At 41.9% G+C, this 72,089-nt stretch overlaps 1 protein-coding gene across 3 annotated transcripts; it reads left to right on the plus strand.

The window, feature by feature from the left end:
- The first annotated feature begins 36,494 nt into the window (after positions 1 to 36,494).
- On the plus strand, positions 36,495 to 59,592 carry c21orf91 (chromosome 21 open reading frame 91). Of its 3 annotated transcripts, none has more exons than XM_012956535.3 (6): positions 36,495 to 36,607; positions 36,954 to 37,107; positions 41,910 to 42,043; positions 52,077 to 52,601; positions 56,419 to 56,481; positions 58,059 to 59,592. In XM_012956535.3, exons 3-6 carry the CDS (start codon positions 41,917 to 41,919, stop codon positions 58,223 to 58,225), a joined length of 882 nt encoding a protein of 293 aa, XP_012811989.2. In that variant the 5' UTR covers positions 36,495 to 36,607; positions 36,954 to 37,107; positions 41,910 to 41,916; the 3' UTR covers positions 58,226 to 59,592.
- Positions 59,593 to 72,089: the final 12,497 nt, after the last annotated feature.

Raw genomic sequence — 72,089 nt, forward strand, 5'->3', positions numbered from 1 at the left:
CTCACAAATTTTGTGTTTAAACAAAAAAAGTTCATCTTAAAATTAAGATTATTTTGATGCTGACACTGAGATTCAAAGACAATCCAATTAATGTTTTTTTATTGTGTGCTTATTTGTGTGGTTGTGCAGCTCTTTGCATTAAACCTGTTATAAAGCAAGCAGGGATTTTGTCTGACCGAGGGATGAAAACTTGAGAGCCTCAATAGAAGGTGAGTAATAGCAGCAAAAATCAGGCTTTTCCTGTTGCCAAGGTAACCAACCCTTTATTATAACAGAGAAATTAAACCAATTTTGCCTCATAGACATCATATTGATAATGTTTCTCTAGAATGTTCTGTCTTCTGTTTGGGTCTTTAGGGTTCTCAGTGGCACGTTGGTGCTGACTGAATCCATGCATCTTGTTGCTGTTCCGTCTCTTTCTCTGCAATGCTAAAAGAAAGCACCTTAAATAAACACCACCTTTAAAATATAATATAATATAATATAATAAAGACAGGGCTGCATACATTTCAAATGAGTGAGGCCTACAGCTTGTTAAAGCCTACTTTATTTAAGGTGGTTGTTGGCCTCTGTTGCCCCCAGACACATTGACAGTGTTACTTTGGAGAGATGCCGCTGAGGGTACCTCAATGCTATCTGGGCCGGATTTGCTAAATCTGCTCCCCGAGGCCGCCCCTTGCGTGCCCATTTAACTCACATATGGAGCAGAGGGGAGAGGACACGCTGAAGTTGCATTGCTCCGTACAGTGTTGGACTGAGATGGCAGGGGCCCACCAGAAAACCCTGGACCATGGACCCACTTTCAAAACTTGAATTCCTCCTCTCCTCCCTCAAACTCTTTATTATCCCAGTCTCTTTTCTGTACATACTATACTCTATTCTTCTATTTATCAAGCTTCCTTGTTTCCATACAGAAATAGGGAATGACCATGAAATAGGCCAAATAGATAGAAGCAGAAGGGCCCACTGACACCTGGGCCCACCGGGAGTTTTAATGGTATCCTGGTGGGCCAGTCCGACACTGGGTCCATATGTGAGCAAAAACCTTTCCATATGTGAGCAAAAGCCCTATTTAGAGAGAGATAGCCAAATTCTGTATTCCATAAGCTCCGAGCCCCAGAACTGCCTGTCAGCACAAACACAGGGCCACTGCCCCAACTGCACCAAAGTTACTTCAACCCCATGCAAAACACAAGTCATGCCCAGGGATACAGTGGCCACTTGTGCTTGTCCACAAATACCCACATGGGTTTATTTATTACCACGAGCAAGTGCCATTTTGGACATAATGTCAATACAAATCAATTGTGTGGAATTACTACCATCTCGAAATTTGCAGTAGCCCCAGGGTTTGCCTGCATCAGTAGGTGCAACTGAGCGCAATGCATCAGAGGAGGCAGGACAGATGCAGCGGTGCCGAGTGCAACTGTCGGGAATTGCAAGGAGTATGTTTGGGTAAAAGTGCTAACACTTGGAATTTGTTACATGATGGCTGGGAAAACCATAACAGTTAGTGACACAAGTATTTAATATTTACAGCCAATTAAAATGAGAAGTAACCCCTTTTGAAAAAGCATTTAGCTATAAAATACTGGCTTTACAATGCCGCTTGTAGTGTGCATCTGTATCCAGCAGAGGGCACTTATTCTTCCCCAATGATTCTCAATATATGTACAGGCTTTAGGGGTCATTACAGAAATGTATCCCCCTGGAACAGTGGAAGGAAGGCAGACAAGAAGCAGGAGGCACAGACAACTAGACACCTTTACATTTACCAAGCTGGCGGCTGCCCCACTGGGGTTAATACAGACTAAAGTGGCCTTTAATGACTGCTCCCAAGTGCAGAGTTCCAAGCCCATCAGTTTCTGATACAAAGCTGCGCCACCCCCATAGCTCCAATCCCTTCAAGTTCCAATGAGTGCCGGCCCTTTTGTCTTCTGTGCCACACTCTATTCTCTGTGGGACTCTATTCTCTGTGGGACTCTATTCTCTGTGGGACTCTATTCTCTGTGGGACTCTATTCTCTTCTCATGAAACGGAACATTAACGCTGCTTCAAAGGGGAACTGCGCCTACAATTTCATAATAGAATGTCTGGCCCACAGAATTTAGCAGCTATAAAGGCATTTGCCTGTCCCCTGTTTGAAGGGTCACTATAATGTTCCATACTGTGCGCTATACAAATACCTTCTAAATAGCAGCAGCCTGTCATTACTGTAGGAATGTTAAGTAACGGAATATTTGCCTGGGACAATTTATACAATAGAAAAGGTAAAGGAAATAAAATAGTATCTCTTCACAGGCTTACCCCTTCCAATGTGCCTTCACGGTGTACAGGGGAAAAAGCTGGAGATGGGTGCAGGCCATTTACACGCAGTGTTCCACCGCTGCTATAATACTGTGAAAAAGGGAAAAAGCTTCACTTTTTCTAAAAAAAAAAAAGTCCTTTATTCCATTATACATAAAAGCATGTGTGGCTACTGTGAAGCAAACAGCCTGACATGTTTCTGGAAGAACCCTTAATCCTAGGCTAATAGACAGCCTGTGTGCATTGCTTTCAATCTCTTATAAACAGTGCCATCTACTGGTCACAATAGAAACTGTCAATGCATTTTAAAACAATGTAACAATATAAAACAAACATCAAGGGACCAAATAACAAAAGTATTTCCCTTTTTTACTAAAGTTTTACATTCAAGCTTTGGAACTTCTTGCACTTGAAAAATATTGAACAAATATTGTGGGTTTTTTAAAAAGGAAAAATTCACATTCAAGTCAACTGAGCCCATACTAAGGTCACAATTAGTCCCAGTTTCAGGGGGGGCTGACTACCATTTAGGTTCCCTGTCCCCATGAAAAAATTGGCCCTGGCAAGCTTACCCACCTCTGAAAGCTGTCCCCCCCTGTCCCTGTCACAATGGAACTGCCCCCCAGTTAACTGTTGCTATTCCAGGACAACAGGAGGGAAGGAGTGTTCTTCTGTCACCTCTTCTGACCCCCTTCCCTTCTACCACATCCCCTTGTCAGCTTTTCTGTTGCTAAAGGAAGAAATATTTACAAAATTATTTCAGACCTTTTATAGACAACAACAAGAGCCCCTCTGCACTCACCCATTATCAATATATATAGGACATTAAGACATTCTGTGCATTCAGCTACTAAGAAATGCCCTTCCCTTTAAACAAAACAGAGATTGTTTGTCCATATATTGCAATATATACAAGCTGGCCAACTATATCCCAGTCACCCCTGGCCTGGCCAGTCCTACACTCACTCACTCACAATTCTACTGTGTCATTATACATTTAACAAAAGGACTAAGTGTTACCTGCTTTCTAGGTTAAAACCCCCAAATGGCTGCCCTTTTATTGGCTCCACTGGGATCACCTGCAGCTGGGAAGGGTGGGAGCTACAACATGGAATTGGCCACTGTTCCAGTATAAACTATAGCAAAAAAGGGAAAGTTGTGCTCACCACTAAATTTTAAGACCTTTTATAGGGAAATATGTTAAGCTATATATTAAGCAAAATATGTGGCTGTAAGTAAACACTTAGTAAACTGCACCCCCTTCTTGTCTCTGAATTTAACTTTGGAAATCTGGTAACTTTAAAGGAGACATATCATATAAAAATTATGTACCAGTGAATTATACTCCTCTAGATATAGAAGGATTGTGCTAAAAAAGTTGTGTTTTGGACTGATTTATTGAGAAATTCCCCCAAAACCCCAGTAGTCCCGCCCACCTGTTCCACTTCCTGCTGGCTGAATTCTCTGGATGTGCAGGGGGGCCGGCGGCTCTCAGTAGATTGCACTGTAGTATAGGAACCAATCAGCAGCTAGGCTGACCTGATAGGGAACTGAAGCCTGTCTTTGCTTGTGTGAGTGCAGGGCTGTGATTGGCTCTCCCCCTCCTAATGTGCTTCTGGCAGGGACTGTTAGGACACGCCCACCCTTCATTTGAAAAACGGACAGAGAACTGATAGGATCTATAGGGATAGGATAGGATTAAAGTTTAGCCCAAAGTGGAACCAGCACCTTATATTATTCATAACTGCCTACAAAATTAGGGAGTTTTCCATTCATCCAATATGTCTCCTTTAAGCTAAACCAACCGTTGTATTAAACAGCAGACTGGGTTTTTTGAGGTCTCCACTAAACCTCTGGTAGATGCCCGCTGCTTCATACAGTTGGGGCAAAATGTGGGCATCCCCATAAACCCCTACATCTTGCATTGCATTCAGAATGCTCTGGAGTGCCAGGGTGCCCTTTACTCTTGATGGCATTAACTATAGGGATCTCTTGCACCTGTATCATTATTATTATTATGTTATTTACATAGTGCAGACACAGGGGTTTAACAGAGATTGTTAATTATTGACAGTCCCTGCCCCAGAGGAGCTTACAATATAAGGTCCCACCCATCACCTTTGCATACAAGTAGTCAATTTTCATCAGACGCCAGTTTACCTACTTGTATTTTTTTTTTGGAGTGTAGGAGAAAACCAAAGTACCAGGAGGAAATCCATGTAGGCAGGATATTTCCCAGGTCACAGTCAAGCTCAGCCAGAGGTTGTACGACCTGAACCACCATGCTGCCCAGTGTGCTGCCCCCTGCATTGGATTTCCAGGCATATATTGCCCCTGCCATGGGTACCGGCACAAGTGCACATCAAGGGACCCTAAGGGCTGCAACTTTACACCCCTTAGCACTGCAGCACTTGCACCTGTACCACTTGCACTTTGCTATGTTATTTATATGAATGAACAATTTCGGTAATGAAATGAAAACACCACCAGAGGGCAGCAAAAGGTTGAATATTGAGAAGATGATGTTGCTATGGTTACACAAAATGCTACAAACAAGTTAAAATGTAAGTAAGAAGGTTCTACCTATATATTCTGCCTGATCTACAGAGTGATTGTCCCACATTAATGCATGGATTATTTCCATTTCCATTGCAGTTGTATTTATCTGTATTTATTGTTATACTTTGTAATTATCTATTATTATCTTATTAACCCCCTGTTTGTATTAATGTATTCTACTGTACAGAGCTGCGTACATAAGTAGCGCTTTATAAATAAAGATATACATACATACAAATACAGAGGGATCAACTTGAATCCAAATCATACCATGTACCTCACTATGTTACTATGTTACAGTACTTATTGCAAACTCGCAGGCCTGCAAAGCACATACACATAATACATACACACAGAGGTACTGAATAATCACTATTTAATGATTCCCAGCTCAGTTAGGTGAGTGCTTGATGATAGTAATCATTGTTAGGCCAGTGTCTCACCCCCTGCAAAAGTTTGTGCTGTAATACTCTCTCAGTTCCACTGGGTGGCAGCAGTATTTAGGATACGCATTTGCATTCCCCTCAGGCCTGGATTTCTGGCGAGGCCACAAAGGACCGGGCCTAAGGTGGCAGAAATTTAGGGATGGCATGCCACCCAGCCGCACTGTAATTTTGCGCGAAGCAATGGGGACTTTAGTGCATCCTCTCCCCACTGCTCCATATGGCAGTTAAGTGGCCCCCAGCCTCCGCCGCAAGTTTCCCTAGGAAATCTGGCGACGGAGCTGAGGGGGTGTGGGGGGGTCGCAGCTTTGGAAGAAGTGATGTCACACGTATGACATAGGGGCGTATTTAGGGCTGGTGCCTAGGGCAGCACTGGACCTAATACTCCCCTGGGTTTTACTGTACATTGTACAGGTATGGGACCTGTTATCCTGAAACCATCTCCAATAGATTTAATAAAATATTTTAAGATTTTAAAACATATTTCCTAATTAGGAATCCACTTTTTCGGATTCAGCTGAACCCCCAAATCCTTCCTAACAGATTTGGCCGACTACTGAACCGAATCCTAATTAGCATATGTTAATTAGGTTTAGAAGGGTTAAATCTCGGTTCAACTTCCGTGTTTACGTGACAAAAAGTCACGTGATTTTTAGGATTCGGTTCAGCCAGGACTATGGATTCGGCCGAATCCTGCTAAAAAAGGCCGAACCTTGGCCGAATACCAAACCTAATCCTGGATTTGGTGCATCCCTAGTAATCATAAAACAGTAGCTTGTATTTAATGGTCACTAAATTGCATAAATCCATATTGCAAAACAATTCTATTGGGTTTATTTAATGTTTAAATGATTTTTTGTAGACTTCTGACCATATAAAGTATGAAGTTCCAAACAAGGAAAGACCCCTTATCTGGAAAACCCCAGGTCCTGTACATTCTGGATAAAGGGTCCCATACCTGTAGTACAATTGTCATTTGTCCCATCGCCAAGACAAAACTTCCCTCTGTGTTACTGGGCTAAATCCTTATTTACTGTAATTAGCAAGACAGCGCCCGGCAATAATAAAATATGCAATGGCCTAGCATGTATGTGTGCCTTGGCTTGTTTGTGTGCTCTGTGAATCCTATAATCCCAGGGGGCGGCCCTCAATTCTTAAAATGGCAATTTTCTATTTAGGATTACCCGACTGAACATACTACAGGTACTGGATCCCTTATCCAGAAACCCGTTATCCAGAAAGTTCCAAATTAGGGATTCGAATTACATTTCTCATAGACTCCATCTTAATCAAATAATTCACATTTTTAAAAATGATTTCCCTTTTCTCTGTAATATTAAAACCTTACCTTGTACTTGATCCCAACTAAGATATAATTACCCCTTATTGGGGGCAGAACAGCCCTATTGGGTTTATTTAATGGTTAAATTATTCCCTTTTCTCTGTAATAATAAAACAGTACCTGTACTTGATCCCAACTAAGATATAATTACCCCTTATTGGGGGCAGAACAGCCCTATTGGGTTTATTTAATGGTTAAATGATTCCCTTTTCTCTGTAATAATAAAACAGTACCTGTACTTGATCCCAACTAAGATATAATTAATCCTTATTGGAGCCAAAATAATTTTTTAAGCAAACTTAAAGTAAGAGATACGAATTATGGAAAGACCCTTTACCAGGAAAACTCCAGGTCCCAAGCATTCTGGATAACGCATCCCATACCTGTCCTAAAGAGTATATTTATATGAAAATGGTTTATTTAGATGAATGTATGAGCATTGTCTATGCAATATATTTTTATAGACACCTTCATTGGGGGTATAGTTTTCCTTTAAAGCAGATAAACTATTTATTATGGAAGTGTATTGTCAACCATGTAGAACTTTGCTTCAGCTATTCCTATGATCTAAGCACCCAGGCAATACACATGGTTAAAGTCTGTTATTCCTTCTAATTAATGGTAACATGGAGTAATCCCCCCGCGGGATCAGTTGACTGATGCATGGCGTTATCTCGAAACATCAAATCACATTATGAACCGTTTGATAGAACTGGCCTAAATTTGCTTGAAGGATTTACTTGAGGATTTAGCCGGTGCTGATCCCAGGGAAGGACTGATTGGCAGGCTGAACTTTGCAAGCATTTCTTTTGCCGAGAAAGCAAGGATAAGTTAAGAAGTAATTGTATAAATTAAGAGAAGCTTATTTGTTCCACTTAAACCTATTATAATAGCTGCTGATTGCGTTACTTCAGCCAAGTTTTCATGAACACATGCAGAGCAGTCATTTGCAATGGGAGGATCTGAGCCCTCTCTCCCTGAGTAGCCTCCATGGCCCCCAGCCATTCTGTGTATCTCTCCCTGAGTGGCCTCCATGGCCCCCAGCCATTCTGTGTATCTCTCCCTGAGTGGCCTCCATGGCCTCCAGCCATTCAGTGTATCTCTCCCTGAGTGGCCTCCATGGCCCCCAGCCATTCTGTGTATCTCTCCCTGAGTGGCCTCCATGGCCCCCAGCCATTCTGTGTATCTCTCCCTGAGTGGCCTCCATGGCCCCCAGCCATTCTGTGTATCTCTCCCTGAGTGGCCTCCATGGCCCCCAGCCATTCTGTGTATCTCTCCCTGAGTGGCCTCCATGGCCCCCAGCCATTCTGTGTATCTCTCCCTGAGTGGCCTCCATGGCCCCCAGCCATTCTGTGTATCTCTCCCTGAGTGGCCTCCATGGCCCCCAGCCATTCTGTGTATCTCTACCTGAGTGGCCTCCATGGCCCCCAGCCATTCTGTGTATCTCTACCTGAGGTCCATGCCCCAGCCATTCGGTATCTCTCCCTGAGGCCCCATGGCCCCCAGCCATTCTGTGTATCTCTTCCTAAGTGGCCTCCATGGCCCCCAGCCATTCTGTGTATCTCTCCCTGAGTGGCCTCCATGGCCCCCAGCCATTCTGTGTATCTCTCCCTGAGTGGCCTCCATGGCCCCCAGCCATTCTGTGTATCTCTACCTGAGTGGCCTCCATGGCCCCCAGCCATTCTGTGTATCTCTACCTGAGTGGTCTCCATGGCCCCCAGCCATTCTGTGTATCTCTCCCTGAGTGGCCTCCATGGCCCCCAGCCATTCTGTGTATCTCTTCCTAAGTGGCCTCCATGGCCCCCAGCCATTCTGTGTATCTCTACCTGAATGGCCTCCATGGCCCCCAGCCATTCTGTGTATCTCTCCCTGAGTGGCCTCCATGGCCCCCAGCCATTCTGTGTATCTCTTCCTAAGTGGCCTCCATGGCCCCCAGCCATTCTGTGTATCTCTACCTGAATGGCCTCCATGGCCCCCAGCCATTCTGTGTATCTCTACCTAAGTGGCCTCCATGGCCCCCAGCCATTCTGTGTATCTCTACCTGAGTGGCCTCCATGTCCCCCAGCCATTCTGCGTATCTCTCCCTGAGTGGCCACCATGGCTTCCAGCCATTCTGTGTATCTCTCCCTGAGTGGTTTCCATGTTCCCCAGCCATTCTGTGTATCTCTACCTGAGTGGCCTCCATGTCCCCCAGCCATTCTGCGTATCTCTCCCTGAGTGGCCTCCATGGCCCCCAGCCATTCTGTGTATCTCTCCCTGAGTGGCCTCCATGGCCCCCAGCCATTCTGTGTATCTCTCCCTGAGTGGCCTCCATGTCCCCCAGCCATTCTGCGTATCTCTCCCTGAGTGGCCTCCATGGCCCCCAGCCATTCTGTGTATCTCTCCCTGAGTGGTCTCCATGTCCCCCAGCCATTCTGCGTATCTCTCCCTGAGTAGCCTCCATGGCCCCCAGCCATTCTGTGTATCTCTCCCAGAGTGGCCTCCATGGCCCCCAGCCATTCTGTGTATCTCTCCCTGAGTGGTCTCCATGGCCCCCAGCCATTCTGTGTATCTCTCCCTGAGTGGTCTCCATGGCCATCAGCCATTCTGTGTATATCTCACTGAGTGGTCTCCATGTCCCCCAGCCATTCTGTGTATCTCTCCCTGAGTGGTCTCCATGTCCCCCAGCCATTCTGTGTATCTCTCCCTGAGTGGTCTCCATGTCCCCCAGCCATTCTGTGTATCTCTCCCTGAGTGGTCTCCATGGCCCCCAGCCATTCTGTGTATCTCTCCCTGAGTGGTCTCCATGGCCCCCAGCCATTCTGTGTATCTCACACTGTTCCTGGTCATGTCCATTGAAGTATGCTTGCTATACAATAGGATACCAATAAGTTGTGGATGAAAAAGGGCCGCACAAAAATAAGACCCAAAGGATCCTTTGTAAACAACACCGAGGGGCCTATTTGTTATGCTGTGTAAAACTAAATTAACTGAAAAAATGGTGTAAATGGCAAATTTATCAAGGTGTGTTTTATTTTACACCACCTGAATGCCAGATATGATGCCATTATTGCCAGTGTAGGTTGCTCTAAGAAACAACATGTACAACCTTTTTACTTGAAGAAGTCTGGCAAATTTTGTTGCCTTTTATTATACCACATGAGAAATCTACCCCACAGTGTACTCAGGGAACATGTTTGTGCAAGGAATAGTGGCCCTGGATGAAAAAAGGATCAGTTCCATCTTGGGCACAGCACCACCCAAGGTTGGAACTAGGGGCAGGCAAGAAGTTGCTGGGCATAAACCTATTCTGCATGCCCTACACTTAGTTCTGGTCCTTCAGTCCTGCCAGTCTGGGTGGGGTACATGGTCAGTCTGTGGTGTGCAAGGCCCACCAGGGCTGCTACCTCAGGGTCCCCCGACCGCCCGCTCACCCACCACCAGCCCTTTCCCCCTTCCTTGTGCATCCCTTATACTTTGCCTTGATTGGGGGAGGGAGGGCAGGAACAGCAGTGGGGGGCAGTAGGCGGGGATCATGTCTGGGTTGGTCAGGGTCTACGATGGCCAGGACCCACAGAGTTTTTCCCAGGGTCCTGCCAGCCCAGTCCAACACTGGTAGGGTAAGTGGGACTGACTTGTCTGGCGTATCAGTGAGCAGGCAAGGGAAGCAGGTTTGATGAGTAGCAGGGGGGTAGTGAGGGCTAGCGGGGGCAGCATTAGGTAAGGTTGAGCATTCCCCTCCTGTTATAGCAGCTATGGTATGGTATTAACAAGATGCTAAAATCACCTGAAATTGATATCTTGTCATGGGTTACCTGGTAACCCATTATCCAGAAAAATCTTAACTTAGGGAAGGCCATCTCTAATCAAGCCAATTATAAGCAATTCACTCTAATTAAATTGATTTCCCAATTTTCTCCATAGTAATTAAACAGTACAAGTATAGGATCTGTTATCCAAAATGCTTGGGACCAAGGGTTTTCTGGATAAGGTATCTTTCCGTAATTTGTATTTGCATACCTTACATCTGCTAAAAATAATTCAAACATTAAATAAAACCAATAGCATTGTTTTGCCACCAATGAGTATTAAGGTTTACGATTAAGTACAAGGTACTCTTTATTATTACAGGGAACTCTTTAAAAATTAGATTTACTTTAAAATGAAGATGGCCTTCCCTTAACTCCGAGCTTTCCAGATAACGGGTGTTTGTATAAGAGATCCTACACCTGTGCCAAAGTGTTTGCAATGTAAGAACATGCACATTTATAGTTCCTTACTAATGTATAAATGCCATACTGTGATGGTCAGTCTTGTTTACACCTGGTTCTTGTTTTTTAAATATATATATATATGTGTGTGTGTATATACGGCCGCTAGTGTAGGGACATCATTGGGTGAGCACTTGAGGGTAATGTTCTTTAAGTGTGAAGATAACTGGATGTGTCTTATGATTATTATTATTATTAACATTTATTTATAAAGCGCCAACATATCCCGCAGCGCTGTACAATTAGTGGGTTTCATACATTGGACATACAGAGTAACATATAAAGCAATCAATAACCGATACAAGAGGTGAAGAGGGCCCTGCCCAAAAGAGCTTACAATCTAAGAAATTTATTTTACACGTATGCTTTATGCAAGACCGCTCTGATCAACCATGGGCATCACCAGGTGACAACTCCCTGGAGCTCAATAAAAAAGTTATTTTGCAAAAACACCTCTGGTCCTGGTTATTTACCAAAACTGCTATTTGAGTGCTGTTCAGTTTGAGTGAGTTGCAGGGAGTTGTACCTTTAGGGTCCCTGTTTGGGGTGCCTGCATGTATTGCACATGTAAGTTTTCCTTTAACTATTAACTGTTCTGTAAAAGAAAACACACAGCAACCATTTAGGAACCTTTTAATCTGTAGGATTTAGAAGGATTGACATTCCTCTTGCATTTTTTTCCTAGCACACGAGAGTGATCTGCTCAGTCTAATAAGCAGTTTATACTACAAAAACAGTTATATCTCCAATGTATTTGTTTTTCAACAAAAGATTTCATATCCTATTGTAGTCATACACAAAAACATTTACAATTTTAGTAAAGGTACTACTTTGATAAGTTTTTATAGACACATATATTATTGTTTGGATTATCATTAACAAGTCTTTATAAATGTAAGTTAAATGGAGGTACTATCTGCTGTAACCAGTAAATCATGCATGGGACTCTCAATCTTCAGGAGAGGCCCTCCCATGTGTTGGAGGCAGGGCATTAAACTGTATACCAATAAATGGGCACCAGTGTTTCTTGAAAATAAAGATAACTTGTAGATAACACAGCTGAGGTAGCACAATAGTGTACACTCACAAAGACTTTTCCAGTAACTACGCCTGAAGAGTCAATCACAGCGCATTAGGTAATTGACTTTCAAGAGTTACCCCAAGGTCTCAGGCCACTTTAGTGGAACCTAGGCAGGGCAACTTCTATCCCTAGGTCTGTATCCTCAGGTCCCTACTCTTGGGCAGTATACGCAGGACTCTAGTCCTTACTAAATCTCCTTGGTGGAGCTTAGGCTGCTTACTAGATACCCTACTCTACACCTAGGGGCTGATTTACTAACCCACGAATTCGAATCCGAATTGGAAAAATTCCGATTGGAAAACGAACATTTTGCGACTTTTTCGTATTTTTTGCGATTTTTTCGGCGCCTTTACGACTTTTCGGAAATTATCGCGACTTTTTCGTTACCAATACGATTTGCGCGAAAAAACGCAAGTTTTTCGTAGCCATTCCGAAAGTTGTGATTTTTTCGTAGCGTTAAAACTTGCGCGAAAAGTTGCGCTTTTTTCGTAGCGTTAAAACTTAAAAGGCGCGACGTTTTGCGCAAGTTTTAACACTACGAAAAAATCGAAACTTTTTGCGCAAGTTTTAACGCTACGAAAAAATCGCAACTTTCGGAATGGCTACGAAAAACTCGCGTTTTTCCGCAAAAATCGTATTGGTAAGTCGCGATAATTTTCCGAAAAAATCGCAAAATACCGATCATTACGAAAAAAACGCAATCGGACGCATTCGGCCCGTTCGTGAGTAAGTAAATGGGCCCCCTAGAGTGATCTATGACAGGGAATATTCTGACACTAACTAGCCCTAACGCTACCTAGGTTATAATTCTGATACTAACTAGCCCTAACGCTACCTAGGTTATAATTCTGACACTAACTAGCCCTAAAGCTACCTAGGTTATAATTCTGACCCTAATTAGCCCTAACGCTACCTAGGTTAGAATTTTAGCACTAACTAGCCCTAGGGCTACCTAGGTTGTGCTCTTCAGAACAGTGACCTTTCCTGGCCATCTATGTAGCTACCAGGGTCATACTGTAGCACGGGAACAGGAACTTTTTTCATTCTATCAGTAAGGACCCTTTTAACTGTCTAAACTTTAGGGTTACTCTTTTATCAGTTCCCCACATAAATAAACAGGGTATTTTACAGCTTACAGTATTAAATAAAAAGGAAACCAAGGTACAATGGGTAGTCATAATGATATTGGAATGTGGAAATTTGTATTGACCTTCTATTGGCGGCATTAGCCTCTAGTGCAATATAAAAAGAGTAAATAGGGAGATAGTCTGATTGTAGGTCAAGAGAAAATGTGAGCTTTGGTGACATATATAAGATATATGAATGTAAATGAGAGAGGTGTTAGGTAAGAGGTTGCTAGTAGGATGTAAAGAGCAGATGGATAAGTACTTACAGATTAGTTTATAGAAGCAGGGTGAAAAAGGGATGTGGTCAGCTTTTATAATAATCTGATGTAGTTATTAATTGAATATGGGGAAAATAAGAAAGTACAGAATCAAAGATAACCCCAAGGTAACATTTAGCAGAGGAGGGTGAGATGGTGAAATAGTTAAAGAGATTCTGTCAGTACATTGTGCCTGAGTCTGAGCTTTCAGAAGGAGCCAGCGCTACACATTAGAACTGCTTTCAGCTAACTTATTGTTTCTCCTACTCCCATGTACTTAGAGGAGTCCCAAGCCGGACTTGGATTACTTATTATTGGGTGCTGTTATCATATCTACCACTAGGTGGGGCATGAGATTTTTAGACATTTTTAGCAATACAGGTATCAGGGAGCTGCTATCTTGCTACCTTCCTTTTGTTCTGCTGATCGGCTGCCAGGGGGGAAAGGGAGGGGGGTGATATGACTCCAACTTGCAGCTCAGCAGTAAAGAGTGACTGAAGTTTATCAGAGCACAGGTCACATGGCTGAGGGTACCTAGGAAACTAAGAATATGGCCAGCTCCTCATCACATTTCAAAATTAAATATAAAAAATCAGTTTGCCTTTTTGAAAAATGGATTACAATTCAGGATTCTGCTGGAGGAACTTTATTTACTGATGGGTTTTGTAAAAAAAACATGTTTCTCTGTGGCAGAATCTCTTTTTTAATAGTACCACAGATTTCTTGAGCTAGGGGCACTAGTGGGAGCACAATATTTCATTTTTAAACAAACTGATTAATCTTTATAAATGAGCATTTAAAAAAAAGACAAGTTAATAGCATAAATATTGGACAAATAAACAAGTAAGTAATGAATGGATGTTTAGTCTATTAAAAGAGACTAATTGTAAAACCAGAGGGATCAATAACAACATGTGATCCTATGGTAGACTAGCGCTATTCTATATCCTAAAGAAATTCATCTATCCTAAAACCCGAACCTGACCCAGCTAATACCCTCTATTTATAGACCTGTGCTCGACCTGCCCACCGCTGACGTCACAAAAGGGGCGGGGACAAACGCATGCCTATAAATTAAAGAGCTGGAACCACGAACCGGCAGTGTAAGGTTGCAAGCAGAGGAACTCGACCCAAACCCGCCGTGACCCAAAAATTTAGTGCAGAGGTCGGCTCGAACCCGCCCCACCCGTGGGTGCCGTACATCACTAGTTACTACCTAGGTGTAAAATGTGCCCAGTGCTCATAGATGAACCCTACATGTGCATGTATCTACCATACCTTTGGCTGTCCTGGCTACAGCTACTACTTTTTTTCTTGAACCTGTTTACCTGAGTGGGGGAAAGCAGAAACCTGACTCTGAGAACCTGAATCTGAGTATCCAATATATTCTGACCTATCTGTTCCTGACCTTCAGATTGGCCTGTGAATTTTAGGGGCCTGTGCAAGGATGTTCCCTAGTTCCCTTCTGAATCCCTACATTTCCTTGACTGAAGAACCAGAGATTCACCAGTACCCGTATGGTCATTCCTGACAAACATAGTGAAATATATATACCAATTTTTGGAAAAAATGCTGCTAAATCAACATAGGAATAATTGTGTGGCTTGAGCATTCCTGTGAAGTTTCAGCGCTTTCCACCCTTTGATTCAAAACAAGTTTACAACTGTTATGATATGGAAGTATTGGGCGTCTATATTTGAAGGGTTGTTTAGGGCAGCACATAATCATTTACGTCTACATTTGAAACTAATTAAGGTTAGGACTCAAAGGCCTCTGCTTTGGTCCCCAGGCAGGGGGCACAGGGGGAATATCTGGTTTAAGGGAACCTATCATGATTATGGTCTTGGCTTTATACTGTTGAATTACAAGGCATCTATGCTTATTTATATAATTGTAAATATGATAGGGACCATGGATTGTAAGGAATATGTTGCCACTATATAAATAAAGGCTAATAATAATATAGTTTATTACATCTATTTTCACATTATGCCTAACATAAAGGGATATGTTATCCCATTGAAGCTACCTATAGTAACCAAGTATAGATTTGCAGTTTTTCTCCTAACTACAGCATGAAGAGTAAAAAGAAAATGATTGCTGGTTGCTATGGGATTGTGGTACGTCATTATATTCCTGCTTTGTTTCCACATGAATCATTAAATGTGTTTTTTGTTGAAAAAATTATGTTTTTTTCTAACTTTATACTCAAAGACTCTGATTGGTGATGACCTTTAACTAGGGAAAGATAGAGAACGAAATGAGCAGTCTTAGTAAAAGTAGCTAATAATCCATCAGGAATGGTATTAAGATCACAGCAGGGCATCATTCCTCTGGAGATACACTAAGGATCTAGAAGATGTTGCAGACGAATGACAGATATCACTTAATTTAGACACAGATTACAATAATAATCTCCAGCGTAAGGAATCAATAAGCCATATGCAATGCTGTAAGCAAACGCGCACTATGTTTTTCCAAAGGGAGTCATCCTTGGAAAATAGCTTTTCATTAAAGGCATTCTAACTTCAAAAATCATCTTTGCTTAATTGTGCCTAGAGGAAGGGAATATGTTTGCTAAACAAAGTTTTAGGTTGTCTCTCTCTCTGAAAGCCGTAAGCAAACTTAATGGGTTGTGTCTGCCTTTTATAATTCCGCTCTTTCCCAGCTGTTCCAATGGCTTTGGCCTATGACCCTGTTCAAGTCAGACTATACCTTCCCTGCTACTGTATTCCTGTATATTCCACAGTTACAGGATTACATTAAGTAGCTATGGGTGACATTCTATTCCATCATGCTGCAGTTAGAAGTGTATACACTAAGGGGCCCATTTACTTACCCACGAACGGGCCAAATGCGTCCGATTGCGTTTTTTTCGTAATGATCGGTATTTGGCGATTTTTCGGAAAATTATCGTGACTTTTTCGTTGCCATTCCGAATGTTGCGCAAAATCTGGTGATTTTTTCGTAGCGTTAAAACTTGTGCGAAAAGTCGCGCCTTTTTCGTAGCCATTCCGAAAGTTGCACAAAATGTTGCGATTTTTTCGTAGCGTTCGGATTCATTCAAGTTTCAGTAAGGTGACTTTTCTTGGGCCAGGTTGGAGCTGCAGGGTGCCATTGAGTCCTATGGGAGGCTTCCAAAATCATGCTAAGTCTGAAAGTTTCGCCTGCCGCTTACGAGCGCTCAATACGAAAAAGTCGCGACAAGATACGAGCGAATCGTAATGGCTACGAAAAACTCGCGTTTTTTTCGCGCAAATCGTATTGGTAATGAAAAAGTCGCGACAATTTCCGAAAAGTCGTAAAGGCGCCAAAAAAATCGCAAAAAATACGCAAAAAGTCGCAAAATGTTTGTTTTCCAATCGGAATTTTTCCAATTCGGATTCGAATTCGTGTCTTAGTAAATCAGCCCCTAGGGATGCACCGAATCCAGGATTCGGTTCGGGATTCGGCCTTTTTCGGCAGGATTTGGATTCGCCCAAATCCACCCTTCTGACCAAACTAAATCTGAATACTAAAAATCAAGTTTGTTATGTAAACACAGAAGTTTAGCCCTTTCAAAACCCAAAAAAGTGGATTCTGTGCATCGCTAGGGTACAATGAGATTTCTTTGCTTGTTACATGTTACTGGGCTGACTTTAGATATTATACTGACTTGAGATACTTGGATGGCTATATAATGAATAATATTCCCCCTACTGTAATTTATAAACATATAGGGTCCCATTCATGAAATTACAATTATTTTTTTTCAGAAAAAAATGTATTTTTTTAAATTTTTAGAACTTTTCATAATGACCACTATAATATAGTTAAAATTACACTACTTTTTCGTGGTTTGCTTTAATTTGCACGAAAAAATCTTGTTTTTCGCAATGACTACAAACATTTCGGAATTCATTCAAGCTTTGGTATTGTGACTATCTTTTGGCCAGGTTGGAGCTGCAGAGTGCCATTGAGCCCTATGAGAGACTTTCCTTGGGCCGGGTTGGAGCTGCAGAGTGCCATTGAGCCCTATGGGAGACTTTCCTTGGGCCGGGTTGGAGCTGCAGAGTGCCATTGAGCCCTATGGTAGACTTTCCTTGGGCCGGGTTGGAGCTGCAGAGTGCCATTGAGCCCTATGGGAGACTTTCCTTGGGCCGGGTTGGAGCTGCAGAGTGCCATTGAGCCCTATGGGAGACTTTCCTTGGGCCGGGTTGGAGCTGCAGAGTGCCATTGAGCCCTATGGGAGACTTTCCTTGGGCCGGGTTGGAGCTGCAGAGTGCCATTGAGCCCTATGGGAGACTTTCCTTGGGCCGGGTTGGAGCTGCAGAGTGCCATTGAGCCCTATGGGAGACTTTAGATATTATACTGACTTGAGATACTTGGATGACTATATAATGAATAATATTCACCCTACTGTAATTTATAAACATATAGGGTCCCATTCATGAAAGTACAATTATTTTTTTTCAGAAAAAAATGTATTTTTTTAAATTTTTAGAACTTTTCATAATGACCACTATAATATAGTTAAAATTACACTACTTTTTCGTGGTTTGCTTTAATTTGCACGAAAAAATCTTGTTTTTCGCAATGACTACAAACATTTCGGAATTCATTCAAGCTTTGGTATTGTGACTATCTTTTGGCCAGGTTGGAGCTGCAGAGTGCCATTGAGCCCTATGAGAGACTTTCCTTGGGCCGAGTTGGAGCTGCAGAGTGCCATTGAGCCCTATGGTAGACTTTCCTTGGGCCGGGTTGGAGCTGCAGAGTGCCATTGAGCCCTATGGGAGACTTTCCTTGGGCCGGGTTGGAGCTGCAGAGTGCCATTGAGCCCTATGGGAGACTTTCCTTGGGCCGGTTGGAGCTGCAGAGTGCCATTGAGCCCTATGGGAGGCTTTCCTTGGGCCGAGTTGGAGCTGCAGAGTGCCATTGAGCCCTATGGTAGACTTTCCTTGGGCCGGGTTGGAGCTGCAGAGTGCCATTGAGCCCTATGAGAGACTTTCCTTGGGCCGAGTTGGAGCTGCAGAGTGCCATTGAGCCCTATGGTAGACTTTCCTTGGGCCGGGTTGGAGCTGCAGAGTGCCATTGAGCCCTATGGGAGACTTTCCTTGGGCCGGGTTGGAGCTGCAGAGTGCCATTGAGCCCTATGGGAGACTTTCCTTGGGCCGGTTGGAGCTGCAGAGTGCCATTGAGCCCTATGGGAGGCTTTCCTTGGGCCGAGTTGGAGCTGCAGAGTGCCATTGAGCCCTATGGTAGACTTTCCTTGGGCCGGGTTGGAGCTGCAGAGTGCCATTGAGCCCTATGGGAGACTTTCCTTGGGCCGGGTTGGAGCTGCAGAGTGCCATTGAGCCCTATGGGAGACTTTCCTTGGGCCGGTTGGAGCTGCAGAGTGCCATTGAGCCCTATGGGAGACTTTCCTTGGGCCGGGTTGGAGCTGCAGAGTGCCATTGAGTCCTATGGGAGACTTTCCTTGGGCCGGGTTGGAGCTGCAGAGTGCCATTGAGTCCTATGGGAGACTTTCCTTGGGCCGGGTTGGAGCTGCAGAGTGCCATTGAGTCCTATGGGAGACTTTCCTTGGGCCGGGTTGGAGCTGCAGAGTGCCATTGAGTCCTATGGGAGACTTTCCTTGGGCCAGGTTGGAGCTGCAGAGTGCCATTGAGTCCTATGGGAGACTTTCCTTGGGCCGGGTTGGAGCTGCAGAGTGCCATTGAGTCCTATGGGAGACTTTCCTTGGGCCGGGTTGGAGCTGCAGAGTGCCATTGAGCCCTATGGGAGACTTTCCTTGGGCCGGGTTGGAGCTGCAGAGTGCCATTGAGCCCTATGGGAGACTTTCCTTGGGCCGGGTTGGAGCTGCAGAGTGCCATTGAGCCCTATGGGAGACTTTCCTTGGGCCGGGTTGGAGCTGCAGAGTGCCATTGAGCCCTATGGGAGACTTTCCTTGGGCCGGGTTGGAGCTGCAGAGTGCCATTGAGCCCTATGGGAGACTTTCCTTGGGCCGGGTTGGAGCTGCAGAGTGCCATTGAGCCCTATGGGAGGCTTTCCTTGGGCCGGGTTGGAGCTGCAGAGTGCCATTGAGCCCTATGGGAGACTTTCCTTGGGCCGGGTTGGAGCTGCAGAGTGCCATTGAGCCCTATGGGAGACTTTCCTTGGGCCGGGTTGGAGCTGCAGAGTGCCATTGAGCCCTATGGGAGACTTTCCTTGGGCCGGGTTGGAGCTGCAGAGTGCCATTGAGTCCTATGGAAGGCTTCCAAAATCATGCATTGAAGTTTCAAAACCAAAAAGGTTTTCGTGTCATTTACGATCATTTGGATACGAAAATTTTGTGACTTTCGGATCGCACCACAATATTTTCGTACAACCACGACACAAATTTTTGTGCAATTTACGCACATCTATAGGGTTGTAAACCCACTCCTTTAATACCAGCCACATATTGAATACACATCCTGCATGGCTAGTTAGCAATTGATTTAGATGCATGCTGCATGGCTGCACATAAGTCGTTTCAGTATGCAGCATGCATCTAAAATAGCTGCTAACTAGCCATGCAGGATGTGGATGATATGAATGTAAGCTAAGGTATTTACAGCATGGTGTTTATACCCCTAATTGGGCTACACTCAGAGAAATAATTAGGTGTATTGTAAATAAAGGTTTAGCTGTAGCAAGCAAAGTTAGTGCATAGCAAACTCACAAGAAATGGATTTTATTATCTCATTATAATTTCCTTCTAACAACCCCATTAACTGTACTTTGCTAATGGATGCTAAATTATGTCTGTGCATTTGTTATTTCACATATAGAGGCCTCATCAAATTACATATTTTAAAAAAGAGGTATTTGTTTAATGTCACTAAATTTGCTCCAGATCTCAATAAATGTAGGAATTATTCCCCCAGCTCTGCACGTGGTTATAAATAAAGGAAACGTGTCTAAATGCCAGATGTGGCCATTTGATGTCCTGTATTTCTTTTAAAGGAGAAGGAAAGTCATTTTAGCATTTTACTGCCAATAGGTTTGCCACATTAGTGCCACCTAGAATGCTATATTTATTCTGCAGAAACCATTACCATTCAAGTCCGCTTGGAGTTCAAGCCTCCATTAGCTCAGGAAATGGGTAAAGATTAGTGATGTGTGGGTCAGCTTGAATCCCATGGGTTGAGAACCAATTGCCCCAGAGATGAATAGCAGGCAGTTGGTGAAGCCGCCATTCAGCTGCTCCCACAACCTCTGTTGACTGTGCAAAAAAAAAAGTGGTTTGTATACTCGTGCTCGGTTATATAAATAAGTGGAGCATGGCAGGCTGGGTGCAGATTGGCTTACGGCAGCTCACTAGAGGGACTAATATATTTTTCAACCCGCACATCATTAGTACAGACAAATAAAATACTGATATATCAGCCATTTAAACATGGTTCCCAAAACACAGCAAGTACATACTGTATTTACCCCAAACCTCACCCTAAGTCACAGTGATATTGAAGCTGGTCTTTCTAGTGTACGTTGGAGAGCAAAGGAGAGCAAATCCCTACCACTGCTTAAAGCTCCACTCAGAGGGGCCTGCCTAATAGTTTGGAAACCACTGCCTTTTGGCAGTGAAAATGAAAATTTTATATAAGCTTTGTGTCATGGAACTATGAAACTTTTTAATTATAATCAATTAAATAAATTCCTGTACTGTTTCTGAAATATTCAAGTTAGTCTTCACTAGCTTGCTCTCAGCATCTGTTTCTCCTGATGTTATCTTCATGCAGAAGTCAGGATCACATTTTGATTAACAAGGAGGTCTAATACATCCTTTAGGGTTAGGAGGGCTCCCTTTCCTAGCAAATGTATTAGAGATAACTCCAATAACCAATTCTAGCTCAAACAAAATCTAACAAAACAACTGACTTTGGCACAAAGCCTTTATGTAAACAGATAGGATTTCTGTCAGAGTCAGTTATTTTGAAAGAGTGAACTCTAATATACTGTGCCTTCTTGGCAAAGAGAGCTTACCAAAGGATGTATTAGACTTAACTGTCGAAATCTGACTCCAACTCCTGAATTAAGAGAAAGACAGGGCTGTATTTTAATTCGAACTAGGCCCAGCCCACTCCTTCAGCCTTTGTTCGACCTTTGTTCATCATATGCACTAAGGATGAAGACATGGAGCTACTTTCTCTTCATACAAGAATCGGAGTCAGATTTCGACAGTTAGGTCTAATACATCCTTTGGTGAGCTCTCTTTGCCGAGAAGTTGTCTTCACCCTAAAAGACCTGCTGTTCTGTGCATGTAGTGATCTCCAAGATTCAGGTACCCCACCACTGCTCAGCTCTGCCCCTGGATTAAGTTTTAAGTAGACAGGTATTGCCCACCCCCTGCAAAATACTGTATATTTACTATGGTGCAAAAAGGAGTAATTTAAATAACTATAAAAGCATTCTACATTTATTTTAATGATTTGGCTTTCTTGTCTGCCTCTTTCTGAACACTGTTTACTTTGGTCAGGGACCCCAACAACCAGAAAACAGGCTCATGTTAAGGCTACATTTGCTTTGTTACTTCCAGTTTTTCTGGGTTATTGATTTATGTATTTATGTGCTCTCCTATTCATTCTTTATTCTGTTATTCATTAAACCGGTTACTGGGGTCAGTTACCCCCCCCCACACACACACATACACAACTAGAATGCAGGCTGATTGGAAGGCTAGAGCTGCTTTATTATATCATTTTTTAATGTTTATCTTTGTATTCGGTCACTCTCCTCTTCATCCATCATTCTGAAAGTCATACAAATGCCAGTTTGCTAGTGTCAGTGAGCCTAGCAATCATTTAGCAGCTTAATCACCATAACAGGGAGCAGCAGAACATTCATTAAAAATAAAATATATAAAGAATAAAATAAGCTGACAATTTCAACATTTTCCTAGAATGTCATTGTCTGCTTTGTACAAAAAGTTAATTGTAAGGACAGTCTCCACTTCAATGAGGTAAAACAAAGCGCCAATACTGTAATGGGGGAACTGGGAACTAATAAGGGCAGAATATCATTTTTTTTCAAAAGACATAAAACAGTGCTTTAATGAATATAGTAATTATAAAAGCAATCCACGGTGGATGGCCAGCCTACATTAAGGGCCACATTTAAACCAGCATCAAAAATCCAAAACCTCTAAAGTTTCGAGACAAAAGAAAGATCTTCAAGGAAAGGGACTTCTACATGATATCTGCAAATTATAGCTGGCGAATAGTGATGAGCGAATCTGCCCCTTTTCGCTTCGCCCTAAAATTCGTGAAACGGCAAGAAATTTAGCAAAGCAACGAAAAATTTGCAAAATGAATTTGTTGCGAGATTTTTCTGTCGGACGTGGTTTTTTTGTTGTCCATGTCTTTTGTGACGTGACCGAGCCCATTTTGTCAAATTTGACAAGTTTTTCCACAGCGAATTTTCACAAAGGTTTCAAGAAACAATTTGCCAATGGCAAAATGCGGAAATTCACTGTGAAATTATGCCTGGCAAAAAAAATTCGCTCATCACTACTGGCAAATTGTCAAAACTCTGAAACTTTAGAGGTTTCAGATTTTTAACACTGGCTTTTGTGCAACAAATTGAAAAAGTCGCTGTTTTCATGCCACAATTAGAAAAGTTTTTGCGACTTCTCTGCGACTTTTCCCACGCAGAATTTTTCAGTTCAGACTTTTAACAAAATGTCAGACATTTGTGGAAGTGAGTATATTCGAATTTTTAAAAAGAAAAAAATGTTTAAGTAAATCTGCCCCTATATGTGAATGTACATGATGGGCAGCACTTTATATGAACAGCCAAGGGTAGCAGGATAGACAAGTAACAGGCTCTAAATATCCAGCAATGAAGGTGTTACAATAACAATGTGTTTGCCAAATGACCGTGTTAAATTAGGAAACAGAAAACGAGGCTGATTTTAATTTTAGTAAGTTTAGCAGAAATAATGCAGCCAGTGAACCAGCAAATGCATTCTAATTCCGATTACCATCTGGAGCGGTATTAAATAAAACATACTTGACATTACAAACCGTGTTTAACACAGTTACTTTGCCAGCTAAAGCAGTTTATAGGAAATCTATAAAGTTTTGCAGTATAGAAAAAAAACAAGACTGTGGGGTTAAAATGGGAATGTGTGTCCCAGTTTGTTCAGTGGGGTCACTGATTTATTTAAAGCTGCATGACCCTACACTTCTGTATCTAGAGGCCATAAGGGACCAACTCTGCAATCTTATCTGAGATCATATAGGACAGCAGAAATGTAAACTGCTTCTCTGGCAGCCAGATAAGTGGGATATACTGAAGGATTTTGTTCTATTTGAGGCTGGCGTTTTCTATGCAATTTTAAGGTATGAACATGGCAAAAAATACATTTGGGGGCCCATTCATTAAATTATGAATGAGAATTTTTTTTTTTTTAACTTTTAGAACTTTGCTTAATTTTTTCATGCTTTGCGTCAATTTGTGCGACAAGATCGTATTTGTCGCAATGACTACGAAAGTTTCAGAATTCATTCTAGCTTCGGTACCGTGACTTTCCTTGGGCCAGGTTGGAGCTGCAGAGTGCCATTGAGCCCTATGGGAGACTTCCCTTGGGCCAGGTTGGAGCTGCAGAGTGCCATTGAGCCCTATGGGAGGCTTTCCTTGGGCCGGGTTGGAGCTGCAGAGTGCCATTGAGCCCTATGGGAGACTCTCCTTGGGCCAGGTTGGAGCTGCTGAGTGCCATTGAGCCCTATGGGAGACTTTCCTTGGGCCGGGTTGGAGCTGCAGAGTGCCATTGAGCCCTATGGGAGACTTTCCTTGGGCCAGGTTGGAGCTGCTGAGTGCCATTGAGCCCTATGGGAGACTCTCCTTGGGCCAGGTTGGAGCTGCTGAGTGCCATTGAGCCCTATGGGAGACTTTCCTTGGGCCGGGTTGGAGCTGCAGAGTCCCATTGAGCCCTATGGGAGGCTTTCCTTGGGCCAGGTTGGAGCTGCAGAGTGCCATTGAGCCCTATGGGAGACTTTCCTTGGGCCGGGTTGGAGCTGCAGAGTGCCATTGAGCCCTATGGGAGACTTTCCTTGGGCTGGGTTGGAGCTGCAGAGTGCCATTGAGCCCTATGGGAGACTTTCATTGGGCCGGGTTGGAGCTGCAGAGTGCCATTGAGCCCTATGGGAGACTTTCCTTGGGCCGGGTTGGAGCTGCAGAGTGCCATTGAGCCCTATGGGAGACTTTCCATGGGCCAGGTTTGAGCTGCAGAGTGCCATTGAGCCCTATGGGAGACTTTCCTTGGGCCAGGTTGGAGCTGCAGAGTGCCATTGAGCCCTATGGGAGACTTTCCTTGGGCCGGGTTGGAGCTGCAGAGTGCCATTGAGCCCTATGGGAGACTTTCCTTGGGCCAGGTTGGAGCTGCAGAGTGCCATTGAGCCCTATGGGGACTTTCCTTGGGCCGGGTTGGAGCTGCAGAGTGCCATTGAGCCCTATGGGAGGCTTCCAAAATCATGCATTGAAGGTTCAAAGTTAGAAAGGTTTTCGCGCCGTGGGGGTGAACACGCCCATGGCACGCAAGTGATGTGCGGAGGTCGGCACAAACCTGCCCATCCCTAATTTTGTGGTGTTTTTGCCCCCTGAGCCGCCTGATGCGACTCCTGCCATGCTGCCCCCCTGAGCTTACATTTACAGCACTAGAAGGGGTCCAGGGTGGCCCACATCACTAGTAAAGAGAGCACAATTGCACTCTCTGCACTAGCAAAGCCAAATTTCTGTTTTAAAAAAACAAATTCGGCTCTTAAAGTTACCAAATCGCCTAATGGCAGCAGCGCCCTGACAGCACTTAAAAGCATATGCGACCTGTTCACGTTTGTGGGGATGTTCACCATTAAATTAACTTTTGGCATTACGTAGAGAGTGATATTCTGAGACAATTTGCAACTGGTTTTCATGTTTTATTATTTGAGTTTTTTAAGTTATTTAGCTTTATTCCGCAGCTCCCCAGTTTGGAATTTAGTAGTAGCTATCTGGTTGCTAGGGTCCAAATTATTTTAGCAACCAGACATTGATTTATACGAGACTGGAATATGAATAGGAAAGGCCTGAATAGACAGACTAGTAATAACCAGTGGCAATAACATTAAAGTTGTAGCATTACAGAGGTTTGTTTAGGCGTTGGGGTCAGTGACCCACATTTGAAAGCTGTTAGAAGTCAGAAGTTGAAGGCAAATAATTCAAAAACTATAAAAAGAAAAAATTATATATAATAATATAATATTGCCTAGACCTGACTTCCTTTTTAAGTTTCATCAAACTGCATAGAGAAAAAAACATATTCAGTGTGGATCCATGTATATTACAGAGAAACCTCATCTTATTCAACTGAAATACAATATTGCATTTCTTTGGTTTTCCCAAAACACAGCACTAAGGATTTGGCCTCTTGTTTATAGACACATCTCCCTGGGAAATCAGAGCAGATGTTATAAAATAAATATTCAATTCTTTGCTTTCTTCATGCGGGTAACTATGCCAATTACGCTATAAGAATTAAATGGGAGCCTGTATTATGTGCAAAGGGGAGGATGTGTGGTTTAGTGCTTTGTGCATAGAGGGAAGGAGGTGCGACGGAACAGCAGTAAGTCATTTAGGCTTCAAGCACCATAGTACGCTTAACAGAACAGCTGCAATTACGCCTGACAGCCAATGTTTTCATGCTCTATACCCCCATGCACACGCCGGGTAAGAGTCCTTCACTGTATAATCAAGTATCATTATAGTAAATAAAGTCTTAGTTCACTGAGTGTTGTTAACCCCTGCACAGCTGGACCGTCTCGTGTATTGTGTCTGGGAAATAAATTGACTGTGTAGGCATAGGGAAGAAAATCTCTAACCTTGAAAAGATGTTATAGTTAAAAATTAAACCATTTAACATATCATTTGGGTCTGTGTGAGTGAGTGTATGTTTGTGCGCTGGGGTTTGTTAGGAGGGATTGAACCTGATGGACGTTTGGGGGGTTGAACTTGATGGTCTTATTTCATTAACATTGAGTTAACTTTTAGTATGATTTAGAGCAGTGATCCCCAACCAGTGGCCTGGGGGCACCATGTTGCTCAACAACCCCTTGGATGTTGCTCTCAGTGCCCCCAAACCAGGTAGTTATTTTTGAATTCCTGACTTGGGGGCAAGTTTTGGTTGAATAAAAACAAGATTTCCTACCAAATAAAGTCCCTGTAAGCTGATAGTGTGCATAGAGGCTGCATAATAGCCAATCTTAGCCCTTATTTGGCTCCTCCATGAACTTTTATGATGCTTGTGTTGCTCTCCAAGTCTTTTTACATTTGACTGTGGCTCATGAGTAAGAAAGGTTGGGGATCCCTGTATGTAGAGAGTAATATTCTGAGACAATTTGCAATTTGTCATTTTTTAATTATTTCAGAGTTGGTTCAGCGGCTATTGGGTTGCTAGGATCCAAATTACCTTGGCAACCAGGATTTGGTTTGATTGAGAGACTATGATATGATTAGGAGTAGACTTGAATAAAATAAGTAATATAAAGTAACAATAACAATAAAACTGTAGCCTCAGAGAGCAATAGGTTTTTTGGCTCAGTGGTCAATTACCCCTATTTGAAAGCTGCAAAGAGGAAGACGGCAAATAATTAAAAAACTATGAAAAACAAATAATGAAGACTAACTGAAAAGTTGATTAGAATTGGCCATTCTATAACATACTAAAGTGAACCACCCCTTTAACTATGTAATATTTCTACATTTATGAACAAGATAACTAGTGCGTTTAGGCAAACCTTAATACACAACTACCAAATGTACCTCCAGGATTCCATTTGCTTTCTCCCCCAAGCATTAGCACAGGACCACTTCCCCCCATTTATGTATCAGCGGCAGAAAGCTAAACAAGCCACACAGTAACACAGGGGCACTGGGGCAGTACAGTGGCTTCCCTGCAGCTCTTGGGTTCTGAGTTTAATTGCAGCTTGGGCACTGTCTGCAAGGAGTTTGTCTTTTTCTCCATGTCTGCACAGGTTACCTCCCACAAAAACATACAGGCACTGGCCTAAAACTGACTTTACTGCATGTAATTGTGATAGGGACCTTAGATTGTAAGCTCCACTGGCACAGGGACTGGTGTGAATGATGGATAATATCTTTAAAGCATGGGAGAACTGTGGCAGTGCTATTTTAACAACAGATTTTAATAAAATAATTATAGGGGGAAAGGGTGGTATCTTTAGCAGAAGGCTTGTATATTAGCCATATTTCATGTATAATACACTGCAGTTTTGCCCTTTATCCGTTTTTATTTTCAATTCAATTCATTTTATGCCATAGGTTCTGGTAAAACAATTATTTAATGAAACTTGGACTTTTAAGTGGTACAGTTCTCCTTGATCTGATCATATTAACTATACATTTGGCTATAAGTTACTTTTATTTCCATAGCTACTTACACATTTACTCTAGTGTGTTGTGTCCACATTACCAAAGTCTGTGTGTTTATATATTATATACACAGTATTAGTGAAAAAATTTCAGTAGGGCTGCATTGCTCCACTGAGCAGACAAGCTGTGTTCTTTAACATGCCCTTGTAAGTGTCATTAGAAAAATATCAGAGAATACTAATGAGGACAGTATTTTCTTGCATTGCACAACAAGAAACAGCCAATATCTCTGAGACAGCAAAATTAGCAGAGCTCTACTCCTTAGACTGTCTGTATATCAGTTACCCATGCAGGAAGGCTCTTCTTTCTAATAAAATATACATGGGATGTATACAGCTCAGAGGTATGGTATACACATCCCTCAAGTTGGCCTGTCGATATTAACCAATATCCTCGAACTATGGGTTTTGCTTAGCTCATCAATCAGGCAGGTTTTAAAATATAATCTGCGTATGCACCAATGTTTAATAGCCCAGTACAGAGCCTGCTGGGCGATACACCATGCTGCTTTCTCTAAAGGTGGTCTTACATGGGCCAATAAAACCTGCTGACGGAACAACTCAGCAGCTTATTTGACGAGCCTACCCAACCAATATCTGGATAAAAATTGCCCAGAAGTTGATCAGGCAGGTTTATTAATACCATCGGGACAAGGAGCGCATCGACTTGTGGAAGCTGTGCGATGCTGTCCTCATCCCAATGGGCTGTATCCCATCAATGTGATTTGATCTTTGGCCCAAGGGCTAAACGATCAGATATTGGCCACCTCAAGGTGGCGAGGTCACCAAACGAGCAGATCTTTCAATGTATGGCCAGCTTTAGTCTTGTATAGAACATCCTAAATAGACATCTAACTAGTACTCTCAATAAACTGGCCACACATTCACCATTTCATATTATTCAAACTATTTAGACCAATGGTCTGTGTGCAGCCTGCCCATTTCATAAGAAGTTTGCCTAATCAAATGGGTAACTGGTCCTAACATACCACAGGTACTCAGGTTAAAAAATAACCCCCCTAGATATGTGTATTATTCACCATTTTGGAATAGTTTGGGGATATTTCAAAACCAATGTGGGAAACCAGAGGTTTCCCCTGTTTAGTTTCTTCCAATTAGGCTTAGGGTGTGCCCATGGATGCCTGTGAAGAAAAGACCAGTAACGAAAAAGAGACCAATGAAGAAATGTTGTGAGGAGCAGAGGAGTGAAGAAGGATTTTGTATGCTATCCTTTGCTTAACAGGCAGCCATGCTAGAGAGATTACTTGGGGCTGAATAGGTTGCCTCTTAGAAGAGAGCAGAAGGATCCTGGCAGCAAAGTTCAAGACTAATTGCAGGGGAGAGAGGTGGGAGTCTGGGAGGCCGGTTAGTAGGAGATTGCAGTAATCTAAGCAGGAAAGGATAAGGGCATGGATTAGTGTTTTAAATGTAACTTGTGAAAGAAAGGGGTGTATCTTGGCAATATTGTGGAGGAAAAAGCAGCAGGTTTTGGCAGTGTTAATAATATGGTTAGAGAAGAAGAGGGACTCCTCAAAGATAGCATAGTTGATAGGTGCAACTGCAGAAAATTCTGAACGGGAGGCAGAAAGCAGAATGTAAGACAAGGAGCACATGTTGATGCACGTACTTGTTAGGCACCTCCCAGTAAAACAGAGCTTTCTATTTCAGAACAAAAACTGCATGGGCCTGTGGAAAAACTGGCACTTACTTATCTTGCAGTCATTGGCTCTTGGGCTTTAGTAATTCTGCATGCACATTAGGGTAAAACTTTCCATTCTAACTCTTTGGCACCCACCAGTGAAATGCGCTTTCAAATCAAATTTTCATTTAAAGTGACTAAACATTAAATATGAGTCTAATGTTAACTCTGATTTCAAACTACTATGGTTGTAAAGGGTAAGGACAACAAAAATCACTACTTTTAGTACTTACCTATACTCTTGAATAAGGTAGACAAAGAACTTGTGTCTCTCACTTTTATATTGCACATACAAATCTCCAAGTAGTCAGGCTTTTATGATGGTGCCAGTGGCATTTAAATATGGAATATAATTGACCTTCATGCTTGCTGAAAGGCTGTGGAACAGATGGTATTTTCTAGTATCTAGTTTGCAGATTTATGATGATAGAAAAGAAGTATTTTTTTTAGACCGGTGATAAAATGTGAAGGTCGGGTACTTTGTCTTTGTGCGGCTAAGAATACTTTTAATTTAACATTAATATCTATAGTATAACTATAGTCTTCCTATAATGTTTTACAATGCACAGATTCATAGGAAACTACAATAGAATGGTTCAGAACACATTTTATTTTACTATTTTTCTGGCCGTCACATTACTGTATTCACTCTACTATGTTCATACCAATAATGCCATATGCTTTGCATGCCAATTAAAAATTGCTGGTAGGCATGGGAGCAGGCAGGAAGACATAAATGTAAAGATTAAAGGGTAAAAGTCCTTTTAGTTGTTTCAGGAAAACCCAATGAAGTCAGAATGCTTTCTGGACTTTTGCTTTATTTATTTAAAACAGAAACACTGTGGAACCCCCACCAATATCTGACCTTACTCCCTCTAATAGAAAATATGGGTGTGGTGGTCATAAGCTAGACTGTCATTTTTTTCCTTAACTCATGCACCTCTAAAGGAGGTTAAAGGAGAACTTAACTCTAAAGATGAATATGGCTAAAATGCTATATTTTATATTCTGTACTTACTGTGCCTGTCTGAAGTTTCAGCATCTCAATAGCAGCAATGACCCAGGACTTCAAACTTGTCATAGGAGCTCCCCCATTTTGAAAAGTGACAATGCACATGCTCAGTGGGCTCTGGGCAGCTGTCGAGAGCTAAGCTTAGGGGTTGCAGCAAATTATCAAACAGAAAATTAGGTTTGCCTGTTAGAGAGTGATGCTACAGGTTTCATGATTAATTTCTGATGCTAATTGCACTGGTTTTAGAGCTGTCATGTGCTACAAATCTGTATTTTTTACTAATCAGCCTTATATAGTAACATTAATATTCTGTATATACAGTATATTTTGTGTCTGTCCCTAAGGTCAGTAACTGACAGCAGCACAGAGCATGTGCAGTGAGTCAGCAGAAAAGAAGATGGGGGGCTACTGGGGCATCTTTGGGGGAACAGATCTTCCCTGCTAAAGGGCTCTGGGCACTGGTACAGAAGCCCAAAACATAATGTATAACATTTCTTCTAGGGCAGAAAAGGCTGTAGTTCTCCTTTAAGTCCCTTCACCCATAGGCAACTGATCCAAGAAGAGTAGAGAACTAATGGAATGTAGAATGAAATGTAGTATCAACAAACCCAATGTTTTCAAAACTCAAACATTTACTGGTTATCCATATGAGCATGGCCCCTCTTTCCTTATTTCTTTTCCTTCAATTTTATTCTCATGCATTTATGATTTTAGTTTTTTTTCATTTTTTTTTTTTCTGCCTAAATTGTTCTTTTGCATCTTTATCTCCTTGTTTTACCTTCCCTAGGGTTGTAAACTGACACTCTGCAGAGAAGGTCCTTCAGATAGTGTTGTCCTCTGCAGCAGTGTCCTTAACCTTTTTTCATATCAGACTGTGTTAAGAGTCAGCTCTGCGTCACAAGCTTAAATGATCTCCTCTGCAGTACAATTGTCTCCCAATCAAATTTACAGTTTCGTACAACACAACACAAGTTGCCTCACGAGGCAATTTCGGCGATTAGCCGAAATCACCTGCGCAGCGTGTGCCATTCCACAGGCGACTTACATTTTCGCCGGTGGGATGGTAGTTCGGGGAGATTAGTCGCCTGTGACAAGGGAGATTTTCGGGGGCGACTAATCTCCCCCGTGTGCCAGAGCCCTAATGAAACAGTAACACCAAAAAACAAAAGTATTTTAAAGGGAAACAGTACATTATGTTTAATTACTGTTTGACGCTACTGTTCCTTTAATGAAGGGTATCTTTCTGACCCACAGCATGAAAACCCATTTCATGACCTACAGGTTAAGGTGATTTAGGAAGCCTTGAGTGAAACCTGGAAAAAACAAGGGTTAGTTATCCTGTTTGAGGTGCTCTAGAAGCATGAGACATTTACTCCTCTGTAGCTTGTTCTTTTCTGAACACTTATCTCTGCTTTCTTGGTTTTCTTCTTGCCATACTGCCTTCTTTGTCCATTAGTCCTCTTCTATCAAGTTTCTACACAAGCTGACCTGCTTCCCTTATACTGATGTTCCATTCCAAAACTGACCACTTAGAGCTGGGTATTTGCTTCCACTGAATTTAGATAGAACAATACAAATAGGGGGAGAAGTTTGAAATATTGGTATTTCCAAATGCCTAGGTGCAGTGCATTAAGTAGTACCTCTGCCAATCCTAAGTAAAGGAAAAAGAAAGGTACAGGTATGGGGCTTGTTATGCAACTGTTCAGGATCTGGGGTTTCCTTGATATGGGTCATAACGTAGTTAAGATCTCCATACTTTAAGCATACTATAAATCATTTAAATATTAAATAAACCCAATAGGATTGTTTTACCACCAATAAGGGTTAATTATATCTTAGTTGGGATGAAGTACAGGTACTGTTTTATTATTACAGAGAAAAGGGAATCATTTAACCATTAAATAAACCCAATAGGGCTGTTCTGCCCCAATAAGGGGTTAATTATATCTTAGTTGGGATGAAGTACAAGGTACTGTTTTATTATTACAGGGAAAAGGGAAATATGTTTTTACATTTTAAATCATTTGATTAAAATTGACTCTATGGGAGACGGCCTTCTCATATTTAGGAGCTTTCTGGATAATGGATCCCATACCTGTACTATGAAAAGGTTATGGTTAAGAAATACATTTTTAATGAAAGTAAAACATTTGTATCTGGTGCCAATTAAGTTTCAAGCAGTGTAAAAAAAAAAAAAAAGCAAGTACTGTGCCATATTTACACACATTGTATCGAATAAACTACACAGCAGGAAACTTGTTTCAAATTGCCAGTGTGTTGAAACCAGTACTAGAGCCCAAGGGGTTAAACATTTAATTTCCTCCTGATATCTGCTCATCACCAAGGCAGTGCACGACAAGCAGAAGCTAAAACATTAACAGAAGCTTATACTTTATTGCAATATGGTACGACAATGAGCAACACAACTTGTTTTTAATAATATTATTACATTTGTAATGATGTTACCAAAGTCTCTTTCTATGAGCAGTTTAGGCTAATGTCCATGGAGCCAGTTAGTCACCCACGATAGATCTCTGCTACTGGGGGCGATTAACTGCTCCAAAATGCCTTTCCACCGGCAACAATAGGAGATGCCAGCAGAAAAGTCCTACGCAACGCTTCAGCGTTCCAAAGTCACGCAAAGTTTACTCCTGCAGGCTACTAACTCCTGTGGGCAACTAACTCGCTCCGTGGTGTGTTAGCCTTAGGCAGCTCAATGTAGCTTGGGAGCAAATGCTGTCCAGCTGAACTAAATTCTCAGACACAGATGACAAAGTATGCGGTAATGGTTATTTCTAGTTGGTATGTGTGAGCCGAGGGATGCCTCAGCCCCTTCTGTGTACATTCCAACTTTCAGCTGCTGGTATCAACATGGCAGCTCTAGGCTTCTCCTATGACTGAGGTGGGTAGAAATAGGTTGAGGTGTCCCTTTGTTCTTATCAGCTTTTAAAAGTCTCTACACTGGCCCTATTTTATGCAGTGAAAACCCCCATGACCTGCACTGAAAGAGTTAACCAGAGGTAAATACCATAATTTTCTTCTCCAATTCTGACTGGTATACTTGGATGGTGTAAGTATAAGCTATAATAATAATCACTATCATCCTAAGTGTCTGGGAAAAGGTATAATTCACATGCATCTAATGCTAGCTTGCTTTATTCACATGCTTGGGTAAGCTTGGTTTTACAGTACTCTGCATATTTTAATATCTGCTGAGGGAAGACTGCAGTAGCCTAATCATACAAACACGATTAGGGTAAAGACATAGACAGGACTGAGAATTTGCATCTGCTTAAAACGCACGTAGAGACAATTATCAGTAAATGATCAGCATTGTCTATTTCTGTAGCCATGACAAGTAGCTGCTACTAGTAGCTCTGTGTGTCTTCACACTTAAAATTAGAACAGTTGACAGCTATGCTGTGTTAGAGTATTGTAGGTATTTGTTGTCTGCCCACATGCAAGAAATTGTGTGGGCTACAAAAACTGTGCTATTATCCTAAAAGCAGGGGCAGATTAATAAGTAGGCTCGCAATAGTGAGATCTAGGCTATTGCCTTGGTGTCCAGTGTGACAGGGGCCCATTTCATTACTATTTCAATTTTTTTTACTTTTTTTAATACGTAATAATTGAAAGGGCCCCTGATCACACAGAAGGCCAGGTACACTCGAGTTAACCACACCCAGCAGCAGCGCAAATAAAAATTAATATATACATATATATATTCCCCTGTAGGTGCACCCCCAGATTGGCTGTGCTGCCTGCCTGTTGCTTTGAATGGTGCAAATAAAAATTAAATGCTTTGCAATTTAAAATAATAACAATAGAAAAAACTAGATGGCCAGTTTGCGTTCCTAACAGATTGTTTAAATTTGAGTGGGAAAGACAATTCTGAGTGTAACCTTGTGGTGCTCTTTTTATTAGCGATGCACCGAATCCGGGATTTGGTTCGGGATTCGACCAAGATTTGGCCTTTTCTGGCAGGGTTCAGAGTCGGCTAAATCCACGCTCCGGGCTGAACCGAATACGAAAAATCCCGTGACTTTTTGCCATAGAAGTTGAAAATTTTAACCCTTCCAAAACCTAATAAGCATATGCTAATTATGATTCTGATTTGGTTTGGTATTTGGCCAAATCCTTTATGAAGGATTCGGGGGTTTCGGCCAAATCCGAAAAAGTGGATTCGGTGCATACCTTCTTTTTATTCCCTTGTGTGTTTTCTGGTAGGCCTATGAACAGCAGAGCTGGCAACTTTTAATTTTAGGTCAATGGGGGGGGATGAAATGATGTACCCGTAAGTGACGTTACATACATTATTCACTCTGCTGGAAGTTTTTTTGGGGTTTTCTTTGCAGAAAAAAAATCATATTTTTTTTTAATTTGTAGAACTTTTCGTAGTGGCAACGATAATATTGTTAAAATTTCACAACTTTTTTGTGGTTTTCGTTAACTTCCATGAAAGAAGTATTTTTCGACTATGACCATTTCGGAATTCATTCAAGCTTTGGTATCGTGACTATCTTTTGGAAAAGTTGGTGCCATCCTATGTAAGGCTTCCAAAATCACACATTGAAGTTTCAAAGCCAGAAAGGTTTTCGCGCCGTTTACGATCGTTCAGATACAAAAAATTATTTTCCTTTCGGATCGCAACCACAATATTTTCGTATGACCAAGGAAAGAATTTTCGCACATCAGAAATTATAGTGGTTACTCCAATTTTTTTCAAATTGTACTTTTAACCAGTGCTTTAATGAATGGGCCCCTTACTGTGCATGCACACCCAGAATTTGCTGCAGGGGATTTTGGCAAAATTGGGAGAATGCTGCTGGGGGATGGGAGACTGGGGGAAAGCCCTCCAAATCAGGTAACTCCTGAACAAATGAGGGGTTTGACAGCAGGGGGGCCTGTGAAAAGTTTAGCATAGGGGCCTCACATGTCATTAATCAATCACTGCCTACAGGAGTAGTTCACCATAACAACTTTTAGGCTGATGCCACACGTGACGTTTTTACGCTGCGTATTTTCTCAGCCTAAAAACGCCGCACAAGCCACCCAGCCCCTGACTATGGCGTTTTTCAGCCTAGTACTGGTGACGTAGCAAATCCCGTTTCCATGGTGCTAATAGTGCAAAATAGTAAAAAATGCAACGTATTACCACTAGGTCTGGCAGCTGCCTTTGTGTATACATAGGAATAGCTTGCTGTGCAAATACTGGCGAATTTCGGCAAACGCTTGAAAAATCCGTGGTAAGGCGTTTTCTAGCGTATTTACGCTTTGTGTGGTTTGCTTCGAGTCTTTTCAAGTTATTTCTATGGATGATGATATCGGGCGTTTTTCAGCCGCCGAATTAGAAAATATGCAGCATAAAAACGCCACGTGTGGCATCAGCCTTAGTTTGTTGTACAATGTCCTGTTGGAAACTTTCTAAATGGTTTTATGTTTCATGTTTTGTCGCTTGCGAATGATTTGCCTTCCTCGTCTACCTTTTCCATCTGACAAAGTGTTATCTGGTTGTTGCGGGGGAGGCAGTGATAACTAAACTACTGCTCTGTGAAGCTACAATTGTATTGTTATTCATCTTCCTGTCTGTCATTCAAACAACTGTTTGGTTGCTAGGGTCATTTAGACCCTGGCAACCATATAGGTGCTGAATAAGCTGCTGATTATAAACGATAATTCATCACAACCACAAAAATTACGACCAAGTGCAAACTGTCTATAGCACAGGGAAAATGAATTGGAAAAAAACCCATTAAAATTAATTCTGTACAATAATAACAAAGGGGCATGAAATAAATTTAATTGCCAAAAAGGGAAAGTTAGATCAGGAAACTAAATTCATATGAGATTGCGCCTCAGAAAGTTTCCCTAAATTCCCTTGTTACCGTCTCAGGAAGTGGAATGGAACATGACGTCACGGAACGATTGGCAAACAAGCCAGTCAGCTATAACGGGGCGGGGCTATGCTGGGGCTGCTTTTTCATTCGCTTTCTGTACCTCATCAGCGCGTCTCTTTTTATGACGACAGGAATAGCGTGTACTTTCCCGGGACACACACAGCAGTGGACTATACCATCTATATGAGTGCTGAGGGTGAAGTAATATAGGTCAGTACAGTGTCAGAATTATTATCCAAGTAATATACATTTACTTTACTTTACATCAGTCAAATAAATTGTTGCCTGGAAGCGTGAAGCGAAATCATTCCATGTTGCCCCCTCCATAATTTGGTATGGTTCGGTCCACCCAACTAAAGTCTCTCAGTCGGGAAATACCAAACGCTTTGTAAACAGGGGGGGCTGCTTTGTATTTAGCATATGCCATGCCCAAACAAGGTAATATCTGATCGTATTATCTTTATTTGTAATAAAAGAGTTATGTTAACGCATTGACTTAATCTGCTCAAGGATCGGCAGCTTTTATACGCTAAGTGGAATTGTACTTTTTTTCCAGCCCCCCGCCTTGTGGATGTAATGGTATAACCCAGCAGACTGTGTGGGAGAATAAGGGATGTCCATGCTGGTACAGTAAGCGGCTCAGACAATAGTGGAAGTGGGTGAGAAGGACGTGTTGGGATACCAAGCTCCTGGACTGGTAGCGGACTCAGGTAATGAAGGGCACTGCCCTCTGCTCAGCTGGATGGCACCTTCACCCTCTGCTTCTAGTACTACAGCTTCTCAGTGCTAGGGGGAGAGTTGTAGTTGAGCAAGAGCTGAAGTTTAAATAACATACTGTCTGCATCAGTTTACATTCAATTTCTATTTAGGTTTAAATCCCTTTCTGGCATGGGCTTATTAGTAGTATAGGAAATTATAGCCGTGTATGTTTTAACTGAATGCTATGTGTGTTTATCAAAGGGGTAACAGTGCACAAAGGGAGAACTCTGAGTTTTCTTGTGCTGTATTTTCTCTTCACTCTGTGATACCCATGCCATAGTGCTCATTCTACTGATAAGATGGATTGCTCATTTTAGGTGAAAAGAAAATGCACATTAAATTACATTGCTGTATATTTGCTACTGAGTCTCAACTTTGGTCATTTGTGATTGCCAGTGCTGTAACCACTTGGAATTTAAAAGCATTCTAAACTACAATCCTGGCATCTAACTACAATGAAGGGTGCTGGGAGAAGTGGTTGTTTAATTCCACCAGAACTGATCTGTAACACTTTATGTAAAAGTACAGGTATAGGACCCCTTATCCAGAATGCTCGAGACCAAGGGTTTTCCGGATAAGGGGTCTTTCCATAATTTGGATCTTCATACCTTAAGTCTACTAAAAAAATCAATAAAACATTAAATAAACCCAATAGGGTTGTTTTGGCTCCGATACAGGTGAATTATATTTTAGTTGGGATCAAGTACAGGTACTGTTTTATTTTTATAGAGAAAAAGGAAATCAATTTTTAAACTCTGAATTATTTGATTAAAATGGAGTCTATGGGAGATGGCCTTTCTGTAATTTGGAGCTTTCTGGATTATAGGTTTCCCATACCTGTACTGGTACATGAGAAACCAACACTGTAATGTGTGAGATAAAGACTCATTGAATTCTAATTATATACATATTACAGTACTAAAATTATGGGCACCAGGAGTGAGCTCTATATGGTGAATCCCCCCTTTCTGTGCTTTAAGCTGTGGGAAGATATCAAATGTGCCTCAGGTACAAATATTCGTAAAGTGAAAGTGAAAAAAATAAAAATGGTGTAATAGCCACCGCCTAAGTGGAATGGAGCATAGCTTTTCCTATGCAGAAAGCACTGGAAGCTTTGATTTGTTTCAAACTACTTGGACAATAATGGAATTCTGTGTTACTTTGAATGGGTTAATGTACTTTCCTTCAGTAACTCTGTGTTTGTGACTCATGAGTCTCAGGAGTTTTTTTTTTTCCATGTTTAATTTGCCTGTGTATATGTGAAAGCTGTTAGAGGCTATGCTAGGATTATAGCGCCTGCCTTAAAGGTCATTACTGAAAAGCCTGCAGGTTTTACTCTGAGACTGGGGCACAGTTGTTGAATGGTAAAAATAGAGCTCTGAGAATAGTTTCCCTTTAAAACACCAACAGGTAAACAATGTGTTTAAATTTACCAAATTCCTAATCTGAAATTTGCTCCCGTTTACCTTATAAGGGGAAAAACGTCCTCCAGAAGGAAATTATACCTGCTCCCAAATCAACGTTGGACTGAATATAGATAAACAGGGAATTTACATTCCTGCATTTCATACCCTTTTGTGCAGTGCTATTAATCAATATATGATTTTTTTACTGCACATTTATTTTTTTGCCCAAAATCCATATGTACACACTGCTGACAGCAGCATAGGCGATTTCGGGTAATCCTAACCCCCATAAAGGCCTCTTCTGGAGTGAAAACAGTCCCTCCCGACACCTAACAGATCATATATACAATTAGCCTGGTCTCTATTTCAGTACTGGAGTACACTTTACTGTATATTGTGCCTCATTTCTCCACCCCCATTCACATCATATGGTTAAAAATGTGCTTTAAACAACAAAAGGCTTAGGAAGAACAAAGTGCGCATACCCTGGGGCACAGTTACCCACATGACTCAAAACAGCAGTTCTGACTTTCCAGAGAAATGCCAAAGCTCGCACTGCGATTGGCTCACCACCTCATGGGTTTGTTCTGTGTGCAGGAAGTGTATGTTTCCTTGTAAATAAATGATAACTGTATCCTATCAGTTGATACATCACATTCTCGGTAGCCTCAGGGCTTTTGCACTGTAATATGGCAAGATATAGTGTATCTCCCAATCTTTTGCAGGGGTTATCAACTTCCTAGATACCATCTGCTTTTGTTCTGTTTAAAGGCTATGGCACAAAGGGCACCCACCATATGGCCAAACTATTGTTTTGGTTTTTTTTTTGCCATATGACATAAAAATAGTGGTGGGCAAAACACTTGTGTCCACCTGTCATCGCTCCTGCCAGTAGAGATGCCCTTAGAGTAGTGACTGGCAGACCTCGGACCTTGGCACCAAAATGCTCTGCTCACTGATGTCACCTTATAAGAATAATATATATACCAGTTTTATTTTATGTATTTCACACCACTGATCACACTTTTATATACAGTCTGTTAACTTAAATGTGAACCACCCCTTTAACTTGTAGTATGTTAAAGAATGCCCTATTCCTAGCAACTTTGCAATTGGTTTTCATTATTTATTTTTTATAGTTTTTAGATTATTTGCGTTTCCAGCTTTTGAATGGGGATCACTGACCCCGTCAGGCAAAAAACAATTGCTCTGTGAGGCTACAATTCTATTGTTGTTGTTACTTTTTTATTACTTATATTTCTTTTTAGTTCCTCTCTAATTCACATTCCAATTTCTCGTTCAAACCACTGCCTGGTTGCTAGGGTAAATGCAAGGTTACATGGGGCTTTCCCCAGAAATCAGACCAGCATCACATTAAAAGCCCAGAGATTTCACCCTGGAACATTCCTTCTCCCAAGAAGCACACAGTGCAAATATGACATAGGGAAAATTAATATAGGTGTGGAAGCTATTATCTGGAATGATTGGGCCTTGACTTTAGGTTAAGGTTATGTTTTTATTTCTATAATTTTTATCACCCTTCCTTTAGACTACTAAGAAATCATGTAAACATTAACTAAACCTAACAGGACTATTTTGCTACCAATATGGATTTTGGGCTGTATGAAATAAGGGATCCAAAAACCAGGGCCATTTTTATTGCCTGCCTTAACATTCATAGACATCAATAGCATACTGCAATTACTAGGTGTTGCTTATCTGTAAAGGCCAATGGCTAATGATTGCAAGCACCCTGCCCACCCTTACAATGCAAACATACCAGTATCTCATTTGACTTGATATTAACCCTAGTGCCTGTGGTTGGGAAATGCTACTGTAAGCTCCACTGGGACCTCATGTCACAGCGAATATATCTAGATTATATAATAGCACATGATACTGATTGGATTAGCAGTGAGTATATCTAGAGTATATAATAAAACATGATACTGGCTGGATCAGCAGCTCTGTCTGCATCCATACAAAAGACATATTTGTGTTCTATATGAACTGGGCAACATTCTTGTAAAATGCCTCATGTAAGTGCCACGTGCAACATTGTTGCTCTCTGTTCAGTCTGTAGTTCCTGGTACAGCATGTGGTATTTTTAGCACTTTAGCAACTGTGGTTTTAGCGGCTATTCAAACTATTGCACACCAGTGTAAATAACCCTCCAGGGCAGCAAAATTCTTTCACTATAGAGACGTTAATTAGATAGCTAGAGGGGCTATTCTCACAGTTTCAGGTCTTTATTTGCCTCTAGCAAATGCCCCATTTGCTTTTGCCTGTGTCTGGCTGCTGTAAGTCCAGTTGTCCAACTACATAAAAGTATTTCTATTTTCCTAAAATCTCTATAATTCCAGTGAATATTTTTGAGTTTGGTAAAATAGTCTTATATAGGGGGACTTGTGCAACTTAGCCTCATTTCAGAGTAGGAACTGGCTGCCCCATGGCAGCACCACCTGTATATACACTTCCATCTTGCAGCAAATAGGTTAACAGCCTGTTTTTGTAAAATAAATAGAAGTAACATCAAGTCATCTGCAACCCCCACCAGAAAAAAAACAAATTAAACAGTCACTTTCAGAATTAATTGTTCCTCAAATCTGCTGAGTTGCCCATTTCATAGTACATTAATACTTTGCTACTATCAGTGACAGGCTTTACAAAGAGACAGCCACTGAAAACAGACTGAAGCTAATGGAGCAACATAAAATAATTGCTTTGTGGTTTTTTTTTTTACCCCCCTTTTAGTTGGTCTCATTGTTAGTTAAGGTAAATGGAGGGTTTATATTCCATATAGTAGAAAGGTAAGTGTATGGTTTACAGTTATAGGACCAGTTATCCAGGATGCTTTTTTCGATTAAGGGATCTTTCTGTAATTTGGATCTCCATACCTTAAGTCTACTAAAGAATCATTTAAAACTTAAACCCCCTAGGACTGTTTTACCTCCAATACGGATTAAATATATGTCAGTTGGTATCAAGTACAAGCTACTGTTTTATTATAGAGAAAAAGAAAATCATGTTTAAAAATCTGAATTGTATAATTAAAATAGTCTATGGGAGACGGTCTTCCTGTAATTGGGAGCTTTCTGGATAATAGATCCCATGCCTGTACATTAAAATACATTCTCTCCAAATTTGCTCAGTGGGAGCTTTCATCTTAACCTATTAATTTTTAATTCCTTTTTTTTTTTCTTTTGAAGCCTAAATACTGCCTCTGCTAGGTTATTCAGTATGGCAGCTCCCATCCCAAAGGACAGTGAATGATTGATAAAAGATATCTTCCTTTAAACTATTGTGATACTTTATATATTGATTTTAATTTGCTCTGTCTTTGCTAGGGGCAACATGATTGAAGAGGAGCAGTTTGTCAACATCGACTTGAATGACGACAATGTGTGCAGTATATGTAAGCTGGGCACCGACATTGAAACCCTGTCATTTTGCCATATCTGCTTCGAGCTAAGCATTGAGGGTAAGGCTGTCTTTTCTAGTCATGTTTATTTATGGTGTCATGAGCAGGCCATGTCCTTCTAACAAGGCAGAAAATGTTTGGTCGCTTCTGCAGAATCTATTTGGACATTTCCCCTTGTTTTGGACTTTCCTAAAGCTAAAGTAGCATGTAAATTAGTCTGAACTCCAGAATTTGCTGTTATAGAGAATATTTAATGTCACCCAGTATTACTCATCTGGAGTTTACAGTTACTTTTAAAGTTACTTATGCTATGATAATGCTTATGAAATCCCCGAATAAATAAATTAATACGGAAATACACTGTTTATGTATATTAATCCCTCTAAAGTACACATCATTTTAAGCTTGTAAGTTTTTACTCTTATACCTATGGACTTCTTAAACTGTGTAGCTGTTTTTCCTAGGGGTCCCAGAGCAATAGCTGACTGGAACCCAGCATGAAAGCATGTTATGGTAAAATTGTTTGCTCCCCAAGATGTTCCAGGAATCCCAGCATTAAGCATTAATCGGATTTGGGGTAAACACTTATTTGTAGGACCAAATATATTGGAATTATGGCTGATACTGCATGGTTTGGGACCTTGAGCTAAACGTGCCCCCTGATCATATGCTGGGGAGCTTGCACCTAAAAAGTCAGGGAAACCACTGCCTTAACCTTTAATTCTGTGGCCTGTCATACTGTTTGCCCAACCAATTTTAAATCGGCAGAATACTCTCGTACATTTAACATTATAAGCCATTCCCAAACATGTTCTGGGCACGACTTCTAATGTTAAATGTATAAGAGTATTTTGCTCATTTAAGGTGGCCATACACGTGGCGATCTGACGATGTTTCGTACGACCATCGGTCGCACGAAACATCGTAAGATCCGCCACACACCATTCAGGGCTGAATCGGCAGGTAAGGAGGTAGAAACTGTAGGATTTCTACCTCCTTCTGCCGATTCAGATCTGAAGGGAGAATTTTGGTCAGGCGCCTTCTATGGCACCCGATCAAAATTTTCCAACTGGTCCGATCGGCAAGTCGGCTGATATCAGCAGCTTCCTGCGATATCGGTCGACTCGCCGACATACCATACACGCACCGATTATCGTACGAAACAAGGTTTCGTACGATAATATCGGTGCCTGTATGGCCACCTTTAGAATTGGGTGGGCAAACAAATCTTCATTCCACTCTCCTGTACATCCATAAATCTTTGGCCCACTGTGTGGGATTCAGGTCTACTTGGTCTTGAATTAAAATCTCTAATTTCTTTTGGAAATTCCTTTGCTACATTTCCCTGGCACCGTATAGAAAAAGTCTGTTGCGCAAATCTACTACTTTTATTAAGCATCCCCTACTATGATGCTAAATTACTTTCTTTACTGTTAGTAGTAGAATTCTACTACAAAGTCAGAGTCAGATACAAGTACATCAATTTTGAATGACCTTCATTTTGTGTGGTGTACAAGCATATGTCTTTATTTTGCTTTATTTGTACTGTGCAACTACTAAGATAAGCAAGAAATAATGTATCTTAAGAAACCAATGTAAAGCCTTAATGCCTGTGCTGTGTGTTTTTGTTACATTACTAAAATAGGTTTGCGCATTGAACATTACATTAGGGTGGTGTGTGTTTTGCTTATGTGATGGAGATTAGTGCAGCCAGCTTCTATTTATAGGATGGAATCTTGACTGTAATTGTTTCACATCCTGTGCTTATATTGTGCTCTAGGGGCTCCAGTAAGTTTGATCTGTACCATGTACAGTATATGCACTGAGGCACATCAAGGGGCTGCAATGTATAAAAGAGACCAATTGTTTATTTGTTAATCACCAAATAAACCATTGTTTACTTAACTTTAAAAATCTGTATCTAGTAGAATTAAGTCTAAGGGCTCTGGCACACGGGGAGATTAGTTGCCCGCGACAAATCTTCCTGTTCGCGGGTGACTAATCTTCCCGAGTTGCCATCAGTTGGCATCCCACCGGCGAAAATGTAAGTCGCTGGTGGGATGGCACACGCGGCGGCGCGATTTCGGCAAATCGGCGAAAATGCCTTGCGAGGCAACTTCGGCGATTTGCCGAAATCGCCTGCGCAGCGTGTACCATCCCACCGGCGACTTGCATGTTCGCCGGTGGGATGGTAGTTCGGGGAAATTAGTCACCAGTGACAAGGGAGATTTGTCGCGGGCGACTAATCTCCCCGTGTGCCAGAGCCCTAAAGCAACTGGACTTTCTGAGTTTTCTTTCAAATGTTTCACCACTCATCCATGTGGCTTCTTCAGTTGTTTTAGAATTAATTCTACTAGATACTGTATATCATGGCCTGGTTGAATGAGAATCTCCATAGACAACATTAAAAAAATCCTTTCCAAAAGGTAGTGCAGCCTTTGTATCTAACCTTAAGCTGGGCATACCCCTGGGCCAACTATTAGATCATATTGCAGGCGTATGGAAACCTGTTTGGAGGGGACTGCTTTAACATGTTGATGTAGTTGTTAGTAGAATGCATTGTATAATGAGCTGCTTCTTATTGTGCAGCCTAACAAGCTGCAGCATGGGGAATGGGGGGGGGAAAGGGAGAATAGGGAGAATAGGAGACATTTTGCCGTGATTAAGTCATATTGCTATGAATGCTATTGCTATTGCTAGGCGATCATAAATGTTATTCAGTGGCAAATCTTTTGTGTAAGAACAGTTGCCTGCGGTTAAATCTGCCCTACTGTGGGCAACAAATTTTCCCAAAATTACTTGCCATTGAATAACATTACAATACCTCCCATCCCCTTTAAACCATCAATTGTCTGAACTTTTAGCCCATGAGAAAAACAGTCATGAGTAATCCCCAAGGATTAGCCGAGCAAAGGGTATGTGTGCAGAAGCATCTTATGGGACTGATAACTAACTAACTGAAACTGGTTTGGCAGGAACAGTTACAATAAATGTATTGATGTGGTGACCTGGACCGTAGTTTACTTAAGATATCGTTCTTGTATTTTGTTTGAACAGCAGCAAATTTGCTGTAGTTTTCAGTTACTATTGATCTGCATGGAAATTACACTTAAACCTTTTGTGATATGTGTTTATTAAGCAATTTTTAGGTGCCATGCAAGGTCATTTCAATTTTCTGCAATGCACATTGTTAGTTTAGTAAGACAACATTCATTATAATATCTGTAGCATGATAATTGTATGTTGTGGGCCAGAACTGATAAGCTGTTATGTATAGATTAAGTATGGTATGGTGTTGTGGTATTGTATGAGATATGGAGAATTATACATTTGTTACATGCAAGAAAATAGCTATGTGTTCCCATAAATGCGAGGCTAAGGGTGAAGACACACAAGCTACTTGTAGCAGCTACTTGTCACGGCTACTAAAATAGACAATACTGATCTTTTACGGATTGTCTCTACGTGTGTTTTAGCAGAGGCAATTCTCAGTATTATCCATGGCAAGGTATTTTTGGAATTTAGTAGCCCTAATGGTACTGCAAACCTCCCCTGCAAAAAGTACTTGGACTTGGCTTAAATCCCAAATGGAATCCTACATTTATTTAATCTAGAAAACATTGTTGTAACAGCCACCTTGCTGTAGTTCTAGGGGTAGCCAGAACCAGGGTTTTATTTACCAAATAGCCACTCAAGGGTCCTTGCCTATGGTGACATCTTTAGGGGGTGGCCATCAGGTGACTATCTGGTAAATTAAAAAAATTTGCACGAAATTTTTTTTCCCCCAAAGCAGTGCTGAATACTTGCAGCTAAAAGTGGCAGCAAACCTGGGGGTTGGGTACCTTCTGCGATTGGCTGTTGCACAGTACAGCAGGACTGCCTGCATCTATGTCCATCTTTAAGGGAAGGGGGCTAGCCGAGGTTAGGTGCCTAGGGCAGCACTGAATTTAATACAGCTCTGTCCAGAACAAGAAATCATCATATACCCCAAATATCACACTTAGGCACAGATTTATCAAAATGTGAGATTAGAGTTTAACACAGAAAAACTCACCCACTTTATATTCATTCCTGTGGGATTTTTAGAAGTGTATTTATCAATGGGTGAAGTTAGACTTTACAATTTGATAAATACACTTCTAAGAATCCCATAGGAATGAATTGAAAGTGAGGTTTTCTGCAGAAGATTCTAATCTCGCATTTTTATAAATCTGACACTTAGAGGTGTGTTTGCTATAGGCAACATCACTGGTGACATTTTTCTCCAATCTTAGTAAACACGCCCCTTAAGTCGACCATACATGTCAAATAACTGGATCCTTTACCGTTATGCCCACCTTGAGGTAGGTAATATCAGGCTCATCCATTCTTTTGGCAATTTGGCCAAATGATCATATCCCAATAGGATTTTTAAACCTGCTCGATCAATATGTGGATAATTTTTGGACAGATATCGGTTGAAGAGGCCAATTGGAAGGCCCCATACATGAGCCGATAAACTGCCAACATGGTCTGTAGTTTTTATCAGCCTGTGTTTGGCCAATTTTAGGCTAATGTCCCATGGAACTATTTAGTCGCCCGCGACTTCCACGGGCAACTAACCGCTCTGAAATGCCTTTCCACTGACAACAAAAGGAATCGCCGGTGGAAAGGCCAACGCATTGCGCAACTTCTGAAAACTGAAGCAATGCGTAGGCCTTTTCACTGGAGATTCCTTTTGTTGCCAATGGAAAGGCATTTCCATTACATAGAGCTCTGCTACTGCGGGAAATCACTCAGTGGGACATTAGCCTTAGACCACCAAGCCCTGCTTGGAGACACCTGATATGGAGCCCATCCACCATTACTGTTGATGTCAGCCTGTTTATTGCAGTAGAAGAGCAGTCAAAGCTTTGAAGTAAATAACTAGTTCAGGGTGCTGCTCCCTTTACAGCTAGTAGTGCAATTAGTTAGGGGGGAAGCGTAGGGGCTCCCAAGTACCGATCTGTACAGATCTGCTAAATGTCACTCCCATCCAGCCTTCCCTACACAGCAGGTGGATACTGGAACATGTGAAAAAAACAAATGGCGGCCCTGGTTGCAGATCCCTTGTATTATACACACAGGATAAATATTCATATTAACAGGCGTGTCCTTTTGAGCTTAAACAAGAACGTTTCCTGTTTTTACACTGGCTGCCTTTGTAGCTTTACAAAAGAACAATATTTTAGGAAGCTGCAGAAGAACTTGTTTTCTACCATTGTGTATAATAGCTCAGAACTGCAACATTATGGGCCGGTAATTTCCTTTTTCCTGATTATTGTTATGTTTCCCATATGCACTGTCCAACTGCCTGGAACAACCTGAACTTGGGGTTCAGACTAATGAACAGCTGCAACAGTATGTAACAAAGTAGCAGCGGTAAAATTAATCTTTCATGGAGGTTACTAAGGGAATGACACACACAGTAGTTTATAGGCCACAGGTGTCAGTGTTACTATTGTGGATATTTTTTTTAACCCTTTGATAAACAAGTCAGTAGTGAGATAGACTGTGGTACTGGTGATTAATTTGCTGTTAGCCTGTTTGTTTGTTTTTTTTTTTTATATTGTTGTTTTTGAATTATTTATATTTTGTGCAGCTGTCAGAATTTCAGCTGCTGTCTGGTTGCTACCTATTAATTACCATAGTAACCAAAAAGTAATTACGAATTATAAGGATGCTGCCGGATTGATATGTGGCTGTATATCAATTATCATTTATCAAATATAAGCTATGTGTTAAGGTGGGCATACGCCTTAAAATCTGCTCATTTGATGACCTCAGAGCGGATCTTCTCCCAGTATGCCCACCTAATGTGGGCTATATTGTGCTAATTCAGTTGTTTGGCCCTAGGGCCAAGCAATCAAATTAAAATGGCAGGTATATGGGCCGTGGACCAAGGACTACATCAAGCCAATGCAGTCCCTGATCTGATGGGCAGATCAAACTTGCCTTATCGAGATTGCCCAATTTTAGATATAGAGATCCAAAATACAGAAAGACCCCCTTATCTAGAAAACCCCAGGTCCTAGCATCCTGGATAATGGGTCCCATACCTGTATAAAATAAGCAGTGCGGTACAGTGGTTATAGACCTTACAGGGCATTCATTACCAGAGTAGAATCACAAAGCACACAGTACAGTTGAAGGCATGAGAATATCAGTCTGTTTAGTAGTCGGGCACACAGTGGAATGGCATAGCTCAGCTGTCGATGCTCAGGGCAGAACTCCCAGGAATTTTCTAGTCCAGGCTCTTATAGAAATGCACACACATTTCCATATGTTTCCACAAATTGTCCATAAAACCAGTGTTTATTTTCCCTTAAAGCTGGGAGTTGTGTAGAACAAGAGCTTCTGTTGTTGGAACTCGGTGCATAGGGAGGGCACGGCTAATGTGGAGTTTGACTGTACCAAAATCTGCCTAATCAACTCGCATAATGAGAAATTAACTGAAAGAGGCACATTTTACTGAGCAGAGCTAATGGGCTGGGAGAACTTTACCCTGTGGAAAAGAAAGCAGTTTTATCTGTGAAATCGGTAGCAGCGCCGGCTATTGGCAACCATAACATTTAGCTTAGCACATTAGCTGCCTTAATGTTTCCACAGTCAGGATTTTGTGCTTTACCCCAGAGATACAAATCTTTCTTTTCTTTTTCTTCTCTCTTTTATTCTTGTTCTCTGTTACCAATATATTATAAGGCAAAATGTGACAAATCATGCTGGTATACAACAAGGTGCATTCACTTACCTAGATGCAAAGTGCAATTCGGAGCACATGTTTTTTTTTCATTCCCAAAACACAACACACACCCCCAGCAGTTCCACCCCTGCCAAAACGCACTGTTTTTTTTTCTGGAATCATTGTGGTTTCAAAAGGGCGATTCTCTTGATACAATTGTGCTTTGACTACTGCAGTTGCATCTTGTTCTGCAAAATGGCTGCAACTGTATGTGTGCTTTGTCACATATCAGGCACAATAGCACCAAATATTTTTGAAGTGTATGTGTGTGTGTGTGGAGTCATTTCTGGTATACAAATTACATCTGTGCCCTATTCTTTGTGTGCGAGTGTTCTGCGCCTACTGATGCAGGGCACTAAGGGAACCCCCGGAGCTACTGCCTGGTTGGGAGGTGGCGGTATCTCTGGGGCTCAATCTGTGTCAATAGGCGCAGCAAGAAGAAGGTCTGAATGGTAATGAATGCAAGTATAGGTAAGTAAATAGGGTACATTTTGAAGTGAGTAACTTTAATAAAAGTGGTTTTAGGGACAACGCAATGCAGGGAAAAGTTCAAGTTTCCCATTGAGCTATAATGTCTTTTATGAGCCATATGGAAACTCCACTCGTGAATACTATGGGATATGCAGAGAAGCAACATGCTGTGCCATTACATGATACTTTATATGGAATAGAGACCAATTATCTCTACCGTCGTTTGATTCCAGCTTCTCCGCTTTGCCCAGTAGGACTTGCATCCGTTTAAAGGGATATTTGTATACATATACCAGCATTAGGGTAAAATATCTTTGTATAGGCTATGAGAAAACCAAGGGACTTGTCATTGTTCTGGAGAGTTTCTTTTTTAGACCTGTCCAACATAATGAATTGCTAAGCCATGCTCAGCATGCCAGTAAAGCATATGCCATTAAAGGGGAATAGAGTTTTTAACCAGGCAAAACTGCCCCCTTAGTTAGACATTTAAGTTGAACCAGCTTCCCTTTCTTTTTTGAAGTGGGAAATATACCCATTCTCCACTTAATATTTCCATTACACAAAGACAAAGGGAAAGCAAAATGCGTTAAGGCTTTGGGCTTTACATTTCACCGTTGTCAGCCCATTCTAGTAATGCTAATGCCATGGTTGCAGATGCCACGTGTGGCTGGGGGTAACCCTGAGCAGATGCTCGTGCCACATCTGAGCGCTCATGCAGTAGCTCTGCTGCTAAAGAACCCCCAGCCAGTCATTTACTGCATGTAACTGGGGACTGATGTTAGCCAGCATATGTTAGCCCTGCCACTGCCTCATTGCACTCTTTCCTTACTCTGTTCTACTGTCTTTTGCCTTTTTTTTTGTTTATTTTATTCTTTCAAGCAGACTCAGAGCACTGTAAAATATTCCTATTTATTACAATTATAGTAGTGTACTGGCCAGCTATATATAAATATCAGTTCTTGCAGTGTCTGCCCTCTAATGCAAGAAAGTTTTATCTTGCAGGGTGCACAGCCAAAATAGATTATTTAATAGTAAATATTTCACAACCGGCACACCCTGTTTATTGCGAACATATTGTATAAAAAAAATCCGACATTTTGGTCCTCAACAGGACATCCTTGAGAAAGGTCCTGTTGAGGACCAAAACGTTGGATTTTTTTTATACAATATGTTCGCAATAAACTTGTGATAATTTTACAGGGTGTTCTGGTTGTGAAATATTTACTGATATATATAATATATCATATACACATCTAGGGGCAGATTTACAAAAGTTACAATTTTAATACAGGAAAATGTACCCAACTTTCTATTCATTGATAAAAAGCTTCTAAAAATTCCATAGGAATGAAAAGAAATTAGTTTTTCTTTAGTGAGCTCTGATTTCACTTTTGATGTTTTTATTTTCACAAAAGATCTGTGTGTGTGAGGGATTATAATGGACATCATTATTTGGTTTCCTGAGCACACAGGCATTGCTGGTTTGTTACCTGTTGTGCACCTAGGGCTTCTGTTCTCAGCTCGCTCACAAAACCAGCACTGGAAGTGCCCAAAATCGCCATTGCTGCTTTCTGTTTGCTTAAATGCTGGCCCCTGTACTTTTTGGCACAAAATTACTGGCTCTGTAATGCATTTCCTGATAAATTGAAAGGGGGTTGACATTTTCAAGACCATTTTCTTCCTCCAGCTGAAATGCACCACTGGATAATATGTCCCATGTGCTATTGGCTCGTTGTTACTTTTATTACAAAACTGAAATGTGAGAAGCCACTAAAACTTTGTGACCTGAAGCCAATGGAAGGAGCTTGGCCTCTACCATTCATTTAAGTTGATGGGGCAGAAAAAAACTAAAATGAAGCGTAACGGCTTTACAACACGAAGTGCACAAATACAATAGGGGTCAAGCACGTGGCCTGTTGTTATTGTTGGACTGAGATGATTTAAATGCTGGAACTGTTTTTACGCTCAGAAGTTCCCCTGTTTTCCCTTTTACTGGGATGATTTATGTTTTCCAGTCAGAAAGATTTGGGAGGCGGAATGGTTTGTGATGGCTGTTCCGCCAAGTCACATTTAGTAATACAATCAGTTCTATGGTATTATCTTTGAAAAGCAGTAGACCAGTGGACAGGTTAGAGGTTCCTGTTCCAGTGTTTAATGATTTAAAGCAAGAGGTAATGCAGTTTTTTAATGACGTCTGCTAAAATAATTGAAAGGAGAATTAAACCCTAAAAACAAATGTGTAGAAATGCTGTATTTTACATACTGCACCAGTATAAAGTTTCAGAATCTCAATAAGAGTAATTATTCAAGTTTGTTTACAGGAGTCGCTATCCTGGATTTTGTTAGATGTGTCAGTGGCACTGCACATGCTCAGTGGGCTCTGGGCAGCTGCTGAGAAGCTGAGCTTAGGGGTTGTCACAAATTATCAAGCAGAAAATGAAGTTTGTCTGTCATAGGGGGTAATGCTACAGGGCCGATTATTACATTCTTGTGATAATTGCAGTTTCTGAGCTGCCATGTAACGAGAATCTGAATTAATTATTAATCGGCCATGTACTGTGAATTTTATATTCTATATATACAGTGTAGTGTAAGTGGGTCCCTTAGCTCAGGTAAGTGACGGCAGCACAGAGCATGTGCAGGGGATCAGCAGAAAAGGGGCATCTTTGGGGGGCACAAATGTTTCCTGCCAAAGGGCTGTGGTTGTCTTAGGCTGGTACAGAAGCCCCAAAACCTAATGGATTAATTATTTCTTAATTAGGATCAAGTACAAGATGCTATTTTATTATCACAGAGAAAAGGAAAAGTTTGTATGAAAATGTGTTTGTAGAATGATTTTTTTGTTTATTTTTGCCCACACAGGAGTTCCCAGATCAGATCTCCTACACACCAGATCCTTACGAGGGCACAAGGATTGCTTTGAGAAATTCCATCTAATAGCAAATCAGGACTGCCCCCGGTCCAAACATTCAAAGAGCCCCTATGAGGAAGTGAAGAATATTGTGAGCAAAAAAATAAACTGGATTGTACAATACGCACAAAACAAGGACTTGTATGCGGATTCTGAATGCCCAAAATCTACCCAGCACAAACTCCGGAAGTTCCGGCACCAAAGCGATAGGACTCTGCTCCCTCAGAATGATTCCCAGGTGCCCAGGTATTCTGCCAAGTGGCTGGAGGCAAGTGCTTGTGGGGTGTCCAGCTGTGCCCAGGGAATATTGGAGCAGAGCAAATCCAGAGACTTCAGTGCCAGCATGCTACAGAATGGCAATACCACCTTCTGCCACAGCAATACTTTGTGGCCGGGCACCATTAAACCACAAAAGACAGAAAACATCAGCCTTAGTTCTGGCTCTAGGAGATACCAGCACTACAGCAGGGAGGAACGTAAGTTTATTTGTTTGTTCTACATTTCTTGTTTAAAGCTGGCCATGAACATTCCTGGGGTTTGCTGAATTCAGAGCACCTAAAGGAACAGTAACACCAAAAATGAAAGTGTTTTAAAGTAATTAAAATATAATGTTACCCTGCACTGGTAAAACTGGTGTGTTTGCTACAGAAATGCCACAATAGTTTATATTAATAAGCTGCTGTGTAGCCATGGGGGCAGCCATTCAAGCTGGAAAAAAGGAGAAAAGGCACAGGTTGCATAGCAGATAACAGATAAGCTCTGTGGAATATAATGGGGCTTTATCTGTTATCTGCTAAGTAACCTTTGCCTTTTCTTTTGAATGGCTTCCCCCTTGGCTACAGAGCAGCTTTGTTTATATAAACTTATAAACTATAGTAGACTTTCTGAGGCAAACACATCAGTTGTACCAGCAGGGCAACAGTACACTATAGTGTAATTACTTTTATACACTTTCATTTTTTGGTGATACTGTTCCTTTAATATGACCTTCCTTCGGGACCCTCCCCTTGAGCTTTATCTTCTGTTTATTCTTCCGAATGTTCCCTTACTCGGCACATAATACTAATAGGGGTGGCCATACTGTCTTCCCTATTTGAGACATTCTACATAGGCCTTGGGGTGTAGTTTTACTTTAAAGGAAATTTTTTTTAAGTAAAAAAGCTATTCTACCCTGCACCAATAACTGCCTTATCCTGAAAACCACTCAATTGAACTACGACGATAAGGCGAAGGAAGGAGCTGCATCCACTATGCAACGATCGATTGATCGAGCCTAGCCCGAGTCCTTCCTATACAGAAAGAAGGCAAGGCTCGATCAATCGATCGTTGCATAGTGGATGCAGCTCCTTCCTTCGCCTTATCGTCGTAGTTCAATTGACAGGAAGCCAAGTTTTAGCAGGTATTTTCTATTAAAGCATTTAAAATACTAAGTGGTTTTCAGGATAAGGCAGTTATTGGTGCAGGGTAGAATAGCTTTTTTACTTAAAGGAAAAGTAACACTAAATTTTTAGTTCCACTCTGCCCATCAAGTTAAAGTTAGAAGGTTGGTTGTAAGATCCAAGAGGCGACACTATAGACCAGCAGAGAGGTAGAATCTCAAGTTTCACCACTGGCAAGTCCTTGTTGCCTCTTGTAATGCCTGCGGCATGTCGTACTTGGCTTAAGGGTGTGATCTCTAGCAAGGCTTGGCTGTGTTAGATGTATTTTTATCTTGCTGTCACAAATCCTCAATAACTGCATGATCATTATAGCCACAGATAACGACTAAGAAGAAGGGAGCTGCAATTCAGTAACTAATGTACAGTCACACAATAATGAGACTTTTTGCATGTAATAGCAATATGCCAAGCTCCACCCTGTGTTTATTGGTTGAAATAATGAATAAAGGAGAATGCTGTAGCCCGCCGGTTCTTACTGAGCAGCAATTCCCATTTTTGTCAGACAGCCTGCTGAGGGAGCCCACATTTGAAATCCTAGAAGGAGGCCTTAGGCACTATACTGGATTGGCTAGCATATAGATATGTAGTAAGATCCTTAAAGGCTCAGATACTCTGTCCTATAACTAATAGAGACCGTTGCAGCTGTTTTGCACATCATTATCAGCATGGACAAATATTAGGAATACAATATGTTGTGCTTTTGTTCCTGTTTTTGGTATTACAAATGAAAGTTATATGTACTTGTAACATCTATTTTTTACCCTGTAATACAATGGCTATAAGTATAGAAAATGACATCTTCTTGCAGTGCAAAGTCACCTCTGTTCTTATGCCTGGCGACCTTAAATTCCTTTGAGATATGTCTTAAAGGACATATAAACCCTACATTTTCCTACAGCGTATGTTAGTTGGGCACATCTCCCCCACACAAAGGCATTATATGTGTACTGTATATATTAGCCAGCACCATCACATTTTCCTAAAGAAAATAGCTTGCACCCGACAGCCATTTTTCCTTTGACACATAATCAGACATATCTGCAAATAGCACACGTGTGCTGTAAAGTTCATGCAGTCAAGAATGCAGCCTTACACAGGCAGAACGTACTTTGATAAAAAAAAAAAAAGCCCTGCTTGGATTGAGCATTGTAATGGTTAAGATAAACTCAGGGGAGGAGGTTAGGAGAAAAAAAATAGGAGCAGACAGCTGGAGCAGGGGGCCAAGTGGGTTATAGGAGCAGAAGCAATCGTAAGTGATTAAGGGGATGCAGCAGCCTTACTACCAACCTTTCAACAACCAGAGTGCCAGGTATTTAAAGATTTCAAAGAGGCTGTTCACTGGTTAAACTTTATTTTGAGGAGGTTTATATGTCCTTTGAGGAGCCTGACTGGCAACAATAAAATTAACATCTCCAAATTCTACTTTGAATATAGAGACCCAGCAGTAAATGGGTTAATGTTAACAAAGCCATTGCCTGCCTGACAGTTAGAGAAACTACTAAGCAGTTCATTATTATGGGCAAGAAATAATGTGAATATAATTATCATAAGTACATAAGTCTAGTACTGAAATAGTGTTTTCTCAGAGTAATGGTGTGTTGGACCAGAAAGGCACTGACTCATCAGGAGTTGACTAACCTCACTTTCAAATGCTACCTTGAGGCTTCAAAAACTCTTTGCCTCGAAAATACTGTGTGGGCTTAATGAGCTCTTCTTTAAAGCTTAGGCTTAAGCCACACAGGGCTGATTCTTGGAGCAACCAGCTTTCAGATGTGCCTGTGCCCAGAGCTAACACAAGGAGCAGATTTTGAGGCTGAAACACATGAGTATGCATTTTGGCACCAAATTCTGCTCCTTGTGCCGGCACATGGAAAGGAAAGTTTGGAGCGTAGGGGTTCATTCTCCGAGACTTGGCCACGTTTAGCTGTAGCCTTAGGCTAAAGCCACACTGGGCTGATTCTTGGCCTGTGGTTAAACAAAGGCCGAAAATCAGCCCTACGTTCCAATCAGCTTTTTTACACGGTGGCTCCGGCTGCAGGCACCTGGGGCAACCTCCATTATAGCAGCTTCAGCACCAAAGGTTGCCTGTCTTTCCTTTACCCTCAGAAAGCCAATAGCAATTGCGAGTTGTGTATAAAGTACACGTGTATGGGATCCCTTATCCGGAAACTCGTTATACAGAAAGCTCCGAATTACAGAAAGCCTGTCTCCCATAGACTCCATTTTAATCAAATAATTCAGAATTTTAAAACTGATTTCCTTTTTCTCTGTAATAATAAAACAGTACCTTGTAATTGATCCCAACATAGATATAAATAATCCTTATTGGATGCAAAACAATCCTGTTGGGTTTAATGAATGTTTTATTGATTTTTTTAGTAGACTTAAGGTATGGAGATCCAAATTACGGAAAGACCCCTTATCCGGAATACCCTTGGTCCCAAGCATTCTGGATAACCGGTCCTATCCCTGTACAAGTTCTGACATGATCCAAGCGGCTTCCAGTCTCTGTAATAGTTAATGTAACTAATCCAAGCATAGGCAAGCTTTGGCACTAGAGCTGAAAGTCGGAATGACTTGCAAAATGAAAAACCAAGAAATCCACCTATTCCTGAGCAGATAGCCTTGTAAGATTTCTTAGGTGCCTACATTGCTGCAATTACCATTATTATCCCTCTCTAGCTATACTGCCAATGGTAATACATTTTCATTTCTGTGGCATATATTTTCAGACTTTTATTTGTGAAACAGTTGGGTAGGTGCTTTAGTAACCTTGATTTTGATTGAAGGGCTCTGCATGATTGTACAGTGTTATTTTTTTATGATCTGCTGAATTGTTTTGTTTCTGTTTTAGTAAGTTTAATGAGCGTCGAAGAGTTGGGGCACGTAAAAGAAAATCTCCTTCGGCAAATTAAAGGTAAGGTTCATTGAATATGTGTATTTGGAGTGCAGGAATATCTTTACCTGAGCTTTACCAAGCCCCACTTCTATGCTTTTGGAGCCTTCTGCCTCCAACCTGTCTGCCAACTGAGTGGCATACAGCATACAAAACACATAATACTAATATTAATAAAGAGGAAGGATTGCCAATATTAGGCTGTTTTAACAGGGCTGTGAGATTGGCTCATAAGCCAGGATGTTGAGGTTAAAACCTCTCATCTTTATCAGTTGGGTATCCGGAATAAAAGCACTGTATGAAAAGGGGAACCCAGCACAACTTTATTTTAAACTCCCCTCTTTGGCGTAATGTCAAACTCCATCCGAACTCTTTTTAGGGCAGGCTCCTAATCATTTAGCCTGGAACATTGTATCTAGGTCAGTTGATTTCTGCTCATTGGCAGAACAGCAATATGTACAGTCTTGGGAAAGCGGTTATTATCGTTAAATGATGCTCCAAAGCCTCCCCATTTGTTTGCCTTAAGTCAGTGCACATCAGCAAGTTCCGCTGCAAACTTCAAGGCAATTGCAGATGTACAGGAGGCTAAGCCACTTGCAATGTTACAGTAAGGCTTAGCACTGCTTAATGGTATTAATGTCTAATATTGATTGCATAAAGCTCTAAAAATGTGTCTGTGTTTGATCTGGGAAACACAAAAAGATGATGACGATGACCGTTTACAGCTTAAAGTAGAATTAAAGTCTAACTATAAAGAAGTAGGGCAGAAATGTTGTACATTATGTTTTTGGCTTCTGTACCAGCCCAAGGCCCCCACAGCCCTTTAGCAGGGAAGATTTGTGCCCCCAAAGATGCCCCAGTAGCCCCCCATCTTCTTTTCTGCTGCTTCACTACACAAGCTCTGGGCTGCTTTCAGTTACTGAGCTTAGGGACCGACTCAAAATATACTGCATAAATAGAGTATGGAGTATATAGAGTAATAGTAAAAAGCTGATTAGTAATTCATTCAGATTCACATTACATGGAAGATCTAAAACCAGGGCAATTGCATCAGAATTTAATAATTAGCCCTGTAGCATCAGCTTATATGACAGACAACCCTCATTTTCTGCTTGATAAATTGCAACAACCCCTAAGCTTAGCTTCTCAATTTAGGGGTCGCTGCAAATTATCAAGCAGAAAAAGATCTGGGGGGGACAGGGACAAAATCCAAGATGGGGAGCTCCTGTGATAACTGTTACAACCTATATCATTACTACTAGAGAGATGCTGAAACTTAAGCCATTGACATCAGTTATAATATAAAATATGGTATTTCTAGCCATATTCATTTTTAGGGTTTAGTTCTCCTTTATGAGCTTCTGCTTTCCGATTGACACTTTTCCCTTTCTTCCTTTCCATAAAATTACCTTTAACTTATTGCTGAGAGCAAAGGCAGCACAGACATGGAGGAAGGGAGTCGTTATAGTCATTTATATAAAGTATTGTTAGGGTAAATTCAGTGCAAATCCTTTGGAATGAGCAGAAGTTTGGGTTTCAAGTTTGGTTTAATTTACAAAAATATATACGTATGCTAACCAAGGTCTCTTTGGATTTAGATGTGTTTGAAGATCTGAGTGCTGTAGTGCAGGACAAGGACTCATTATCTTCAGAACTTCATGTACGGCACATTGCTATAGAACAGTTACTGAAGAACTGCTCCAAACTTCCATGTCTCCAAATGGGTCGAGCCGGGCTCAAGGCTAACTTTCCTATCAACAACTGAGGCACCGGCTGTGCTACAGCGACACTGCCACATACACTCCGGACTCTTCCAGTTTCCTTTCATGCCATTTTGTGTGGTTCATTTGGCTTCTGGGACTCTGACGAGCCTTTTCATTCATATTTAAAAGAATTTGTTGCATTTAACAAGAACAAGAAAAGATATTCTTTTTATTCTGGAGTGATTTCAACGAGTGGAATTTTTCCTTTGCACAACAAGAGCACAGCAAAATATGCAAGACCTTCATCCTTCAGCCATTGATGATTAGCGTGTCTCATTACCAGCAAACCACCCACCAACCATTCTCCACTGATGGCAACTTGGTGAACGGGGGACATTGTTACCAAATTCAATGAGGCAATAAATCCATCATTGGCCATTTACAAAAAAAAAAGTGTTTTTTTTAACTACATTTTTAACATGGATCAGTATTGTGTGGGGGAAAAAACATTTGCACGCCACTTTTGTGCCTATTCACCAAAATTCTTGACTGAACCCAGATGGCAGATATTTCATATTTGGTTTTAGACAACGAGATGTCCAACCCCAAGGCCTCGGCAACTGAGCCGCTTCTCTAAGAGAAGACTGTGTTTATCTGATTATTTAGAGCCGGGGCGCTTTTTTTTTTTTTTTTTTTTAATGAGAACTCGTATTGGGGGTAATGTTTATAATTGCTTGAAACTCTTGGTTGTATAGTCTTTCCATGTTTACAACAAAATTTTTTATAAGCTACATTTTTTTATAAAGATAAATATTTTGGGTACATAAACGGTATATATAGAAATGTTTGGTTCTAAATATCTGAATATTATTAATGTATGCTGGAGGAATTCAAGAAGTAACTTTTTGGGGGGGTTTTTGGACAAAGTGTCTTCCCTATTACCCAAACAGAACTTTAGAAGAGGGAAAGATGATTTTCAACCCTTTATGACTGTGTATTAATTAGGGATGCACCGAATACATAAAATCATGTGATTTTTCGTCATATAAACATGGAAGTTGAAAAAGTTTCACCACACACTGCGCGTGTGGTTCTCATTAGCTCTTCCGTGGCCTAATTAGCATTTGCAAATTAGGGTTCGGATTTAATTCGGCCAAGTCCCATAATAGTGGATTCGTTGCATTCCTAGTAGCAATAAGATCCTGTTACTGTGGGAACCCTCTCTGTTCCATTATGGTCTACACAGAACCTTGTTCCTTTATGATCTATGAGTATACACCCTGGAAGTATCATTTGCACTATTAGTCCTGCTTTCAATGTGTAAAATGTCCACAGACTTTAAAGGGTTCAAGCCTCGTTCATTGTGCAGATATTTATCTGTGCCGATCAGTTATGGCCCACCTTCTTAAAATAAGTCCTCTTCTAGTTTGAGCCTATTTACCCTTATATTTCCCTATGGGTTGCTGCATACAACTTCGCTAAGGATGACAATCATACCCTCCTTTTTAATCAGTGGTGTTGCAGAGAAATTGCACTTTATATGAAAAGTGGAAATTGCACGGCCCATGTGACTGTAAGAAGGAAATTGGGAATCTGACGACATATAAGTCTGCAGGGTGAACGAGGCCTAAAATATTCTTTCCCGAGCCATCTTATGCCCGACCATGAATTTTATAAGGGTTTAAAGGCTTAATTACATTTCAACATTGTGGATAGTTCCTCAACAGCAGAAGTGTTTGTCACAGGCTTCCTGAGCCATCCTAGCACCAGTACAGGTATGGGACTTCTCATCCAGAATGCTCGGGACCTGGGGTTTTCCGGATAAGGGATCTTTGCGTTATTTGGATCTCCGTAACTTAAGTCTAAAAATAATTTAAATATTGAATAAACCCAATAGGATGGTTTTGGTTCCAATAAGGATTATTTATATCTTAGTTGGGATCAAGTACAGGTACTGTTTTATTATTACAGAGAAAAGGGAATCATTTAACCATTAAATAAACCCAATAGGGCTGTTCTGCCCCAATAAGGGGTAATTATATCTTAGTTGGGATCAAGTACAGGTACTGTTTTATTATTACAGAGAAAAAGGAAATCCTTTTTAAAAATTAGAATTATTTGCTTATAATGGAGTCTATGGCAGATGGCCTTTCCGTAATTCGGAACTTTCCGGATAAGGGATCCCATACCTGTCTCTTTCATTTTCAAGGCATGGAAATTGGCCTGTGTGGCAATGGAGTTCACAAAGGGTTTAAGCGGCATTGAATCTTTAGGCGCAATTCAATTAATGGACAATGGTTCACCTTAAATGTAACTTTCACTGTATTGTAGAGAATTGTATTCTTACAATAACCTTTTTTGTGGTTTTTACATTGTTTGTTTTCCAGCTCCTTACTTTGGAATATGTGACTTACCCTAGCAACCAGTCAGCGACTCGGTTAAGCAATAAAAAGTAACAATTACAATACAGAGAATCATTTGGGGTCAGTGACCCCAACTGCTGAGTAACATTATAGAAGGAGGCAGAATAGAAAGGCAAATAATTGAAAAGCCACCGAAAGAGCTGTTAAAACTAGGTCAATCCATAGTCAAAAGTTAAAATACAAGTGAACATCCCTGTTAAGGGCAAATGATGAAATAAAATGCACAAATGTATTATATTCTGTGTCGGTGCTTAAGAGAATGCGTTTATAATGTGACCATCATATTTCCAGCTGATAAGCTGCTATGCAATACCATACAGGATCTCTGCAATAGCCGGCAGATAGTGTTATCTCTAGGTTGGCATTTTATAATACACAAGCCATGAATATTGTGTAAAATATATCCATATGAACAGTGCTTAGTGATGGCACTGGTGTGATTAAAACTTGTGTGTTATAGTTATGTACCTTTTAATACATGAGGACATTTGCATTGATCTGTGGGTTTCACAACTTGTATAAATGCAGTAGGCCTGTGGACTCTTTCCCATTATATGGTCGGTGGAATTCCTCATTGGCTAAATGGGGAGAACGTCATTAAAGGGGAACTCCGGCTTCTGAACCAAAATTTGTAGGTGAGCCCCACACAACACAGAAATTCCTAATACCTATCACTGTAATTTGTTCCTTCAAAAAGTATGAAATATACCATTTTTATATGCTGGAATCCAGCTGCAAAACAGTTCTTCTCTTTCTGCATCATTTGAAATCCTGGCAGGGGAGGAGGGACTAAAACACTGATGTTACAAATTGTAACAACTTCTCCACAGCTTACAGACAGCATGCAGGAACTACATGACCCACAATGCATTGCACTGTGATGTTCCTTTCCTTATTGACATCAGTGACTACGGTTGCATTTTATATGAGTCTCAAAGTAGTCAGTCAGATCAGCAGGGGAACAGGGGCAGGAGCAGGGGATTCAATGTTGAATACCATTTTTTTTCTGCGATTCTTTTTTTTTTTTTTTTTCTCTAGGTGCAAAAAATTAGAAAAAAACTCGAACTGAATTTGTGTTATTTAGAGTAAAAAACAATAACAATGACAACAATATAAAGTTTGATAAATAGTGATGGGTGAAATGATTCAGCAGGCATGGATTCGCAGCGAATTTTCGCATTTCGCCATTGGTAAATGGTGGCATCGTTTTATTCGATTATGTGATTGACTTGGTGCTAAGTCTGTAGCTCAAATGGCATGATTCCATCGGCAGCCTGCATGCACATACGTGTAGTCCTAAGCACAGATGGGTTTTGTTTTTTTAAATTTCTTGTAAGTTGTGCCAAATATATGTGAGAATAAATAGAATGATGTGCGGTATGGAGACCGCTATCGGAAAACAACACAAATTGCATTTCCAGCCTCAAACTGTTTGTACTTACAGGACCAGTAACACCAAAATGTGTATATTGGGATACCCTGCACTGGGGGGGGAATGTGTCTTTGCTGCAGTTGATATAAATAAGATGCTGTGAAGCTGTAGGGGGCAGCCTTTTTTCCGTGAATCGGGCTGTCGGGCCCATGTTTACATAGCAGATACATTTTGTAGAATACAAAGTTTTTCCTTTTTACACAGGGCAATAAACTGGGGCCATATGCCATTCTCGGCTCACTTTAGAACAAAAATTGCCTTTTTTTGCCAAGAAAATTGGTTATTTGTAGGTTCTGCATGAACAGATACAAACTGTACAATGTAGATGTATTTTAACGATTCATTGCTGACATTGAAATGACTTTCTGTACAGAGTGTTCGTCATACGCTCCCATCCAGGCGTAGCATTCTCGCATTCATTTGCTCATAATGACGTTACATTTCCCTGGTTGTTTAACCCATGGTGGGTATAAACGCTAGGCCACGTTCTAGTGAGATGCAGATTTACAGATGAAAAGGACCTTGTATTTATTTAATAATGATCACCAAAAACACCTTCTGTGAAATAACCAAATGCCATGTTGGTGCTAAACAGTCTGGCTTTAAGTGGTACTTAGACACCTATCTGGACTTGGGGGCACCCACTCCTCAACACATGCTAACTCACCGGCGGTGGCACCAGTGCTCAATGCATTTAAATTGGGTTCTGAAATGGTTATAGCATAGGCTTTTCTGGCTTAAGCTCCATTTGGTCAAGACCCTCTTAAGGTGGCCATACACGTTAAGATCCAAGGTTGCCAAGTGAGCGGATCTTCTCCCAATATCTCCACCTACGGGTGGGCGATATCGGGCGAATTTAGGCTAATTCGGTCGTTTGGCCTGGGGCCAAACAATTGAATTATAACTACGATAATGGGCACAGTCGGTGCGGGGACCGCATCAACGAGCCGATGCGGTCCCTGATCCGACTAAATTTTTTAACCTGCCCGATTGATATCTGCCCAATTTCAGGCCAAATGACGGTCGGGCAGGCCCATCTTGCTTGCCCCTACAAGGCCTGATCAGCTGGCGAATCGGTCTAAGGGACTAATATCGGCAGCTGGAATCAGCCCGTTTATGGCCACCTTTAGTCAAGAGTGTTATCCTCCTAACCTTAACCAAAATGACCTAAGTTGGTCTTCCAGGAGTTTGAAGGAGACTAAATAGGCATCCTCACCCTATCCAGTTTTCAAGGTGCCCCCTCCAGCAAACCGCTCCATAGCCCCCTAGAGACATCAGGCCCACAGTTTGGGAATCACTGCCTTAGAGCAATGGCACAAGATAGTGTCACTTTGTATTGTACAGTACATGGCAAGGCACTAGATCAGAAATCCGGGGGCCACATCTTGGGAACTGCCAACCAGGTGTGAGTATTTGCCCCCCAAACAAAAGTCTGTGGACCTTTCTCCTCTGATGGAATAAATTGCTATGAGCTCCTAAAGCCGGGATGGGTAACCCGACTCCAGCTGTTGTTAAACTAAACATCCCAGCATAGAGCAGCAGCGGTTGCCTAACCTTATAGTGTTTCACTGCCAAAGCCAAGCAGTTACTGCTAAACATTTACTTCCTGTACAGTTTTTTTTCTTTTGCATTTTTATTGAAAAAAAAAAAAAGTTTTTATTTAGAAATCCTAGGCTTTATTTATTGTTAGTATGAGTAGAATTAGTGAGTGCAGATCTACTGCAACAGTATTTTCCTTTCCTGGCGTTACGGTTCGGAAGTGCTGTCGTGACGGTAGTTTTGTTGGTCGTTACACACTGGCACAGGCTGAGCTTTCTTCACTTGCTTAGGAACAACTGTTGGACGTGCATTGAGTTTAAGAAGTCATTTTGGGGTGGGAACTGGCGACACTGTTGCTTTAATCATGTATTCTCCTTGCTAAGGCCATGTGACAATGTATGCCGTTTTGATATATTTTTAAATAAAATATTTTCATACTGGTACTTCCTTTTTCATGTGGTTTTTGCTTCTGGGGAAGAAGACTGAAGTTCACACTCTCTGAATATTGCATTCAGCTCTATTCTATTTATAAAGCAGTGATCCCCAACCAGTGGCTCAGGGGCAACATGTTGCTCCCCAACCCCTTGGATGTTGCTCTCAGTGGCCTCACAGTAGGTGTTTAATTTTCAATTTCTGGTTAGGAGGCAAGTTTCCCAGTGCGATTGCCAAACAGATCCTTCTGTAGGCTGCCAGTCCACATAGGGGCTACAAATAGCCAATTATAGCTCTTTTTGGCACCTCCAGGAACCTTTTTCATGCTTGTGTTGCTCCCCAAAACTTTATCCATTTGAATGTGGTTCATGGGTATAAAAGGTTGGGGATCCCTGCTATATAGGAATACACCTGTAGGTTTTGTTGGCTGATTAACAGGAAACCTACCATGGTCAAAAGTTTAGGGAGGAAATCTTCAAAAGAATAGCCTTATGACTGGACAGCATGGGAATGCTTGAGGCCCAGACTGGCAATCTATGGGTTCTGGCAAAATGCCATAGACAGTCTCTAGTGGGCTGCTGGTGGGGCCGTTTGGGCCTCCATGTGGTTGAAATTCCAGAGCCTATTTTGAATCCCCGTCCGGACCTGGACCCTTATGACCCCGGGGCATGAACCAACCTCTTTCCTTTCATTGGTGCTTTAAAGTTCTGCTTCTTGGTAGGAATGAGCAGGTCCCAGTCCTCTCACTTCCAAGTCTCTAAATGTGTGGGGAAAAGTATCCTTCATTCTGGATGGAGATGGCAATGGGCTACATTTTCTGGCTGGGTCTCTACTTGGAGTAATGAGATTTTCCCATAGGCTGTTTAATTACAAAGGAATGTTATACCAAGGCTGACCAGCCTATCAGAGCTTAACATTCTGCAGATCTGTTAACCTGACAGCTCTGTTACCAGGGGGGAATGTAAGTGCAATGCCGGAATTTCCCATGGGCTCATGGTCCCCAGTAGATCTAAGTGCACAATTTCTCTTCTATGGGAGTCCCAAAGACAGTCCTGGTTACAATGGAGAATATCAACTTATATACACCCAGTGGCTGAGCTTGTAAGTATCCCTGTGCAGCCAGACAACAATGAGAGTCATTGGGGTATATATAATAAAAAGAACTAAGTTTGCCCAGGAGCAGTAACCCATAGCAACCAATCAGCAAGTAGCATTTACTGGTCACCTGTTTAAAAGCAAACTCTTATTGGTTTCTACGGGTTACTGCTCCTGGGCAAAATTAGTGCCTTTTATTATATATGGGGGTTAGGGCCGCCATCAGGGGGGCACATGGGGGACAGTTGTCCTGGGCCCGGGCCAATCTTCACTTTTAAAGGGGGCCCGGCCGTGCAGGCTCGGGCCCCCTTTAATCTATTACGGCCGGGCCCTGTCATCCGATTGGTCACGCACAGGGCGCAACCTTATAAAAAGGCCTGTCGCCGCTGAAGAAGGAGAAGAGGCAGAAGAAGCCACACAAAAGCTGGACAAAAAGAAGACGACAACTTCGGGAGGCACTTGTCTATGGGGGGGCAATTGTAGGCACTGTGTTAGGGGGCACTGTGGTAGGGGGGCCCTAATACTTTTTATGTCTGTGTGTCCTGTATTGATGGGAGGAGGGCCCAGAAAATTTGGTTGTGAGGGGCCCCGTGATTTCTGATGTGGCCCTGATGGGGGTATATATAGTAGGTGGGCAAATTCAGGTGGAATTGGAACTTTTGCCGGCGCAGCAGCTCTCAGCGCATCAGTAGTACCCTTGCCTGTGTGTAGTTCCTATCTGTATATACTCAGTGCTGATCTATTCAGCCATTCCCCAGGGCCTCAGTGCTGTATTATAATTAGCTAACGTAATCCCTACTAATCCGTAATTAGGGTTATGTGTCCCCATGCAGCGCCCCTGCCAGCGCTACATCTCCCGCTCATATCATGCAATGTAATTAGCTGGGATTTTATTCAGCAATATAGGCTATATTTACTCTCTCGCTGCCATCTGCCAGCGCCGGGCCACTTGTAGCCTGAGCCACATATAACATCACGTCACTTTGCTCATGCTTCAGAAGCGCCATCTCCCAAGCAGCTTATGTTAAGGAGGATTTGTGTCAGAGCAGCACAGAGAGCTTTAACAGAGATGTCTCTAAAGAGAGCTGACCTGGTTATTATTCAGCTGTCGCTGAACTGCAACTCCCAGAATCTTCCCACAACCACAGGGGGAAGACCCCTCTTTGTCACTTACCTGCAGAGGTCACCTCATACTCCAAGTTCCCAATGAGTATTACTCACACCACAAGTGTCTGCCTCCGATGTCCCTACAACTACTCAAACTTAACCTCTTAAGGTGGCCACACATGGTAAGATCCGCTCGCTTGGTGAGGTCGCCAAGCGAGCGGATCTTCTCCTGACATCCCCACCTACAAGTGGGCAATATCGGGCTACTTCAGTCGTCTGGCCTTAGATTATAGTCGCATTTGGTTTGAGGACCATATCAACAACCTGATGCGGTCCCCGATCTCACTGGAAAATCAAACCTGCGAGATCAAGATCTGGTCGATTTCAGGCCAGATGTCGGTCGGGCAGGCCCGTCGTTTGTGCTCATACACAGGCCGATAAGCTGCCGAATCTGTCTAAACGGACAATATTGGCAGCTAGAATCGGCCCCTGTATGGGCACCTTTCTAACAGGCCAAACAAACCCACTTATATAGTTATTGGGCCTTACAGGTTCCTGCCAGCTAGTACCATAAATCTGAATTACACTTAACTACAGTATATACAACAATATAGCCTACCTGTTACAAGGTGTTTCCTTATTATGTCACCCATGCTAAGGAACACAAGGGTGCAGGGAGTTGCAATACAGACCACTTTTATTTTTGTACATGCATCCAGGACAGGCAAAATACGTTCTTCACACACAGAACAGCAGATGGTAAATCCCACTAACCAGGTTACTACACCTCCATACACAGTCACAAGTTATCACACACTGCCCTTTCTTCCATTCATTCGCCCCTTTTCACCTCCAGTACCTTTACTCAGGGGGACTCTCACACCCCATTCACAGGGCTTACCCCAATGGTACCAACCCCCCAGGCATCAGCATGAACACACCAGGCTTCTCACTATACCCTGAACTACACATTTGGGCCCTTGCAGGTTACCCACGGAAGAACTAATCTCTCCTTCCTCCTTGATGGGGTGTGTGCTGCCCTTACTAACTGTTCTCTCTCTATTTCACATCCCTAGGATGAGCTATTACAAAACTAACCCACCTGGTGTCTTGCAGCTGCAGATGTTTCCCATTGGCCATAGACACTGGCCCTCCAGCAAATCCTGCCAGGGAAAACTCCCTTCTCTCTAGCTCCCTCTGTTAGTATTTATATCCTTAACACCAGAACCCTCTGCTGCCATCTATTGGTGAAACCCACACATTACACACAATGTAGCATTTAACTCACTTTCCCCTTACAAGCTGAGCAGCAATGTGTGGCTTATGTATACAGGATATCCACACACTGGCAGAGCCACGACCCGCAGAGCCACGTTCAGCTTTGTGTGTATAACTAAGCGCAATAAAACCCACACATACCAGAGAAAGCAGCCACCTCTGTAACAACTCCCACTCACAAGGCTCTTATTTATATCACTCCCTTCATTTATATACATCTTGCTCTACTAAAGTGCATTACACATCTGCTCCATCCCAGTCCCAAGCAGTGTATTATTAGTATAGTATTAGTGCTGCCCCCACACACAGAAGTAGAACTGTACAACAGAGACATTGGCCTTCCATGGTGGCAGGGGCTGCTGTATGGTAGTTACGCCACTGCATATGGCGGCGTCCCATTCCTGACAAGCAGCTGTCGGCCCTGAGAGGAGAATGCTAACCCTCCTGTGTTATAATTAGATGCTCAGTGTAACTGCAGGTTTCATGTATTCAGTGCTGGCAGCACAAGGCAGAAAGGCAGCCATAGAGGGAGGAATATATAGAGCAATATGAATGTAAGGAGACAGCTGACGGCATGGAGCAGCTGCACACAAAGAAGGAGCCTTAGGGACCATACAAGGATCTTCTCCTTACCGAGGCTTGACTGGGGGCTCAGACAGCATTTTACAATAACAGACACACTGTAGAATAGATATAGAATAGATAGGGGAGGCACAGTGAAAAGCTGTAACATACCAGCATGGTCTGAAATAGAGGGAATAAAGCTGAGAGCCAGCGCTATATTGGGCAGGGGGGGGGGTTCATATTATCAGCCCCTACCTACACTGCAGTATATAATGGCGACACATATCCCTCTTACACAGATAGATTTTTTGGGCTACTTACAAGGGGTGCTCTCAAGGGGCCCCTGCACCTAGTATGACAATGAAGAAGATGAGAAGAATGTGGGAAAATATGCATTTTCAAATTTTATGATAAGTGCGTGGGTCCTACACAGTGTTAAACTGGTACTCTTAGGGGCCCACCATCCCCCCTGCAACTGCTGCAGAACATTGCCCCAACCCTAACTGCACAGACTGTTATTACCCCTCCCACCCCCACACATTCCAAACTGGCTGCCACCGCACATGCTGAGGCCACCCTCTCCAACGGTGACACAGGGTGACTGGTGCCAGGGATGGGCTTCAGGACTAGCCTTGTGGGGACAGGGGCCGCCAGGATTTCCTGGGGGGCCAGTCCAGCCCGCTGACCTACACTTTTACCTTCTACCCAAACCAACCTGCAGCAACTTTATCTGTAACCGGACCTGCTACTTGCCACCATGAACCCAAAAGTGACCCCATAATAAACCAGATGTAACATGATCATAAACTCACATCACACAAACCCACATCCAATAAATATGGTGAATTTTGGCCTTTCAGCAAGACATAAAATTGTCCATTTGCCATGGGTAAAACGTATACAGATACAGCAGATAAGATGTGTGCTTCCCTCTGTACATAATGTTTCTCTATATTCCAGGGAATGGCAATCTCCCAGACCTTGGGCAGTACAGGACATCCTGCAGCAATGCTGTTACTGAGTCTGTAGTATAATCCACCATATCTCTTAATTACCCTTCATTCTATTACATTATATCATTGAGCCTTAAGAGGCTCGGATTTCATATTCAAGTGTTTTTTAAAGATCAGTGTTTTTGTTTGCTCTGCCATAGGCAAGCTTTCTTGTAATTCATTTGTTATTCAGCAGCAGCTGGGGAGCCACAGGTTGGTTGCTATGGATAACATATGGTATATCTGTATAAAAAAATAGAAGTGCTGGACAACATAACATTGTTCTAAGACTGTTTTTGATTTTGTCATCATGACTGTAATAGGTTCCAGGTCTTAAAGGTAGTAAGCGCCCTCTAGTGGATCTTGAACAGCCATTCAGCCTATGGATAGTGAAGCAGAAATAGCTCTAAATATAGGGAGGCATAACAACATAATATAGAGGGGAAAGTGAGGTTTGCATTATATTCTTATGTTTATGCTTTCTCCTAGTCATCTTCCATTAGATGTAAAACTGCTGTCTGGTTGCTAGATAATTAAGTCTTACCAACCAGAGAGGAGTTGGAATTCCAAGCCTGAGAGCTGCAGAAAAAACATGTTGATGTTTGTAGAACCACAAAAGAAAGACAAATTAAACAATACCGAACAATACTGCTGCCTACGTGATACTACATTTTAAGGAGAAATACCACTTGTGGGAATAATAGCCTCCAGGAAGGGACTGTGGCCTTGGGATAGCAGGTATAGTAGGGAGAGATGGTGCCTATAGTAGCAGTGGGGGGATAATAGCCTCTGGGAAGGGACTGGGGCTGTGGGATAGCAGGTATAGTAGGGAGAGATGGTGCCTATAGTAGCAGTGGGGGGATAATAGCCTCTGGGAAGGGACTGGGGCTGTGGGATAGCAGGTATAGTAGGGAGAGATGGTGCCTATAGTAGCAGTGGGGGATAATAGCCTCTGGGAAGGGACTGTGGGCTGTGGATAGCAGGTATAGTAGGGAGAGATGGTGCCTATAGTAGCAGTGGGGGATAATAGGCCTCTGGGAAGGGACTGTGGCTGTGGGATAGCAGTATAGTAGGGAGAGATGGTTGCTATAGTAGCAGTGGGGGATAATAGCCTCTGGGAAGGGACTGTGGGCTGTGGATAGCAGGTATAGTAGGGAGAGATGGTGCCTATAGTAGCAGTGGATAATAGCCTCTGGGAGGGATGAGGCTGTGGGATATCAGGTATAGTAGGGAGAGATGGTGCCTATAGTAGCAGTGGATAATAGCCTCTGGGAAGGACTGAGGCTGTGGGATAGCAGGTATAGTAGGGAGAGATGGTGCCTATAGTAGCAGTGGATAATAGCCTCTGGGAAGGGACTGAGGCTGTGGGATAGCAGGTTATAGTAGGGAGAGATGGTGCCTATAGTAGCAGTGGGGATAATAGCCTCTGGGAAGGGACTGGGGCTGTGGGATAGCAGGTATAGTAGGGAGAGATGGTGCCTATAGTAGCAGTGGGGGATAATAGCCTCTGGGAAGGGACTGTGGCTGTGGATAGCAGGGATAGTAGGGAGAGATGGTGCCTATAGTAGCAGTGGGGATAATAGCCTCTGGGAAGGGACTGGGGCTGTGGGATAGCAGGTATAGTAGGGAGAGATGGTGCCTATAGTAGCAGTGGGATAATAGCCTCTGGGAAGGGACTGGGGCTGTGGGATAGCAGGTATAGTAGGGAGAGATGGTGCCTATAGTAGCAGTGGGGGGATAATAGCCTCTGGGCTATAAGGGGGGGGGGCCATGAGAATCAGCACAGTATTTGTCAGTCCTAATATTAAGTCTGCAGCTTTCAGTTGAATTCTGAAAGTTGTATTTCAGCTGCAGTTTGGGCATCCCTTATGGGTATATCAAATATAATCCTTGCACTGTATAATCTGTCTTCTGTGCCTTTGTCAACTATTCCTCCCCACTGGGAAGCAGGGGGCCCTCTCTGCCCTATCCGCTCCCCCCCCTGGATGATGGCATTATTATCCCTTGCCAGTTTGGATTTTTGGCTGCTCTCTGTACTGAGATCTGATTGGCAGGGAACTAGCGGCAGTTTTGCATTTCACCCCCAGGCAGCTATGAATAATGATCTGAACAGAGGAAAGATCGGATCGGTACCAACCTGCGAGAGCTCATTCATTCAGAACAATTCATGCAAATGCACCGCGCCGCCAGGTAGCTCGTATCTCTCCCAGTGGCGCGGCGGGGGCTACATCTGGGGATCCCTGATTTAAAGTTTTAATAATCTACAGTGCCAGTGTTGTTATTGATGGAAATATGAATAAAATAAGGGGGGGGGGGTGGTGCAGCTCCTGTAACTGGAACTATCGCAGGAAATGCATTATTCATTAGCATGACAGCCTGACTTCATTTGCCTATTTATCTTGCCGCGGCATTTTATTTTTATTAAAACAGGTGCTGAGAAGCCACCGCCACCAATCACTCGCATTCCGTCTATGGGAAATGAAGTAATAAACAATGTGCTTGGCTGAACAGTCTCTCCCCCCCCCTACAGCAGATGAGAGAATGGGAATAGTTCAAATGTATTGCTCATTGCAGGTACAGGTATGGGATCCCTTATCCGGAAACCCATTACCCAGAAAGTTCCGAATTACAGAAAGGCCATCTCCCATAGACTCCATTATAAGAAAATAATTCTAATATTTAAAAATGATTCCCTTTTCTCTGTAATAATGAAACAGTACCTGTACTTGATCCCAACTAAGATATAATTACCCCTTATTGGGGCAGAACAGTCCTATTGGGTTTATTTAATGGTTAAATGATTCCCTTTTCTCTGTAATAATAAAACAGTACCTATACTTGATCCCAACTAAGATATAATTACCCCTTATTGGGGTCAGAACAGCCCTATTGGGTTTATTTAATGGTTAAATTATTCCCTTTTCTCTGTAATAATAAAACAGTACCTGTACTTGATCCCAACTAAGATATAATTACCCCTTATTGGGGGCAGAACAGCCCTATTGGGTTTATTTAATGGTTAAATGATTCCCTTTTCCCTGTAATAATAAAACAGTACCTGTAC

The sequence above is a fragment of the Xenopus tropicalis genome, chromosome 2 (assembly GCF_000004195.4).
Source record: "Xenopus tropicalis strain Nigerian chromosome 2, UCB_Xtro_10.0, whole genome shotgun sequence".
In the NCBI taxonomy this organism is placed as follows: Eukaryota; Metazoa; Chordata; class Amphibia; order Anura; family Pipidae; genus Xenopus; species Xenopus tropicalis.

Excerpts from the sequence above, each read along its gene's own strand:
- c21orf91 (XM_012956535.3), top strand. The coding sequence starts at position 41,917 with ATGATTGAAGAGGAGCAGTTTGTCAACATCGACTTGAATGACGACAAT. Across the intron at positions 42,044-52,076 it reads CTTCGAGCTAAGCATTGAGG|GAGTTCCCAGATCAGATCTC; the intron begins GTAAGGCTGTCT and ends TTGCCCACACAG. Across the intron at positions 56,482-58,058 it reads TCTCCTTCGGCAAATTAAAG|ATGTGTTTGAAGATCTGAGT; the intron begins GTAAGGTTCATT and ends CTTTGGATTTAG.